Genomic DNA, 72,089 nt, shown 5'->3' on the forward strand with positions numbered 1-72,089 from the left:
CAACTGATTCTGCCCAGCAGGATTTGCTGTTCGGATGCGTGAGAAGTTTGGGTTAATCTGTATTACTGACCTCCTTACGTATATATCTGATTTATCGTGATAAAGGCGTTGTTTGAGATCAGAATAACAGCGCCACTCTTGTCCATGGGCTGTGTCTGGTATTGCAGCTCATCCCCAGTTAACTAAATGTGTAGAGGGGCGTGTTTTGTAATGTCATGACTTGTCATCCCACAGACTTTACCACGTCTGTTCCCCGTACTTTCCTAGACATAGTAGAAATCAGTCCATTTGCAGTTTTTTGGGGTATTTTTTTATTATTATTTATTTTTGTAAATCACAGAAAATGGCAGGAAAACACAAGATAAAAAAAAAATTTGACAACCTGACAAAAACTAATGCAAGAGGGGGGTGGAGACACATAACAGACACGAACCGCAAACAAACCTCCACCTGTCCGAGGTACCAGGATCCCTCTTGTCACCCGATTTCAGACCTCCCACCCACCTCCCCATTTCCCTATCACCTGACTGACTCCTCTTATTGCCTACTGGATCTCCGATGCTACCCCCTCCCAGCTTCGCCATTTCCCCATAACTATTTCTCATCCCTCCAGAATACAACCAATCACGATATCGCTGCCCTTCTACCACCCGTACCTTGCCCATGACCCATTCTCCGACCAACCACTCTAATTTTCTGCTTCCCTGTTGTATTGCCGCTCTATTGACCAGTGTTCATGCTGAAACTTTGTATCGTACTTTATACTCGACTTGTATCAGAGTTGATCTCCCCCTCCCCCGGTCCTCTTGTCTGCTGACATTTTCATATTCTATATAGGACATATACTGTATCTCTCACACCTTTCAAATACAAGGACATCAGGACATGCACTCGTCACTCCCTCCTAATACACAGACATCAGGACGTGTACCTATCACCCCCTTCTAATACACAGACACCTTAACACGTTCCTCGCACCCCCTCCTAATACACAGACAGATACATGTACCTCTCACGCTCGTATAGACTTAGTACATCAGATATGGAGGAATAGTAAGTGGGTGGTTGAGTGAAAGGGGTATTATTACACAAATAAGACTTCAATATGAGAGATGCTCTGCTGGTCTCTCTGGAAGTCTAGGGGGTTAAGAGGGACCTATTAATGCCCCTTGAAACCCTACGGCTGTTGACCAGACACATTGTTCATTAAAAATCATGTGACCACAGGTGCCCTCGAAAATCCCCGGATTAACCCCAGAACTGATGAAACCGCACATTACTAGTATACGCAGAGCTGTGTTCATACGCCTTTGGCAGCATAGAGGTTAATAGGAATAGAGTTCTATTGCAGCCCCCCTGTAAATTTCTCCCTCTCCACCTTCCCTTCCAAAATCACTCTTTGCACTCCTTCAGTACTAGAATTGCCAGCAGTGAAGGGGTTAGCATTGATGGTCATTTCCGTTACCCTCGCTTATTCGATACCGACCCCTCGTTCACTTTCTCTGTTACAATCCCCTCTCTCTCTCCCCCCCTCCTTTTTAATATAACATTAAAAGTAAATGATAAAAAGGAAAAAAAAAAAAAAAACTGGTTCTATTTATATTTATATATAATATATATATATTTATAATTTTACAGAAAAAAGGGGGAGAGAAATGAGTTGAAAAAGAACCAAAGTGGAATCCGGAACAGAAGGCTGGGAGGTGGGTTTCACAGCGGACGTTGCATTTCTTGAAATCCTGTGGTGGTGGTTGTTGTTGCTGTTTTTTGTTATTTTTCTTGGGGGGGTCATTTTGTTTTGTTTTTATGTTGTTGTTTTTTTCGTTATTGGGGGAAGGGGATTCAGAGGTTGGAGAGGGTCCAGGTCTGGGAGATGCGTTTCTGGAAATTTAATAATAAGACTCTTTTTCTACCCAACCTGTAAAGAAATGAATATAATGATAGGTTAGTATATTTACTGAGGTTGGAGTCCTCAAAGGGGGTCTTCCATTTTTACTTCTCTTTTGAGATGCGATGGAGATCTGTCCAAAGATGACATCGGTGAGGGGTCTATGGGCTGGGACCACCATCAATTCCCGGTATGAAAGGGCCCTGTCACTTAGTTATACACCGTGTGGCTCCCAGTTATGGAAATCTCCATTAATCTGGGAATCGGTGGTCCATAATTCAGGACTCTCACCAATGTTATCTAACCGCTTGTCTCCATGACATAACAAAAAGTTAAAACCTATGCAAAGAAAAAGGTCTGTAATTTATAGGTCACCTTTTTTTTTAGTTCAGTCAGCACCCTCTCTTTTTTTTTTTTGTAGTATCTTAAAGCGTACCTCCAATTCTAAAACTACTTTTCATCAATGAATAGTGCAGCTAAATATAAGAAACTTTGTAATATATGTTATTAAAGAAATATGCTTCTTACTCCATTGATCAGGCTGTTTTGCTTTTTTCTGTTTTTAACATAGAAGTCTATGGTGAGGGGAGGGGGGAAGGTGGATGCTGCTGGAAGAGACACAAACTGCCGTTTTAGCTCTGCTACACCTAGCACTTTTGATACTGCTATATCTACTGAGATATTGCTCTACCAATGTACAGAGTGAGTTAATAAATCACTTAGCAGCCACCTCCTACCCCTCCCCTCTCCATAGACTTCTGTGTATAAGACTGGAAAGATCAGGGTGAATAGAAGGGGGAGGAAAGCAGCCTGCGAAGGAAGCATAATTCTTTAATAAAATATATTAAAGTGTATTTCATAATCATTTTTTATTGTTAACCAGAGACAGTGCCACACTTGTCCATAGGTGATGTCTGGTATTGCAGTTCAGTCCTCATTCATTTGAACCTGCAATACCAGACTATGGACATGGGAGGACGCTCTCTCTGCATGCAGCTCACTCCACGGACATAGGCAACCTGCGTACATAGAGATTAATGCGTATAGCTCATCCATAGAGGTAACGCCCTAGGCAAGCATCTCTATAGCAAAACATATGCCCAGTGTAGTCCGCCACAACCACTGAGACTTCACGGAGGTAAACCACTCTAACACCATATCTCCTTCACATCTATCCATATAGACCAGACCCCAAACAGTTCACTTACCTCCTGGGTGTCTCCTAAGGATAAGTTTTCGGATCTCATCATATATAAAGATGAGGAAGCTGTATGGGAAGGCACAGAACCACCAGCTGGGCCTATGTGAAAAGATAAAGCAAAAAAAAAAAAAAAACCGTCATTTGATTAGATGCCCAAATAAATGTGGTGTTCATGGATATTTTGTGTTTCAGCTATTGTGGTCTAGAAGCTGGTTATACACGTGAAATAACGGTCAGCCGGATGCTCGTTTGGCCGTCAGACATTCCACCCGACACAGCAGATTGCGTATGGTTTTTTTCTATGAGGGGAGCGGAATAAGCTGGTGCCGGACACCTCTGCCAGTGGCTATCTCCTGCTGGAATGATGGATGGGGCATGTTGAAATCCTTCTTTCCTCCAAGATTTGGTGTTGGGGGGGCCCCCGTACACATTAGAGCGTTGACTAATCCCAATGAAACCAGCGTTAAAGACCGTTGTAACAAATGGCCGCGGGGCTCCGTAGCAAAACTTGGAATGGGCCTCTCCACTCCAGTATGCGTTATCAATAGCAAATTAATTTGGGAAAGGTTATGATTATTATAGACTCCACCCAACCTTGTCCTATCAGTGCCCTACCTGCATTTACCTTTATCCATAACCATAGCGATCACTAACTTCCCTTCACATCCATGGCTCCTTTAACAGTGGAAACCCCCTCCGCTACGACACCTTCTACCAAGGTAATGACATTTATGGATGAGCTCAAAAAGATCCTCCAATTAACGCCGATACTTTGGGATCTGTTCGGTTTTATAGGGAATGGGTCATTTCCCAGTGATCACTTTTTTGACACATCTAATATGTCATAAAAGCGTTTGGTAGACAAACCCCTCCGTTGTCCCCAGTCCCTGTCTCAATATGGCTGAATCAAATCTTTTAACCATAGACAACACAAAGAACTTATATGAATTTTAATTAAAACAAAATCTCATTTATCTGTTTCTGCTCTAACTTATTATTAATGGATCAGCTTCGGCCCCGTTCACATTTGCGTCGGTCCATTTAGTTGTTCTGCTTCCTCAGAGAAGCAGAGCAAGGGAATCCCGGAAGCAACGATTCGGTTGCACCACAGACACCACCGGCGGCCGACGGAACCCATTGAATTTAACCCCTTCCCGACGCGCCCATTTTTCGGATTTTCACTTATGTTTTTTCCTCCCCACCTTACAAAAGCCGTAAGTTTTTTATTTTTCCATCAATATTGCTGTAGGAGGGCTATTCTGAGAGCCATAAGTTTCTTATTTTTCTCTCGATTTAGCGAGAAAGATGAAGCGACCACAAAACAGCAATTTTGACGGTTTTAATTTTTTTATGGCATTCACCCTGCGGACTAAATAATGATATATTGTAATAGTTTTGACTTTTTTGGCTGCGTCGATACCAGTTATGTTATTTTTAAACAATTTTCACATTGTGCTTGAGTGAAAATGGGAAAAGGGAGGTTTTTTGAACTTTTAATATTTTTTATTTATTAAAATAACTTTTTTACTGTTTTTTTACTTGTCTTCCTAGGGGACTTGAACCAGCGATCGTTGGATCGCTTGCACGATATACTGCAATACTAATGTATCGCAGTATATCGTGATTTTGACAGTCTCCTATGAAGCCCTTTCTTTAAAATTTAAACCGTACAACAAACTTCATAGTGACGTGTCAGAAGTTTTGATTGGTGGGGGTCTAAGCACCGAGACCCCCACCGATCGCTAAAACAAAGCGGCTCGGGTGAGCGCTGAGCTGCTTAGCTTCTGATCTGCTTTTTCCGGAAATCGATGTATCGGTGTATGGACTCAATAGAAAGTCTATAAGCCCGTACTCCGCTACATCAGCTTTCTGGAAAAAGCCGAACAGAAATGAAGCGGCTCAGCACTGACGGGAGCGCTTCTGCCGCTTCATTTTAGTGATCTGTAGGGGTCTCAGTGCTCGGACCCCCTCCGTTCAAAACTTCTGACGTGTCTCTATGACACGTCAGAACTTTGTTGAACATTTAGTTACCCTATAAAGGAAACGAAAGACGTTCTTATTTTCCTTCTTAGGTGTTTGAGGAAATCACTCCACGCTCTCACACTCACTTTAATGGGTACATTCTCAGTGCGATGTCCATCCCAGGGCAATACGACAAGAATGCTGCAAGAGCGGTCTCTTCAAACAGGCCAAAGATGAGAATCTTGTTCCTGTATTGTAAGGAGGACACAAAGAATAAAGAAAGTTGGTTAAAAAAGAAATAAAATTGACATCTATTTGTATAAGATTATAAATGGTGATAGTAATTCAATGAGTCTTTGAACTTGTGTATACCGATCCTTAAAGGAGACCACCATCCACATCAAAGTTCACACATTCGCCTCTATTCAAGCCAGTTTGAATGCAGATATTGATGTAGATGGTGATTTGAATCCACATGTCTCTATGACCACAGGACATTAGAGTCCTCCTGTAGTGCAGCCTCAGACTTTGGGCCTGTAACTTCTCGTCGTAAGCTCTACCCTGGCAAGGAAGTGTCTGTTAGCTGCTGCCACCTCATGGCTATCTTGCGGTGGCACCTGAAATGTTTTTGGCTATTAGTTTGTGCATTTGGTCTCTTACTTCATGCCCTGCTGGAACACAGAGTTTCTTCTGGTTTTGCAGATGATGACATCAGCCCACTGTACAACCACAATACTGACAAAAAAGGCCGTGTGACATGTGAACTCCACAATTTTGCGCTGTTCGTATGTCTACAGAAAAAGGAGAGAACAGACAAGGGGTCAACGAAGATAGTCTTTTTTTTTTTTTACTGTTATGCCGAATTCAGACAACCATGGCATACGTCCGTGTGACGCCGTTAACAAGACGGCCGTACCCCGGACGCATGTGTTTCAACGGACCATGTGAAGGGTCTGTTGAAAAATAGAACATGTCAAATTTTGTTCCGTTTTTGCGGATCCCTCGATAGACTCAAGTCTATGGACCCGCACGGGGGCAACTCGGACGTGAAAAACTGCAGTTTTTCACGTCTGAGTTTTCCCACGTCCATCTGAATTCGGCCTTAGTAAGGATTAATCTTCACCAGCCTTTTCGTAATTTAGAGACAAAAATATTTAAGGATGAAGCAGGTCTATACTCTATGGATAGCAGAAGTAATAGGTGAAAATGGAGACGGTGAGCGGGTGTCATGCGTCACTTTAGCAAAGGTCTTGATTGAGTTTTGGATTTGGGGCTCAGACATGAAGCAAATGTTTACCACTCACCCATTGTTGGCCATAACTGTCTTCCAAGTCATTAACAGTTCTGTCATCCCAATTTAACCGAATGCCAACCAAGTGTGATGGCAAGAAACCATTCTCTGCCAGAATGACAAAGTATGAGAAGAAGCCACCGAGAGCTTGGATCATACCTGAAATGGGAAATAAGTAGAGAAATATAAAATTGCTCACTGAAAGAAATGAAGAACATGGAAAACTGGAACCTCAGGGCGCATTTCGTTATTTTGCCTCCTTTGTTAGGAGACAATTAAGTCCTTACATAAATAACATTAAAGGGATATTCCCTAAGATATTCCATTACTATATGATTAGTGGGTTTGTCTGATTTAGAAAACGAATTTTCAAATTCCTTATTAGAGAATTCTGATTTAATAGAATGGGGTCCCCCATTAAGGATCCTCATCTATTATCCGGAGTGGAGAGCAACTACAAAGAGTGTCTCTCACTCTGGAGGACCCAGCTTGTCCATGCAATACACAGACAGCCTATTCATTTTCATGGAAACTCTGTAATGCTCAATTCCTCCTGTGGTGGCGCTGCAGGTGAATTGAACACCTGCTGCCAGGTTCCCTCTGCAGATTATAGCGGATTCCTTGCAGTGCAAGCAAGGGGAAACTTTGTAATAGGCTTTTTCATTGGGAAATCCTTCCAAATAAAGGGTAGTTCAAAGGGGACATACCATTTAGTACATTAATGATGGTCAGGACCTAAGTTTTACGGTAATTTGAAATATAAAGTACCGGGTCCAACTACTAAAATTGGGACCAATGTTTGCTATGTGTATTCATATATGTGGTAACTACAAATACAATCCCATATACTCACCAATTTGCCCATATGCCATGCTGATTAATCGTTCATTCACCAGTTTGTCTGTACGGGGATTTCTTGGCTGCCTCTTCATGATGTCACTCTCGGCTGCTTCATAGGCCAGGGAGATGGCGGGGACCTATGAAATATATATTTTTTTAATGAAATTATAGTCATGGTAAACGTTCTTTGTCTAATGTATGTTCATGAAGACTCTACTAAGGGTCACACATGAAGAACATTAGATAATATATAAAGATCCTCTCTTGGACCGCCTTGTTCTGGAGATCCATGGGTGACTTTTTATAACTTGCCTGATGGTCTTTTGTCGGAAAAGCCTCCGAACTACTCATTCATATTCTTTACTCACCATGTCAGTGCCCAGATCAATGCACAGAATGGTGATGGTGCCCAAAGGCAGAGGGATGTTGGCCATAATAAAGAGCAGGAAGGGAGTGATCTCAGGAATGTTACTGGTCAGGGTGTAGGCAATGGACTTCTTCAGGTTATCAAAGATAAGGCGACCTGTGGATAGAAAATATAATTCCTATTTAAATATCTATGAATACGATATAAATGCTCCTCGATAAAGCTTTGTATTCTGCAACCTAATCCCTTCTCACCTTCCTCCACACCGGTGACGATAGAAGCAAAATTATCGTCCAGCAAGATCATATCCGCTGCTTGTTTTGAGACATCAGAACCTGCGATTCCCATAGCCACCCCAATATCAGCTTTCTTCAGAGCAGGGGAGTCATTCACACCATCACCTGTCACAGCCACAATAGCACCCTGGAAAAAGGACAAGATGAGCTTAGACTAAGCCCTTTTTGTTGACCCGATGCATTTTTGACTGTCACCGTTTCCAGTAAATTATCCAAATGACAGGCTAGAATGGGCATACGGCAGATAGTGGGTCCTATAAATGGGCACTAGTTCACATGTTATGTTCCTGTAATAAAGAACCATATTCAAGGGTGTACCAAGACTGGGGTAAAATCTAGATGGGCACCCTCTCCTGGTGTCGGTTTAAGCATACCCATCCCCTTCTCAGTATGGAAGACCTGCAGTGGTCCACCCTCTGCTTTCTAATCCCTTATTCCTTCCCCCTTCACTTGGTAATGTGGTGAGAGTCCTGAGCAGGTTCACAAGGGAGTAACTAAAATTTAGGAGATTTTTTTAATTTCCCATTTCCGTCGTCTGCCTACCCCCCCCCCCCCCAGTTGAACTTGATGGACATACTCATTGAACCATGTTAATTATGTAACCATGTCATTCAATGCTGTCCTTAGGGAAGGAGGATGAGATTAACCTGAATAATTATGAGGAAAAATAATATTTGCTTTTTCTTTTCTTTATGCCCTCTAGGTGGCACTCACACCACATTATCCATAGCCTGCAAGTCTATGATTGCGCCTGTAGTTCAATCTGATTTGTGCTTTTTTTTAAAATCAAATATGTTCAACACTGTGCACTGTGCATGATCATTTTTGCTTTTATAAACAGTTATGCCCTCACCTGGCGCTGGCATCCTTCCACGATAATGAGTTTCTGCTGAGGGGATGTGCGGGCAAAAACAATTTCTGTGTGGTTCTGCAGGATCTCATCTATTTGTTCACTGCTAAAGTCTTTCAGGTCTGTACCATGGATTACACAGGCCTTAGCATCCCTGACGAGACAAAAATGTGCACGTTACACATTGAGAACCAGGACATGAAGACAACTAATAGATTTACGTCTATCCAAAGTAATAAAGATTCACAAATTGGTTTCAATTTCCTCGGACGCCTTAAACCAAACCAGAAAATTTAGACTTGACTATAGTTTAACTCTGTCTTCCAATCCCCATTCATCCCCATGATACGCATGGGGGGTACTGGAAGCTGAGATCTAGATTGCCATTTGTAGGGTCATCACAATGCTGATGTCTATGTGCCTGCAGAACTAATATATGAGGGATGAATTTCTTTCCCTAGCAAAATAGTGACTCAACATAGCTCATACATATTCACTTGTTTGTTGGTTAGAACGAGAAATCCAACGAGGACCATAGAGTTCTCCCAGTGTTATCAGGACTTTAGTGTAAGGACCCACCAGCAGTCTAGATCTCAGCTTCCGGGATCTATAATCCTCCTAGCAGGATGTTATCCTTAGGTTACAATATCCCTTCACATTTTTCTTCTTTATTATCTTTTTATCTTTTGGTGGCATCGTTTTGATACCATTTCCATTCAATGACTAGGCTCCTCTTGGTGGGACCTCCCTTTCTTGGTGCGTAACTTTCATCGGCTTACCTTGGATTAACCTGGGAGACAGGGATATTGAGTCTGGCTGCGATATCTTCCACAGTCTCATTACCCTCTGAGATGATGCCCACACCCTTGGCAATAGCTTTGGCTGTAATTGGATGATCACCAGTCACCATGATAACCTAGAGGAAATAATAAAAATCATGTTATGATCTAATGTTGATGCCGATAACAAAACCAATATAGTAAAGAACTTAAAGGCTATGTAAACCTTTGAAGGGATTTATATATATATATATATATATATATATGATACATAGATGTGTATCTTGCACAGCTGAATCCGTCAGATCAGCGGGACTGACGGCTTCGGTGAACGCTGGTTCTGCGTGTGTCTAAGATCCAGCTATTATTGATCACATCTAAGTGCATGTACTTTTCGTTTTGATATAAACCACACAATAGTACTCTTCTTACGTATCATGGAGACGTGTGGAAAAGATCACGTTGGTGGGGTCCATGCGTTTCCAAAAATTATACAGCACCCAAACACCTTTGGCAACGCTTAGAAAGTTCTATCACTAGAAATTCAAATCAACAGCACTTTGCTTTGATTTTTATTTTTTTAGACATTCGCAGTAATGGTTCTCACCCAGTAATGGAAATTTCGGAGCAGTGGTCTCCAAACTGTGGCTCTCAAGCTGAGAGTTGTAGGATCGCAACAGCTGGAGAGCCACAGGTTGGAGACCATTGGCCTAACCCCGCAGAGGACTGTAACATTTGTCACTCCAGCTGTTGCGAAACTACAATCCCAACATTGTCCTGACAGCCTTTGGCTGGAGTGCTGAATGTTGCTGACCCCTGGAAGGGGTTGGGGCACTCTACTGCATATAGTATCACAGCCTTTTTGTTCTGGAAACTGGTGGGGATCCAAGTTCAATACAATCTTTTGTAGTCAATCTATGACGTATTAGAAGATACGTTGTGGCCGAATTTTCCTTTGAATAACCCACTCTCACCTTGATACCTGCACTTCTGCATTTGCCCACTGCATCTGGAACAGCAGCTCTGGGTGGGTCAATCATGGACATGAGTCCTATAAAGCAAAGGTTCTCCGTACTGAAATTAAGGTCCTCGGTATCAAAAGCAAAGCCCTTAGGATGCAGTTCCTCTGGGAAATAGTAATGGCAGAATCCTGCAGAGAATTACACAAGGAGAAATACATTTCAACTACATTATTACATAGATATGCTTCCAACCCTACTCTACACAACACTCGACAAGTTCTCCATGACCATACTGGACTAGACGGAACTCAGAACGGGAAATGTGGTCATCAGAAATGAGACTCCTCTATGTGCCAGAAAGGCACCCGCTTTGGTGGACCTGATGCGGCCAACCATTACATGGCCGGCTTGTAAGGGTATGTTTACACGATGAGAGGCATTTACGTGTGAAAAGACAGACTGTTTACAGCTGCCTCGTTTCACACGTAAATGCTCCTCCTGGAAATTTACGAGGCGTCAGAGACGCTCGTAAATCTTGAGCTGTGCTTCATTGAGTTCAATGAAGAACAGCTCAAATTACGTGGCAAAGAAGTGCCCTGCACTTCTTTGCCGAGGCAGTCCATTTACACGTCGTCGTTTGACAGCTGTCAAACGACGACGCGTAAATGACAGGTTGTCTGCACAGTACGTCGGCAAACCCATTCAAATGAATGGGCAGATGTTTGCCGACGTATTGCAGCCCTATTTTCAGACGTAAAACGAGGCATAATACGCCTCGTTTACGTCTGAAAATAGGTCGTGTGAACCCAGCCTAATGCTACAAGGGAAATGTGTGGCTGGCCATGGCTTCTCTCAGTAATAACCACTGATCGCCGTGCCGGCTTCTTTTTTCAAAGTGGTTGTCTTCATGAGACAACTCCTTTAATGAATTCTAAAGGGTCTTTCTTATATTTTCGCTGGTAGGTCTCCTATAAGATTGTCATCTGTAATGTGCCATCCATTCTTCTCTGCAATGTGAAGCATACACAGGATCTGTATCTGAGGAAATCGACTAAAACATTTGCTACGTTACTTTTACAGGCACCTCTCTATTCTACCTATTTCCGATTTATTTTTGCATACCCAATACTCTTTCTCCGAGTCCTCCCAGCTCCAAGTATGCATTCTGGAAAGCCTCTTTCAGTTCCTCATCCAATGGTTGCTCTTTGCCCTGGATTATGATGGTGGTGCAGACATCCAGAATCCTCTCTGGGGCTCCCTTCATTACAAGCATGTAGCGGTTATCATTGGGATCTTCAGTCTCATGGATGGACAGCTGGGTAAGAAGACAGGGCATAAAGACGCTCAGTTGAGTGTACCACCTCATTATTCTTAGAGATGAGAATCCAATATGGACAAGTGGTTGCCACATATTTGTTGCCGTAAACTAATATACTTTGGGAGTCTTCTCAATATTTGGCAAGCACATATGCACAGTATAATGACACTAGCATGGATACAAGCAGCTTCAAAAGGGGTACAGTAAGGGTTAATGATAATGAGGGGCACGCAGAGACATCATAAGTCTCAAGTGAAAATTCAGAAAGGGCTGCACTTTGCCAAATGTACTGCTCCTTTATTAAAGACCAAACACTTGTGTTGATTATTTCATAATATATCTGTACAGGGGAGCTCTATTTTTTTCTACTTGATAAATTATATAATTTAGGCTGCCTGCGGGCACCACTAGGGGGAGCTAACTGCATATGGCTTTACACTGTTACTATTGAACTCTATTGTAGCGGTATACGTCTGTGTGTCGTGAGCTCCCCTAGTGGTGGCTGCAGGGGGCCACTATGATTGAGTCAGGGGAAGCAGTTCAGTGCCAGCCTCCTCCCACCAGGTGCCCCATACCAGTTGTGTGCCCTAACTCTTCACAAATACTTGGGTAACTGCCACGGTTTGGTAAATTTTAACCCATGGGCATCTCCTCCACTTTTCCTATACACTCGTTTTGATAAATCTGTCTCAATGAGGCAATCAACAATCTTTCTCAATGGTTGGAATTAAATGTCTGCACACTATATTTATAGCACGTGCCGTCTTCTCTGTGTCCTGCCGATGAGTAGAGATTAGATTAATGTTGGCACGCGTTGGTACAGTCAGATGTAGTAGGCCAGAGAGGTAGAGTTTAAATGCTTTTATGTTATTATGAAATGAATGTTAAGAAGGATCAGGTTGGGATCCTGCAGCAGCTGGGACTAATCTCTAGAGAGAGGATGACAAAGGTGGTATAGAAGGGTGAGGGGCATGAAGGAGGCATGCAGAATATAAAGGGGCGCAGGTACGAGATCTGTGTTAAAGAGGAAGTCAAGTCCAAATGATCTTCTGATTCAGTAGATACATGTGAGAGGATCTCATTGGTGGAGTTTGTGATCTGGGACCAACACTGATTTCCAGAATGAAAGGGATCTATAGAGAGATCAAAACTCTCTGCCAAAAGGGGGTTAAATGTGTAACTAAACTTTTAAAAAAACTTTTGAGATAGCATAGTGACATATCAGAAGTTTTAATCAGTAGAGGTCCGAGCACTGAGACCCCACCAATCGCTAAAACCAAACGGCAGAAGCGCCCGGGTGAGCGCTGTGCCACTTTGTTTCTGATCGGCTTTCCTCTGAAAGCCGAGCGAGCAGTGTACGGACTCATAGACCTGCTATTGAGCTCGTCCACGGCGCCGAAGAAAGCCGGTCAGAAACTCAGCGGCACATCGCTCACCCGAGCACTTCTGCCACTTTGTTTTAGCAATCGTTGTGGGTCTCAGTGCTCTGACCTCCACCGATCAAAACTTCTGACGTCACTATGACATGTCAAAAGTTTTTGAAAAGTTTAGATACCCTTTGCACTTAATAATTTTTTTTCATTGTGGAAATCATTGGTGGTCCAAGATGACAGACTTTACCAATGGGAACTTCTCACATGTACCCATGACCTACCTAGGACTTCTCCTTTAAAGAGCTACTTCATGTGTCCTCTATGAATGCAGCCAAGGAGAAATCCCATAGAAATAATAAAAACGGGGTTTCGCTCCTGGTGCAGATTCACATCATCACACCACTACATTGTGAACAGTGCTTATCCAGTTGCTTCCTTTCCCTTGGATGAAAGAATGGCAATGTTAAGCCTAGGGATAACATAAGTCCACACTACCCCTCTTATAGAAGTCCACCTAACCAGCCCCAACCTCCTGGGCCTCATGGCAGCTGCTTGGGCTGTCTAAATGGCCCACCCTTGGATGCTGCATTGCCTTCTGATCATTTTTCACAACTTCAAAAGCGTAGGACAGCACAAAGCATAGAAGATCCAAAAGATACAAATTCGCCAAAAAGGAATGGCCTCCAAATCCAAAATCAACACAATAAATAGATAAGTGACAGCATTTACTATGACTAGTCCTTCAGCTTGAGGAAGAACCATATTTTGTCAAGGTCGAAACGTTGCTTCACTGCATGCTAATTTGGCCCCAATAAAGAACTACTTATAGTCAATGCTGTTGCTCTTCTATTTATCGAATGCTTATGTTTTTCACCACATGACCAGGTAACGTCCATTTTACCCTCTTAGTTTGCCCAATTGGGAACGTACTATTAGTTCCTATTCTTTTCCATTTGGTACTCAAAGATCATCAGCCACTGACCTGATATTTGTTTGTGGAGTTGAAAGGAATCTCGGCTTCTTTCTTGTACTTCTCTCTCATAGCCTTGACTGAGCCACAAGACAATTCGATGCACTTCAGGAGAGCGGATTCAGAGGCATCCCCAGCCACGTCCCTCTGTGAAGAAGGCATTTATGAGGGTAGGTACCAAAACCGACACTGGCCTCTACATTACAGACCGCGAGGCTAGTATACAGTGACATATACAGTACACAGTTATTGGGACATATGTAAAGACAAGCATCCATACTTAGAGACAGAATAATATACGGCGCCAGTGGAGGTCACACACCTTCAGTACGGGAATGTTGTCATTTCCCGCTTTGAAGACAGCGCGGTTACATAGGGCAGCAACGCGAGCCAAGGCCACCCAGGTTGCAGAACTCTTGTCAAATGAAGCACCTAAGAGAAGACACATGGGAGGAGGAAGGAGAAGGTGCTGGTGAGATGGTGGTGAGAAGACATGTTGGGGAAAACTTCTCTATTCGCTTTGTGTTTGACTCCCACACCTGACTGGTCCTCTGTGGTGTCGGCCTCATGAATCTGGTTGTCAAACCACATATGTGCCACAGTCATACGGTTCTGGGTAAGGGTTCCAGTCTTGTCTGAGCAAATAGTAGATGTAGATCCCAGAGTCTCCACAGCTTCCAGGTTCTTCACCAGGCAGTTCTTTCGAGCCATGCGTTTGGCGGTCAGAGTTAGACATACCTGCCAGGGCGACATCATGGGTTAAAGTTGAGTTTAACATGTATCTAATAGACATACTAGAAGTCGATGCATAAAATAAACCAATGTGTTATTGAAGTTTCAGGTTTTTACATAAGGCATCAAAGAGTTTTAACATTAACGGCATACTGAACCGCATCAATGTCTGATTGGTGGGGTCCAACTGTTGGGACCCCAACCAATATCCAGTAGAATGGCTCTGCGGCCCCTTCGGCTGTTTTGTTTATGAAACAGCGCAACTCCAGACCAGATACTGCGTCAGAAATTGCAACATAGCCCCAATTAAATGAACGGGGCTTTGTTGTAATTCCAGCGGAATACTCAATCAGGAGGACCACTGTTTCGTAAAAAGAGGGTTGCGCCATTTTACTGAGCTGTGGTCCCTTGTTTCAAGCATAAGTGGGCAAAACTTTACCCATCAGACATTGAAGCCACTTCTAATCTATATGCTACCCAGCCTAATACATCCCTTGCTCCTGTATCATTATATAACTGCGCAGCATTTCGCAACCAGCGTTCCGTGAAGACCTTGTGGCTCCTGGAAGACAGCAATAACCAGAGTAGTTTCTTTTACAGTAAAGATTGTTAGTTGTAAAGGTTACCCAGGAGGGAAAAATTCCGGGGCTCTCCCATGGTGAGAAAGTTGGAAATTAATGTTCTAGGAAAACATCCGATGGCAAGGGAATTCGATTATATGGAAAGGATTTATATTTAGCAGAGGATGTATAAATTTGATTAGCAAATATACTTTTGCATAACTCTGCCGGTGGGAGGTCTCCAATACTTACAGTGACAGTGGCCAGAAGCCCCTCTGGTACATTAGCCACAATAATTCCGATGAGGAAGATGACAGCCTCCAGCCAGGAGTATCCCAAAATGAGAGAGAGGATGAAGAAGGTGATTCCCAGGAACACAGCCACACCAGTGATCAGATGGATAAAGTGCTCAATTTCCTTGGCAATTGGGGTCTTTCCGACTTCCAGACCAGAAGCCAATGTGGCAATGCGACCCATCACTGTTCTATCTCCTGTGGCAACGACTACTCCACGGGCTGTACCTATAAGTTCATCAGTGAAGTTAACAATGAGTATTCCCTTCTATTTTCAGTGTCCAAAGGCATCAAAAGGCATCTCACCTAACCAACCAGAACCCTCCTCTATACTAACAAGGAGCGAAAACGCTGACACAGCGGTCTACAGATGGGTGTCTCTGGTTCGGCGGATATTCCTTGTCACGTTTCAAGGCTCTTTAATGGGTTGGACGCTGACTTAGTGGGTTGCTTCCTATAGGTGACACTAGAGAGACATTTTTTTCTTCTGGAGGAGAGCTAATTTGCATAGTTTTCCCAGTGAGCATTGCCTGTAAGACTCCTGACACAAGCTGGATCTCCGCAAGGAGAATCAGTACCCCCTGAGAATATTTTCAGTGTCATATGCTAACATTATATATTATATTAGGGGTATGGCCTCTTGGACTCTATCTGATCCTGAGAATGAGGAGATCACTTTCCACATTCTCAAATCACAGTTGGCAGTGATTTTGCTACCCGAACTCAATGAATAGGCATTACAAAAGTCTCTAGGCCAGAGTGGAATGCCTTCTAAACCTGCATCGGTCATATTTTCCGATTGGCATATCAGTAAAAAAAAGAGTCCTCTTTACTTATACCCTATTGGTGACTCATGATGAAGCTTGCCCATAGCACATTGCATGAGAGCTCTTGTAGGGTTCTTTAATTCCCATTCATGTTATTGGTGGAAAATAATGACCGGACAGGGATATGTTGGAATATATAGTGTGAGATCAAGCATTTCTGAGCATTTAATAGCTGACTGTACGTGGTCCACTTTTTTCTCTTGGTCCTTATTGTCATATGGGGCCGAAATACACCACTGTGTTTCTACAATGTACAGTTACCCGGGAAACGATCATATCTGGTAGGTGGACAATTATTCATAAATTACTTGTTAGCAGTTTTCATGACAATTTATACTGAAGTCCATTGGTTCCTTACAGGTGCTATACCCACCCCGAGCTCACGATAACCAGCTTTCCCCAATGATATAAATTATTTTCTTCAGCGCAAAGTAATATTACCTTCTACACAGTTGGTGGAGAAGAAAGTGATGTTACGTGTCTCGAGAGGGTTATCATGTGTGCAGTCGGGTGACCTGGTCTGGGGCTCAGATTCACCTGTCAGAGAAGAGTTATCTACCTGAAAGAGTAGGGGAAAAGAAGAGAAGAGACAAGGAGAAAGAAGGAATTAATGAGGAGAAGATACTTGCCCACTGAGACACAGAAGTTATGGTCAAGGGGATTGAAGGCAACCGAGTCACATTCTCTGTACAAATTTCTTCTATTGGGGGGCAAGACAGAATACATAAAAAGATTCTTTTTGGATCTTCTTCTAAAGGAGTAGTCCTGTAAATAATATGTTGTATACATGAAAGATGATGGGATTTCCCACAATATGTTAAGGAACCACCATGAAGATGAGCCACAGAATGGCCACCAAAAGCCACCATTATATTTAACACCTGATATGTTATTGATGTTGTAAATCTCTTTTCTACTTCAGTCACTAATACAACGAATTCATACATTTTCCTCCATTTGCTCTGAAGAGGAGTGAATATTACCAATTTAGAAGGATTAACTATGTTGGCAAGACATAATATTACTGTGTATTGTAACTCACTTTGCAACCATGGGCAGAAATGATCCTAAGATCAGCTGGTACTCGGTCTCCACCTTTGATCTCCACCAGGTCACCAACCACAACTTCCTCAGCATTCACCTGCATCTTCTCACCTTCTCTGATAATTAAAGCTTGCTAGGAGAAGAATGGAAACAGACAGTAATCAGGTTGATAGATGAGAATAAGACAGAAAGCAATGGAGTTGGAAATAGATAGGTAAGGTGAAGTGGAACAAGGCGGAGTAGAAGTAGGCAAGGCAGAATAGAAGTAGGCAAAGCGGAGTAGAAGTAGGCAAGGTGGAGTAGAAGTAGGCAAGGTGGAGTAGAAGTAGGCAAGGTGGAGTAGAAATAGGCAAGGCGAAGTAGAAGTAGGCAAGGCGAAGTAGAATTAGGCAAGACGAAGTAGAAATAGGCAAGGTGGAGTAGAAGTAGGCAAGGCGAAGTAGAAGTAGACAAGGCAGAGTAGAAGTAGGCAAGGCAAAGTAGAAGTAGGCAAGGCGAAGTAGAAATAGGCAAGGCGAAGTAGAAGTAGGCAAGGCGAAGTAGAAGTAGGCAAGGCGAAGTAGAAGTAGGCAAGGCGAAGTAGAAGTAGGCAAGGCGAAGTAGAAATAGGCAAGACGAAGTAGAAATAGGCAAGACTAAGTAGAAATAGGCAAGGTGGAGTAGAAGTAGGCAAGGCGAAGTAGAAATAGGCAAGACGAAGTAGAAGTAGGCAAGGTGAAGTAGAAATAGGCAAGGCGAAGTAGAAATGGGCAAGGCGAAGTAGAAATGGGCAAGGCGAAGTAGAAGTAGGCAAGGCGAAGTAGAAATAGGTAAGGCGAAGTAAAAATAGGCAAGGCGAAGTAGAAGTAGGCAAGGCGAAGTAGAAGTAGGCAAGGCGAAGTAGAAATAGGCAAGGTGGCGTAGAAATAGGCAAGGCGAAGTAGAAATAGGCAAGGCGAAGTAGACGTAGACAAGGTGGAGTAGATGTAGCCAAGAGACACAGAGTGGAACACATGGAGATATAATTACTACCGGAGAGTAAGAATTATGGAACATTAATGAGGATTAAAGGATCACTTTAGTAGGGCAAAAAGATAATTGGAGAACTGGGAACAGGATGAAGCCATACATAGATCATCAAACATACCTGCGGCACCATGTTCTTGAAGGACTCCATGATCTTTGAGCTCTTGGCCTCCTGGTAGTAAGAGAAGCAGCCAGTAATGATCACCACTGCGGCCAAAACGATACCTAGGTACAGCTAAAAGAAAAACAAAAATATCTACAATCAAGAAGAGAGTTATCAAGACTTTTATAAGGCACCTTCTTTGAATTATGTCTTTGTATCACTATCAGTATACTAAGGAGGCCATACACATCTAAGAACCCGAACGCTCGTTTGACATAGTTATTTCTCCCGACTCCCCCATAAACATGCATGCTTGGGCGATCTGGCATGTTTATGGGGAACAAAGGATCATTAAAATCCAGCATGCCTGATCCTTCTCACTCCAACATCTGCCGTAGGGGGGAAATCGGGGTCCCATCATACACATTAGATAATCGGCTAATCCCACTAAAATGTTTGCCAGTCCAATTCCAGTCTGCATAAATAATAGATTAAATAAGGTTTAATGTTATTAAACTCCAAATGTTGGATAAATGGAAAAATGTATGACTGTTTATAATCGATACTCTCAGGAGTGGACCTGGCTGGAAGCTGGGGAAGGATAGACAAATAACACATTTACGATCGTTGGTTCAGTAGAGGTTGTGGATTGCCGAACAGTATTTGCCATGTTCTAAATGTATTTAATAGATGCACACTAGATCATACAATTTTTGGAATTTATGATGGTCGTCATACATAGAGGTAACAGGCCCTGTTGCAAAAATTAAAAGCAGGCCCCTTTCTGGTGTTGGTTGGTGCCACCACACCCTTAAAGGGGTATTCAAAACGTAAACATTTACGGGATATGCCATACAAATCCGATACATGCGGGTCCTAGCCTAGGGACCCGCATCTATGACCAGAACATCCCGCTTCCAAGCTGAGAATAAATGGAGTGATAGTCTATCCATTCATTCCTACAAGAGTTAGCTGAGCAAGCCCGGTCCATTCGTTCTATTACTGGATGCGCCAGCCGAAACTCCCGTATACCCCGTTCTGGAGATAGATGCTGGTCTCCGTGCTGGGACTTACATCTTTCAGACATTTATGCACAGATTCTCACTAGCCATTAAAATAAGGGCTGAGGCTGCTTTAGGGTCCATATACCCCTGATCAGTGGCGTAACTACCACTATAGCAGCCGTAGCGGCTGCTACGGGGCCCGCGGCATGGGGGGGCCCGTGTCGCCCGCCGGCACGGGCCCCCACCATGGCCGGAGGCTCCGCTAGCTGCCGCTATGGCTGCTACAGCGGGATGCCACTGAACACTACGGCAGAGCAGGGAGGTATCTCCCCGCTCTGCCATTAAACAAAAGACATGTATCCCCTATCCACAGGACAGGGGATACATGTGTGATCGCTGGCAGCGATAGGGAGAACGGGGGACTGAAAGTCCCCTGAAGTTCCCCATCACAAACCTCGGACTTCCGGGGTCTGTGTCGGCAGCTACGTAGAAATGAATGGAGCGCCGGTCGCGCTTGTGCGCATGCGTGACCAGCGCTCCTTTCATTTTTAGTGAGCTGCGCAGACGCTGGAAGTCCGAGGTTTGTCATGGAGAACTTCAGGGGACTTTCAGTCCCCCGTTCTCACTATCAATGCCAGCGATCACACATGTATCCCCTATCCTGTGGATAGGGGATACATGTCTTTTGTAGGACACGCTGTAGGTCGCATTTTTTTGGGAGGGGGGACGCTGTATGGCGTTCCCTACAGGGGGGGGCGCTGTATGGAGTTCCCTACAGGGGGGGGGCGCTGTCTGGCGTTCCCTACAGGGGGGGGGCTCTGTTTGGCGTTCTCTACAGTGGGGGGCCGTATGGCGTTACCTACAGGGGGGGGGGCTGTATGGCGTTCCCTACAGGGGGGGGCTGTATGGCGTTCTCTACAGGGGGGGCTGTATGGGGCTGTATGGCCATACAGCCCCCTCTGTAGATAGCGCCATACAGACCCCCCTGTAGATAGCGCCATACAGACCCCCCTGTAGATAACGCCATACAGCCCCCTCTGTAGATATCTACAAAGGGGGCTGTATGGCGTTATCTACAGGGGGATGTATGGCGTTCTCTACAGAGGGTTCTGTATGGCGTTATCTACAGGGGGGCTGTATGGCGTTATCTACAGGGGGCTGTATGGCGCTATCTACAAAGGGGGCTTTATGGCGTTATCTACAAAGGGGGCTGTATGGCGTTCTCTACAGGGGGATGTATGGCGTTCTCTACAGAGGGTTCTGTATGGCGTTATCTACAGGGGGGCTGTATGGCGCTATCTACAAAGGGGGCTGTATGGCGTTCTCTACAGAGGGTTCTGTATGGCGTTATCTACAGGGGGGTTGTATGGCGTTATCTACAGGGGGGTTGTATGGCGTTATCTACAGGGGGGGGCTGTAAAAAAGGCACTATCTACAAGGGGGGGTTGTGTGACACCCAGGGGAGGGGGGGCCCCCAGTCAAAAGTTTGCTATGGGGCCCAGTCTTTCCTAGTTACGCCCCTGCCCCTGATGGTCGTTGTCGTCAGACAAACATAACAATATTTAGCTATAAATTTTTTGGCCTATTCTGGGAATGATTTTTCGAAGGTTCATCCTAAGTGAACCCACATAAGTGACAGAGAACATTGGTAGAGATAATTGGTTTGCTCACATTGTCATTTGAGGGATCATCCTCCATACCCGCTAGGATCCCGTACGCTAGAAAGCAGAGAATAGCTCCAATCCACAGCAGGATGGAGAATCCACCGAACAGTTGGCGACAAAATTTGATCCATTCGGGTGTGGTAGGTGGGGGAGTGAGTGCGTTGGGACCATCCCTGGCAAGAATCTCTGCTGCTTTACTGAGTGTCAACCCCTATGGAAAAAGAAAGAAAACAGGTAATATGATAAAAGACATTGCTTGGCTCTATGCTTCTCGGTCATGTCTCTCTAGTATCATGTTTTATTGGCACGGGGCAATCTACACAAATTTGTCATAATGTTGAACTACTGACCTGTACGCAGTCTGTGTTGTATTTCCGACACACCTCTTCCACTGACATTTTGTGCTCTGTCTGCAAACAAAGAGAAAGTTAGTAAAGGGCATTAGTGGGTACAGAAATAACTCCGATACCAGGATACAGAGGGCAGCCGGACAGTGCCATTGGTCTATTGGCTGGACATCATAAACATCACCAAATACTCTGCTGCTTGAGTAATCTGCTCCACTGGCGGGGCCACTCCAGAACCTAGTTGTCTACTGTGAGGTCCCTCAAGTTCTGGGCCTCTAGACACTGGGCAATGGCCCAATTACTCAGTCCACCTTTCCATGACATGATGATGGTGTCGTACACCATCCGACTCAGGAGATCTCCATGTTGTTGGACCTCAGGTAAGTAATGTTATAGAGCAGCGGACCTCAACTGGATTTGAATCCGGACTAGGGTAACAGCTGTCCGGATCTCATAGACCTACCGTCATAAATACATTGGAGAGGGGCAGTGTCTACTTTAATGCATCAATAATGGCAGGTCAACCGTCAAGAGCAGAATTACCGCTGGGGCCCTGGACATACGGTCTTGACACTGTCCAGCGTCAGGACGTTGTGTGCAGCAACGCCTGAAAGTGAAGATGACCCCGGAGCGGTGTTTTTATATATGTTCTCTTTTTTTGGTCTGGTCTGGAGTCTGAAATAGTTTAGGGGCCTGATCTGGGCTCTGAATGAATGTTAAAGGCTGGTTAATTGTAGGGGTCTCGTCTGGGGTCTGATTAATTTTAGGGGTCGGAATTAATTTCAGGAGTCTGTTCTCGGGTCCGATTAATTTGAGAGTTCTGATCTGGGGTCTAAAAACATTTTAGGGGTCTGGTATACAGTCTGATTAATTTGTGGGGACTGGTAGAGGGTCAAATTCATTTTTGGGGTCTGGTATATGGTCTGATTAATTTGTGGGGTCTGGTATAGGGTCTGAAATAATTTTAGGGGTCTGAATGACATTTAGGGTTCTTTCTGGGGTCTGAATAAGTTAAGGGTCTGAGCTGGTGTCTTAATTCATTTTGGGGTCTGATTTGAATTAATTTGGGGGTCTGGTCTGGTGTTCCCAATATCAAATAATAATACATCTTGATGTAAATAGTTCTACAAAGTTTACAAAATGGTAACAAGAAGACATCTTTAGGGTTGGTGTTCAGCTCGGACCTTCATCTGACCGCAGGATCTTTATGAAAATGAGTTGATAACTCCTGATATAGAGGATGAGCAAATTCCTTATAGATAAGCAAAAAGCGATGCTTTGGGCCTAATTAAGATGCCCTATTACCCTGAACTCTAATAATACGACTATTTTGTGAAGAGTCATTGTCTTTAAAAATCCCTTAAAATTTAGATGAACACAGATGTACAATGAAAGACTCACCATGGACACTTCTTTCTTGAGATCATCCAATTCTTTCTTCGTTACCTTGCCCTTTTGAGGGGTTTCTCCATCTTTATTGTCTTGCGTGGTGGCCACACGATAACTATCTGACCGGCCGTACTACAAAAGAAGAAGAATAAAAACATTAAGAAATCAAATGAGGCAAGAAGGTAAACACTATTAACAGAAATCTCAGGATTTCACAGCTTTGGGTTATATTTGCTAAAGACAGATAGATAGATAGATAGATAGATAGATAGATAGATAGATAGATAGATAGATAGATAGATAGATAGATAGATAGATAGATAGATAGATAGATAGATAGATAGATAGATAGATAGATAGATAGATATGAGATAGATAGATAGATAGATAGATAGATAGATAGATAGATAGATAGATAGATAGATAGATAGATAGATAGATAGATAGATAGATAGATAGATATGAGATAGACAGATAGATAGATAGATAGATAGATAGATAGATAGATAGATAGATAGATAGATAGATAGATAGATAGATAGATAGATAGATAGATAGATAGATATGAGATAGACAGATAGATAGATAGATAGATAGATAGATAGATAGATAGATAGATAGATAGATAGATAGATAGATAGATAGATAGATGATAGATAGATAGATAGATAGATAGATAGATAGATAGATAGATAGATAGATAGATAGATAGATGATAGATAGATAGATATGAGATAGATAGATAGATAGATAGATAGATAGATAGATAGATAGATAGATAGATAGATAGATAGATAGATAGATAGATAGACAGATAGATATGAGATAGATAGATATGAGATAGATAGATAGATAGATAGATAGATAGATAGATAGATAGATAGATAGATAGATAGATAGATAGATAGATAGATAGATAGATAGATAGATAGATAGATAGATAGATATGAGATAGATAGATAGATAGATAGATAGATAGATAGATAGATAGATAGATAGATAGATAGATATGAGATAGATATGAGATAGATAGATAGATAGATAGATGTATGTATGTCCAGCGTAGGTTCCCACCTCATAGAGGTTGCCTTGTCGTGGCAGGTGGGCTCACACAATTGGATCAAAATGTGCACTAAGAACCTCCCTATTGTAAGTAGATTTAGCAGTAATGCATATTTATTTATATTTAGTGGCTTAGGTGGCATTAGTGTTCGCAGTGTGCTGTCAACATTTTCTTGTGTGCTAGATAGATAGATAGATAGATAGATAGATAGATAGATAGATAGATAGATAGATAGATAGATGATAGATAGATAGATAGATAGATAGATAGATAGATAGATAGATAGATAGATAGATAGATAGATAGATAGATAGATAGATAGATAGATAGATAGATAGATTCACATATAGATATGACAGATGTATTCCCTCATTTTTGGGGGCTTATATATTACGAGATTTCCTTTACATTCATTTAGTTCCTTTTTTTTAGTACAATGGCTGCTCTGGTGTCTGAAAATAGTGAAGGGAAGACATTGATCTTGAAACCCAGCAACAAATTCTACACCGCCTGGTATTATATCTATGCGGCTGCGTTCTCTGTGCTCCGTGATAGCTTTCAGTGGAAATAATGCAGTAAGTTTACTTGCAGTCCTATGTAAAACGTTTGATAATTGACTATAATATCACCCTGATTTGTTCCAAACTCTGCTCCACGACATATTTACAACGCTTGCATATCCAGTATCAATATTAGAAGATATTTTTATGAGCTCAACAAATGCTATCAATATCGATCCCTCAGGGAAGAGTGGAGTAAATGAGTGCAGTGATGGAGTAAAATTCCAGTTGCTTTGCCAGGCTGGTTATTTTAGCTGTCGCAGTGCCAGCGCTTTCCGATCAATAGTTTATATTGATAACGTAACCTATTTTAAGCACGACTCTCAGGAAGAGAAATCCCTTTAGGGCAGACAGCGGACCATGACATCACTGGACTAAACAAACACATAGTCCATCACATGACTAGGTGGTTCCATAAAACATCAGAATGTACGTCTCTTTAAAGAGCACCCAAACCTCCCCACCCAAAAAAAAAATTAAAAAATAAAATAAAAGCTTCAAGGGGGAGTCTAGTTTAGCAATTTTCATAAACCGTATTAAGGAATTCGGAAGTAATAGTGGGGGGGGGGGGCCTCTGTTCGGGATCGTCATGTCTTGGCCAGAGTCGAGTGCGGTTACAAAGAGCGTCTCTCGCTCCGGAGGACCTGTCCTGTCCGGCATTACACTGACAACCTATTGGTATGAATGGACACTATGTAAAGCTTAATTTCTCCTGTGGCGGCGCTGTAGGGAAATTGAACACTTAATGCCAGGTTTCTCCACAGAGGACAGCTGATCGCTGGCGATCCCAGAGGAGCGACTTTTTGCGATCTGCTTATTGTCAAGGCACCCTTCCAACAAGTAGGGATTGTCCAAATTGTAGAACCCCTTTAAGTTGTTCTATTCACTATCCTAGGGGAAAGTTGGGCGACAACCAATATATCCGCGATTACATCTAACTGTCCCAGACTCCCAAACAGCAAGGTTGCTGGCGCGGTATCACTGCATTACTAGACAGATTTGCTATTCCGATCTCTAGAAAAGCTGGGTGTATGTATTTTCTTTGAGATCTTGAACGGTCCGTACACATACCTCTGGAGATACGCTCTGTATAAGGAACATCTTGCCTTGCTGAATACCCATGGAGGGAGCTGAATGCAGCAGGATGACACTATATGTATATATATATATATATACCTGTAGAAGTGGTGAGCGGGTGTCCTGACACTGGTCTTACTCCTACAGACCTATATAATACATGGCCGCATGTATGACAGGAAACCATTAACCGATGCTATAAACCAAATGTCTCTCGGCTGGGACATTTTGCATGTAAGCAGGATGTAAGGCTACAACAACTAAATAGTTCATAGAGATCAAAACACACGAGAGGAGATATAAAAAGTAAACTATGTCTAGGGCTGTAGCTATAGGGAGTGCAAAGGTAGCAGTCCCACCTGGACCCAACGGTCCCCCTGTCCCATATGAGAAGACACCGGTATTATAAATGGCAGATGGTAGACAGGGGCCTTGATACAGATTATGCATTGGGGTCCATAAACTTGAAGTTACGTCTCTGCATATGTCTTGTAAAGTCCACACAATGTGGGTCATAAATTCCCACGTACATCATTGCCCTTTAAACCATTGATCATCGTAACTGCTCCAGTATTTAGATTCATATGTGATGACGTCACCGCTGCCAGAAGTGACAAGCCGGTGAAGTCAAACGGTGTCGTTATGGATGACGTCACCACTTCCGAATCTAAACAGAGTCAGACATCAAAGCAGTGTTTCAAGGGAAGTTTGTCATTTTTCAATATTTTTGAGGGTTTTTGAAAAAATTGTTCACTGTCGGACAACGTACGTCTTTAAGGGGTTTGTCGGCCTCTGGGAGGCCTTGTAATGCTGGTAGATGGAAGAAAAGAATAAAAAAGCCCGGCTTATTAGATGTGCAGATGGTTTGACAAATACTGGCCTTGTTGCCCATGACAACCAATCAGAGCTCAGCTTTTAGCTCCTAAAAATTCCTGTACAAATGAAAGCTGCACAGTAATTGGTTGCTAGGGGCTTTTTTTGTTGAACAGTTTAAATAATGAGGCCCACATCTATTTTGGGGAAAGTTGGGTGACTACAGCTTTAACAGGGGAACATACCTTCCCAACTTCCCGTTTTTACTGGACGGTCCTGTGAAACAGACCTTAAAGGGGCATATGTACAATTTTTACCTCAAGATGGGTGTTTACGTTCTGTATTGCTTAAAACATTGGGGGGATATAGGGGTTTTATAAATGAAATGCTAAAAAGTGAAGAAAGTATGTTAGGGTAATTGGTTGTGTCCTAAGAATATTGGGGGACATACGCCAGTCTTAAGAATGAACGCTGCTGTAGTAAGATGGGATTTATTAAGGGGCGCACGCCTCTTAATTTTTCTCGCATCTTCGGGTGCCTGTGCACCAGAGAGGAACATTTCCGCCAGCTACGAGGTCATTTACGCTATAATATACGCCAGTTTCTGGTGTAATGTATAGTAAATGTGTCTGATCATGGCTGCCCATGCCCTTCCACTAAGCACCAAAAAGTGGCGGTAGCGGCAGATGGACCAAAGGGTCGAACAATTTCTGCACATAAACCCAGTTCACACCCGCATTTACAAATATACTGTGCAGCTAGGGGCACAGCTACAGCGGGTGCAGAGGCAGCAGTCGCACCCGGGCTCTGGCCCCTTGGATGCCCTAAAGGCCCCTCTACCTTATGCGGTAGGGGGCACACACGCCTCTGTGGGCATTAATGCCTTATGCTGGTCACTGGGAGATTTATTCTCGCTTCTGGTGTATTCATGTGGAAAGGAGTATGGATAATGGCGTAGCTATAGGGGGTGCAGAGGTTGTAGTCATCTGGGCCCTGGTGCTTGATGGGGCCCAACAGCCACATAAGAGGACACCAGTGCCATAAATAGGCCCATGATAGTTGGCAGGGCCTTGGTACAGACTTTGCATCAGGGCCCAGGAGCTTCATATTATTATTACTCCTCTAAGATGAGGAATGATACCCAAAATTATCCGCAGTGGTGCCAGCTTCGCCACCTGGCACAAGACTTTCATGTTATTACTCTACAGATTGTCACTGTCACTCTTGTACATAAAAAGGAACGCGATAATGAGGGAGATTGATCAAAACCGGTACAAAGTGCACAGTGCGTCACGCTGCTCAAATGCTCGGGGTACTTTTTCGTACAACACGGCTTTACTTACCGGCAATAAGAAAATTAAAGATCTGACGTTTTTGCCTAGTGATAAAAAATCTAACTATAATTTTCCGAATATCATGACAATTTTATCTGCAATACTACCGAAAACCTTCAAATCTACAATACCGCTTATGACCAATTTAAACATTTGTATATCTCCGTTGTACTTGGCGATGCACAATTGTCCGGACATTGGGATTCTCTCTTTGGCTTTCATTGATTCCCTATAAGGCCCTGTTCACACAGAGGTTTTTTTACACGTTTTTTGATGCAGAAACTGCGTCGGAAAACGAGCCAAAAAACGGCCAAACTGCCTCCCATTGATTTCAATGGGAGGCGGAGAAGTTTTTTTCCCACGAGCGGAAAAACCGTCTCGCGGGAAAAAGAAGCGACATTCCCTATCTTCGAGCGTTTACGTCTCTGACCTCCCATTGACATCAATAGGAGTCAGAGAAAGTGCATTTCGCGGCATGTTTGCCTGCGGCGCTCAATGGTCGCGGGCGAAAAACGCGGCAAACGGCGTGCAGTCAGAGCAAAATCTGCCTCAAAATTCCAGATGTGTGAACAGGGCCTAACATGCACTGGCCTGTCAGGTCCTGTATATATTTTACCCTCATTGTTCCTTTAAGCTCCAATATTCTCGCATTTTCTGCTTAAATGGGGCTCGGTTGCAGTACCTGACACAACACCTGGTCAAGAGTGGCGCTGTATTGGAAAGAAATTCTAAGGGACTACTTTGCGGAATCATTAGGGGTTCAATTGATCAAAACCCCACAATCAAATATTAATATGTGATTAATGTATAATGGGAAAATAACATTTTAAGGCCGGATTTACACGAGCGTGTGCGTTTTGCGCGCGCAAAAAATGCGGCATTTTGCACGCGCAAAAGGCACTTAACAGCTCCGTGTGTCAGCAGTGTATGATGAGTGGCTGCGTGATCTGTTATTCTTCCTAGAAATTTATGAATAACTGGACAACCGGGTGTTACTATTCCCCTTTTCAAAGGGGCGTGTCCCTACACAGTCTCACTCTGCACCACTGATTGGACATTGTCAGTCTGTGTAGGGACACGCCCCCAACTGGTAACACTCAGTTGTCAATTTATTCATAAATTTCTAGGAGGAATAACAGAGGAACAGCACAATGCAGAGTTCTAAGAAAAGCAGCTCCAGAATTGTTATTTCACGGGGAATACAATTATTTACTAAAACAGACAAAGTCAGAAAAACTGATAGATCCTCATGTCCAAAAAAACCCCTAAATTATGGCCTCAATTACAGCTCCCATAGGGATCGTCACCCAGCTCTCCCAGACTCCTTAACAGCTAATCTGCCGAGAATGCAATGTGTCAATTTTACATTTGAAAATGAGCACCCGCTCTTCCACCCGTGTTTCTTACACAATAGGGTGCCCAGGCAATCTAAGCAGAAAAAAAAGATGAGGCATTGTTCGGTTGATGTAGGTGGGTGCTGGTTTGACTTAAGGGTATGTGCACACACACTAATTACGTCCGTAATTGACGGACGTATTTCGGCCGCAAGTACCGGACCGAACACAGTGCAGGGAGCCGGGCTCCTAGCATCATACTTATGTATGATGCTAGGAGCCCGTCTCCCTGCACTGTGTTCGGTCCGGGACTTGCGGCCGAAATACGTCCGTCAATTACGGACGTAATTAGTGTGTGTGCACATACCCTAAGAAGCATCAGGAGGAGGTACTCACTTTTATTTTGCCCTAGCACCCTCCCCCAGATTATATACCACTGCAGAACCCCCCCCCAAATATGTCAAAACATTAAAAAGGCAAAATACATTATAGGAAATCCTCCCACTATAAACGATTTGTCCTAAATCATGTATACACTACAACCTGTATATACACCAGATAAGGAGTGCACACCTCTACCTTACATGATGCCCTTTTTATGCCACCTCAGTGGTATATGAGATTGCACAGTGGTGCCCACATTCTGCATGCATGTACTAAACTGTACACAGCAGGGCTGAACTGGTTAATAACTATGAGTCAGCCAAAGAGGAGGCAATGAAATCAACATCCTAAAATGGCGCTGGAAGAAAATCCCAGCCACGGATGGATGGGCAGCAGAGACGCAGTCAGCCCTCCTCCCTCCTACCCCACCTCGCGTCTCCCGTCATGCCTCTGCCCAGATAATAGTCATCTTTCTATGCTCTGCCTCAAAGCCAATGCACCAATTATCATCCCTCATCCTTTATCTGTCTATTCTGTCTGACAGCAATCTCTAGCCGCCGCCGACTAACCCTATAAACCCTCTCCTTAACCCTTTAGGATGCCCTGTATGTTCCATATAAAGCTGCGTGTGTGGTCGGCCTGTCCCCGCTGCTGCATGCGTGTAACCTTGGTCCGTAAAATCCATTCATGACCTTGCTTCTGCAGCACTGCGGGAACGGCAGCGCCGGCGATGAAATCCAGAGGATGGGAAAGTCCTTTGGCTCGGAGCCAACGCTGCTGCAATGGCAGGATCCGCTGTACATTCAGCGATCATTGGAGTGGGGACCCCAACAAAATCAGGAATTGCGGACTGAAAAAACGCAGCAGAATACGAAAGCCACAAAGTGGATGAGACTGAACAAATCTCATCCGCACGCTGCGTAAATGATAAGCGGAAAAAACGCTCAGAAATTGACCTGCGGTGCGGAATTTTATTCCGCAACATGTCAATTGTATTTGCGTAATCGCTGCTTATTTCTTGCGAGTTTTCCCCGTTGAATTCAATGAGGAGGTAAAACCCGCAACACATAGCAGTTGTTGCATTTTTTGCGGTGGGTTCGAAGTGATTCAGCCACAAAAAATGCAACTCTGGATAAAAAAAAACCACCATACTTACCCAGGAGTCTGTGTTTCTTCTTCCAGCGCAGCCTTCGTTTGATGACGCTTCATCCCGTGTGACCGCCACTACAACCAATCACAGGCTGCAGCGGTCTCCTGGGATGAAGCAGGCCGGTTAATGCAGCAGTTTTTCGCAGCGAACGCTACAGGCGAAAAACTCCACCACAGTTTTATGCGTTTTTTTGCCCAGAATTCCCTGCAATGCAGCTTATATTCGCCGTGTGAACACAGCCTTAAGGCTACATTCACACTTTGCGTATTTTGCGCAGGAATTGAATGCGTTTTTCGCTGCATTTTTTGCATTTTGATGCTTCTTTCGGCTTGTTTTCATGCTGCCGATTTTGGTGCGATTTTCCTCGGCACTAGGCAGATAGAATTCGCAAGCAGAAACGCAAGATAAATTGACATGCTGCGGATTCTAAAAAACGCACCACAGGTCGATTTCAGTCCCGAAAAAAACCGCAGCGTGTACACGAGATTTCCTGGAATCTCATTGACTATGCTGGTACTGTATTACACTCCGAATTTGCCGCACGCAAATCCACGCGGAAAAAACGCACGTAATACGCATCGTGTACATTGACCCTTAAATGATCTTGCCAGGATGGGATTGTTATATTATGACTTTTATATTATTTCGGTATGTATCACTATAAAGGAAAAGCGAATTGCAGCAATATGATGGGAGGCTATTCATAGGATCAAAAGGACTCGCTAATCATACTAGGGGGTCGGTCAAAGGGATTGTCGAGGATTAGAGGAATATGGCGTCTTTCTTCCAGAAACAGTGCCACACCTATCCACTGGTTGTTAGTGGTATTACAGCTCGGACCCATTCACTTCATTGGAACGGAGTCACAATACTAGACACAACCCATGGACATTGGCGCTGTTTTTGGAAGAAGCCATGTTTTTCTAATCCTGGAAAACCATTTTAATGTAATGACCAGTAACGCTCAGTATATATTTAAAGGCCATGCCCCCCATGTTAGCCGGCTATGCGACCACTTACAGAAGTGGTTTGCAACTAGCGTCTCTTCAGCTGTCATAAAATGGCTGGTAACAGAGAGCAATAGATTGCATTTAACTGGCACAGCCAATTCCTTTCTCAATATGTCTATATAGCAGTTGAAGCTTCAATTTTCTGATACGGAGCTCCAAATCCCCTGCATAGACAGAATAAAATTATACAATTCTGTGTGCCTTCAGCCACCACTAGGAGGAGCTCTAGAGCTTAATGCATACTGTACTATCATTGAGTTCATTGTATAAACAGTATGCACTAAGCGCCCCCTAGTGGTCACTTCAGGTAGACATAATTATATAATTTAACTCTAGGTCTATGCCTAAGAATTTGGAACTATGTATCAGAAAAAAAAAACAAAGAAAGGACTGCGATAAAGATGTATAAGAAATGAATCAGCACAGAATTGTGGATCTATGTAAATAAAAAAAATAAAAATTGTATTTTAAAATTCAACATTAAATCTAGTAACACATCAATCTAGTAACGCACAATATCAAGGCATTCAGTATGTGTCAAGTCGGCAACCTATTCAGCTGCTACTGGGCCCCAGCTTTAGCCAGCCACATCCTTCATTTCCAACCTGTGGCTCTTCAGTTGTTAGAAGTCTACAGCCTACAGAAGTGTGGCAGACTACTGACAGCCGTCTATTATACAAAAGAGTGGAAATGAGTTGCAGGGTGGGGGCAACAAGTGCTGGGCCGTTCTACTGGGGTGTAACGACCGGCAGCGTGGCATCCACTTATCTATGGCCAGTTATAAAGTTTGGACAATCACTTTCTATTGGAACGGTCCCCCAAAAATAAGCTTATGACACGGGTCCTGCTGGGACTTTCAACGATCACCTGAGATCTATGGAGGAATCCGGCAGCAAGTGTTCAATCCCCTGCAGTGCCACCACAGGCCAAATGAAGCATTACACAGTTTTTTTGTTGAAATCAATGGTCTGTCTATGTAACGCATGGACATGATTGGTCCTCCAGAGCGAGAGACGCTCCTGGTACCTGCTTTCTACTCTGGCTAATTGATGGAGGTTACAAATACCCCAAAATAGTTTTAAAGCTGAATTTATTGCTAAATTATGGGTTTTATGGCAGAGTTTCATAACTTGAAGGCTCAATCTAGAATGTCCTGTGCCCTAATGAAAAATCTGTACCAGGCCCCCTACCTCATGTGCTATTTATAATACGGGCGTCCTCTTATGTGGCCTTTGGGCCCCCCCAGTCACCAGGGCCCTGGTACAACTGCTACCTCTGCACCCCCTATAAATTTGCCCCCTGACCTGACCCAATCCTAAACTCATTGGTCTGATATCTTTACTGACACAGATATTTTTACTTGCAGGTAGAAATCTATTCTATAATGGTAGGTAAAGCAAAATTGTTAAAGTTGCAGGAGGGTATGTTATGGCCAAGGTTTATTTCACCAATAAAAATGTTTGGAGCAGCTAACAGACTACATCCTTAATGGACACCCACTCTAAAGTCTATCATGTATACATTTGCTGTGCAGTTGAATATAATCTATTGTTCTTTGTTATCAGCCGTTTCAAAAACGTTTACACAGATATATGAAGGATATTACTGATTCATCTCATAATGCTGCTGCATAAGCTGCCAACATAAGGCGGTTTTCTGGTTTTATGCCAACAAAGTTCTGCAACTTTCAAATAGACTTTGTGCTTTGCATCCTCTTCCTTTCCAAGATCTCTGCTTGCAGTCAGTGAATAGCATCATTCTGTAAATCCAGAGGCTGAAACCCCGGCTTGGTCATGTCCAACTGACACAAGTGTTCGATGCCCCAACAAATCACAAAGAAAATAAAGAAGCTAGTATAGACTGTGACGCCATAATAACAGTAAGGCTATGTTCACACGCTAAACAAAAAACAGCCTCTGATTTTCAGCCGATTTTTAAGCATCAAGCGTTTTTTGCGGTCGTTTTTGGAGCTGTTTTTCTATTGACACAATGAAAAACGGCTCCAAAAACGGCTCGAGAAGTGACATGCACTTCTTTTTATGGAGGCTTTTTTTTACGCGCCGCTTTTTCAAACGGCCGTGTAAAAAAAACGCCCCGTCGGAACGAAACAAAGTTCTTCCCATTGAAATAGGCAGATGTTTGGAGGTGTTCAGCTTCCGTATTTTCCAGCCATTTTTCAGGGCATTTACGGCCCTCAATATGCCTGAAAATAAGTCGTGTGAACATACCCTTACAGTGTGCAGAAGACTCAACAAGAAAGAAACTATCTGATCTTACAAAAGAAAATGGAATATAAAAGTGAACAATAAATAATTGATAAATCACATCTCCTAAACTGGTGCATGGGTAAAGGTGCCAATAGACGGTGATTCTTATATGGCCCCATATATAAACGTCATGTGCATTCAGCCAATATGTATATCATTGGGGTTGTAGTTACTGTATATACCCAATCTATTTGCACTGGAGGAAGGGTTTACATAACGGACACAAGGCCTCATATCTAAATGGCGCCCTCTTCTTGTATTAGCTCATGCCAGCACAAGACCGCCAATACCCCAGGTCATTAGGGCTTCTCCATGATGGAGAGAAGGGCAGCACTGGCACTGAAGCTGGTTCCCTTCTCTTGCTTATGGAGAGGTTCACCCCGCCCCTGAGGAATGGAACCAACTTAAAGGGGTCGCCCGGACTTTTTTTTTTTTTTTTAAGCTAGCCCTTCTATTCATGTAGGATAACAGAGATGTGCAACCTCCCTCCAGCGCCTGCTGACCCGGGCGCTGCATTTAAACATTGCACTGGCACTCTGGTCCGTACATGCCCCCCCTACTCCCAACCCCTTTAAGCTGCCCCCCCCCACCCAAGGACCCTTAAGCAGCTATATAGCCTACATGGTATACATGCCCTGACATCACAAGATTATATAAATGTAGGAGACTCATCGGCTCGTTGTTGGAACCCCCACGTGTGCCACCAGCAATGCCAGTGCAGTCATTTATATGACAATATCCGTAATGACTATGGACAAGCAAAGAATTCAGGGGCATCCGGTAGACGTTTCAGGACGGTTTCTCACAGCAGTAACACAGCTACATTTTCGGATCCAAATTACGGCTGCGACATCTGGACCCCTCCCCCCTGCAGTTCTACTGAACCAATTACCATAGGGCGATTGCTCTGGACTGGGTGTTGTTGGCCGTAACAGAAATATTAAAATGCAGCCATATTACGGGCATGTGAAACCGCCCTTACACAATGTCTGGTCTCTGGTCATAATATTCTCCTAAAACGTAACTCCACGCAAAATACAGAATTTCCCATACGATTCCGGCATCCAAGAAATTATGTGACTCCTCTGATTAAAAAATCCGTAGAGATATCAACCCCTTTGAATGCAATACCCTAATAAAGATAATCAGGGGGGTGCATTTGTACTAATCAGGCCCTCGAAGTGGGGTAAAATGTGGAGTCCGTCCTGTTAGTTAACCCTCTGGACCAGTAAGAAACAGGACAAGAAGATCAGTACTATGGGAGCCATTTAACGCATCGACTAGTTTAGCCTAAGGCCTTATTCACACGAACGTGTATTACGTCCGTGCTACGCGAGTGAAAGTCACGCGCGTCGCACGGACCTATGTTAGTGAATGGGGCCGTTCAGACAGTCCGTGATTTTCACGCAGCGTATGTGCGTTGCGTAAAACTCACGACATGTCCTATACTTGGCCGTTTTTCGCGCATCACGCACCTATTGAAGTCAATGGGTGCGTTAAAATCCCGCACGGCACACGGAAGCACTTCCGCATGCCGCGCGTGATTCGTGCTACAGTAGTAAAATAAATGAATGAAACAAGAAAAGCACCTCCTGCTTTTATGTTTGTAAACATAAAAACAGAGTGTCATCACGCTGCCATAAGCGCGGAAATCACGCAGGCACGCACCTCATACTGAGGCCACAAGGAACTTTTGCGCGCGCAAAACGGACACGTTCGTGTGAATAAGGCCTTACTGAGGGATTTTACCGTTCCTCTTTGTAAAAAGTGTTTTCCACCAGTCTTCAATTCCTATTAAATAATCTTGGCCGCGGGCACTGAGATCTTGAGGACTTCCTTCTATTTTTTGCACTGACCGTTTTTATATAAGAATCATATATATTTTAGGTCGGATCCAGTTTACACTGAACTCCGCACTCTTCTCTGATCCCATTCTGTAAATCTACAGTGACTCCACCATTATTAGAGGATTATTCTATAGGATTACGCTGTCCTATGGACAGTTAGGGTATGTTCACACGGCCAAATTACGGACGTAATTCGGGCGTTTTACGCCTGGAATTACGTCCGAAATTACGGCTTGAAAGCGTTGACAAACATCTGTCCATTGAAGGCAATGGGCTGACGTTAGTCTGTTCACACGAGGCGTATATTTACGCGTCGCTGTCAAAAGACGGCGCGTAAATAGACGCCTGCGCCAAAGAAGCATCATGTCACTTCTTCAGACGTAAATGGAGCCGTTTTCCATGGACTCCATGGAAAACCAGCTCCAGTTACGTCCGTAATGGACGTGGCGTTCAAGCGCCTGCACATGCCGTTACGGCTGAAATGACGGGGCTGTTTTCTCCTGGAAACAGCCCCGTAATTTCGGCCGTTATGGACGCTGCCGTGGGAACATACCCTTAGGGTATGTTCACACGCTTAACAAAAAACGACTATAAAATATGGAGCGGCATTCAAGTGAAAACAGCCCCTGATTTTTATCTGTTTTTTATGTATCAGGCGGTTTTTTATGCGTTATTTTACAGCCGTTTTTGGAGCAGATTTTCTATTGAGACAATGAAAAACGGCTCCAAAACTGCTCAAGAAGTGACATGCACTTCTTTTTTACGGGGTATTTTTTACGCGCCATTTTTACAAACGACGCGGAAAAAAACGCCCCGTGGGAATGGAACGCCGTTTTTCCCATTGGAATCAATGGGCAGATGTTTGGAGGCATTCAGCCCCCGGATTTTCAGCCGTTTACGGCCCGAAAAACTGCTGAAAATAGGCCGTGTGAACATACCCTTAGTCTCCCTTCCACAACAGGCTCCACCAAGAACAAGATAGGCCGTGACCAATCAAACGGCATCTGATCGTATGAAATATAATGTATAGGACTGATCACGACTGTATACCCCACCACTGAGCATTAAAGGAACACTATACCGGACGTCCATCTTATTTCCTCTTGGTGTGCAGTTGAACACAATCTATTGCTCCCTGTTATCAGCCGTTCCAGGCTGGGGAGAGGCTGACTGTCCAAAAAAGCACATCAATACTATGGGGGCTGCTTAATCAGTACATATTCATTGACTACTTTATCCTTACTAAGGGATCTTACCGATACTCATTTTAAAGGGGGTTCCTCTAGTGCCCCCATGGTCACTACTTTATGTCATGTATCTCCAGTTGAGAACCCCCAGAAATATTAACCTACATATTTGTGAATAATATAAGCAGCTCATCTCATAAGCTGTACTTTTATAAGCTGACGAACTTTAGGGTAACTGGTCCTTTAAAAGCAAGCAATACCAGACACAGCCTGTGCACAAGAGTGGCGCTGTTGATGTTAAAAAAAAAAAAGCAGAACTTTTTCTCTAAACTCAGACAACCCCTTTAATTTATAATAGGCATTGATCCGACTACTACGACTCCCAAGGATCACAAGTATTTTGGCTTCTCTCCTACATAGTTCAACCCTCATCAGCGCAAATTATGTGTGTCGCTTCACTTTATTGATCCTAGGGATAGGCCATCAACCCTTTTATAGCTGGCCATAGACAGAACAATTTGTGCCAAATATGAGCTACATTTTATAATTTTTTACTACTATCGGGATTGTTGTCATTAAAGAGCCATAAACTTTTATGACCATGTCCGGGTGGTATGAATTGAGGGCTAGATCCAGATAGTGGTGTAGTTAGAGTAGTGGGGGGCACTATGGAAAGAAAATGAAAAAAAAAAATGGTCTCCTGGGGTACACAGTGCCAGATCTCCTCCATCTTAGGGAACTTGTTCTGCTCATCCAACCTATATGTTGTATGAAAAATGGGGAATTGTGACCCTCAGGCTGGTTTCCCACCGTTAGGGTATGTTCACACGGCCGAAATATCGGAAGCAGAACGCCTCCAAACATCTGCCCATTGATTTCAATGGGAAAAACGGCGTTCTGTTCCGACGGGCCGTTTTTTTTACATGGCCGTTTTGAAAAAACGGCCACATAAAAAAAACGGCCGCGAAAAAGAAGTGAAGGTCACTTCTTGGGACGTTTTTGGAGCCGTTTTTCATTGACGCTATGGAAAACAGCTCCAAAAACGGCCGTAAAAAACGCTGCGAAAATTGCGAGTGGCTTAAAAAACGTCTGAAAATCAAGAGCTGTTTTCCCTTGAAAACAGCTTCGTATTTTCAGACGTTTTTAAGTTTGCGTGTGAACATACCCTCAGGCCTCATGCACACGGCCGTGCCCATAATCACGGCCCACAATAGTGGGCATGGCCGGCCGCCAATGGCCCGCGGGCAGCATTTTTGGGATGTGCTTCCATACAAAGTAAAAAAACAAAAAAGTAGGACATGCTCCATAATTCCCAGCACGGTTCTACGACACGGACACCTATCCATAGCGGTACGGAAAGCGGCCAATAGAACCGGGCGGGTCTGTAATTCCGGACCATATTTCAGTCCGCAATTACGTTGATTTTTTTACGCTCGTGTGCATGGGGCCTTAGGATATGTTCCCACAGGCAGGATATGCTGCAGATTTTGCATGTATTTTTTAAGCCAAAACCAGGAACGGAACCTAAACAGAAGAAATATATATATATATAAAAGGTACTTGGAGAGCGAGGGAGTCCTGCAAAGGTTCTCAGCACATACTTGGAATGGGGCCAACTCTAGCTCGGCCCTCTTATCCATAGGCATCGTATTAGTTGCAAGGGCTGCTGCTGTGGGGCAGAGCAGGACACAGGGATTCACGGTTTGGTGTTCTTTAAATCCCAGTGTCCTCGGGCCCATCACTAGGCAGAGCACAGTGTATAAGTTGGTTTCTAGGCTTCTGCCTTAGAGCTGCTATTATTATTAATAATAATAATAATAATAATAATAATAATAATAATCTTTATTTATATAGCGCCAACATATTACGCAGCACTTTACAATTTAGAGGGAACATGAAACAAACAATATCAGACATTACATAGTGACAAAGTTAAGCTGCCCCCTCCTCATACATGGCACTAAACAGCCACTTTTGTTGGCAATATTTTAATAGGGTGTATTATATATATATATATATGTCTTGATTTATCAAAGCTTTTCAACACAAAAGCTAGGCCTCGTCTCCCATAGCAACCAATCAGAGCTCTGCATTCATTTGTTAAACTGCTCTGAAGAAATGAAAGCTGCACTGTGATTGGTTGCTATGGGCAGAAAGTCCTAGATTTTGTGTTGGACAGTTTTAATAAATGAGGCCCATATTGTTTTAGGTTAGTGTAGAAGTTTGTTTTCCCCATCAGGACAATCCTGTCCATGTGCCCTATTAAAGGGGTATTCCACTTTCAGCAAGTTATGCTTTTTTTTTTTGTATTATTAGAAGTTATACAATTCTCCAATATACTTTCTTTATTAATATCTTATGGTTTGCTAGATCTCTGGTTGTTGTCATTGAGTAGGAACAATCATTATTTTCTTTCAGTGGATACAATTTTGACTATCTGATTGACGACACACCGTTGCTGGGATCGTTACAGAGTCATGGGATAGACACAGGTGCTGGGATCGTTACAGAGTCATGGGATAGACACAAGTGCTGGGATCGTTACAAGATACAGCTCTGATACACATACTGTAACGAGGCGTGCGCCTGTGTGTCGATCACATGACCATGGACAGAATTGTATCCACTGGAAGGAATTAATGCAGAAAGTATATTGGAAAATTGTATATCTTTTAATTATACAAAAAAAATACCATTAACTTCCTGAAACCGGACAACTCCTTTAAGGCTGTGTTCACACGAGCATGTTACGTCCGTAAAGGACGGAATGTATTTCGGCCACAAGTTCCGGACCGAACACACTGCAGGGAGCCGGGCTCCTAGCATCATAGTTATGTATGACGCTAGGAGTCCCTGCCTCGCTGCGGGACAACTGTCCCGTACTGTAATCATGTTTTCAGTACAGGACAGTAGTTCCACGGAGAGGCAGGGACTACTAGCGTCGTACATAAGTATGATGCTAGGAGCCTGGCTCCCTGCAGTGTGTTCGGTCCGGAACTTGCGGCCGAAATACGTTCCGTCCTTTACGGACGTAACATGCTCGTGTGAACCCAGTCTTATGCATACAGATGCCACATGGGAGGGGTGTCCCGTCCCCCCCCCCCGCTATTATCAAGCTCAAAGAGCTGCTGCAAACGGCGACTCAGGCTATGGCTACACGACACAGGTTGCGCGGCCACAGATCGTTGTATTGCTCTGTCTGCATCGCAGGTAATCAAAGTGAATGACTGCATGCGACCCATGATTTGCCGCGACATGACCGTCACAAAAAATCCAGCAGGTTCAAATTTTTTGCGACTGTAGTATCACTGTAACTACATGGGTCGCAACACGGCCACATTGACTTTCACTACCGGATTTGCAGGCAGGGCGACACAGTAATCTTTAGCCGCAGCCAAAGTCGCCGTGTTGCCGTAACCTTACTCCTCTGAAGGGCTCTGTGTCTTCAGTGGGCTCCATGTACAGTAATAACCCGTTCCCCTTACAAACGTGTACATGGTTGTAACTTCTACTGGCGATATATCAACTCATTGTCGGAGGATCTGCCGCAGTAAAGGGGGTTGTCCTGGATAGCACAACTGTTTCGGGTTCACCTACGAATATACTGACAGATACTTGTAAAAATAAAGGTGCTAATATCATCATAACACATTTTGAGCTTGAACCCCTTCCGAACTGCAAGTTAAAGTGGCTGCAGTGCTCTGTAAACCACCCAAACCCCTGTCATGCTCCTAGAGATGCATAAAATTAAGAGGGATTTACCCTTTAAAAAAAAGTTGTCCAGAATTAGAAAAACATGGCGGCTTTGTCAAAAACAGTGCCACACCTGTTCACAGGTTGTGTGTGGTATTGCAGCTCAACCCAATTACCTTCAATGGAGTGGAGCTGCAAGACCTGACACAACCCATGGACAGGTGTGGCACTGTTTCCTAGAAAAAAGCTGCCATGTTTCTTTTTTTAACCCTGGGCAACCCCTTTAATGATCTATATCATAAGACCACGGCGACTCTGATATTGCTTACGGATATTGGTAATCTGTGTCCAATACCAAGAACGGTAGGAGTCTTCTATTTAGGCCTGATTCACACGAACGTTGTGTAGGTCCGTGTGCTGTCAGTGAAAACAACGGACAGCACGCGGACCTACACAACTGAATGGAGCTATTCAGACATGCGTGAGTTTTCACGCAGCGTGTCCGTCGCGTGAAACTCACTGCATGTCCTATTTTGGTGCCTTTTTGTGGATCACGCACCCATTGAAGCCAATGGGTGCGTGAAAATCACGGACAGTACACAGACGTCATCCGCGTGCTGTCTGTGATTCACGCAACAGTTGCTAAAGAACTGCAGAGGAAAAAAAATAAAATACAAAAATGTGCACCAACACGGACATCAAAAACGGATGCCACACGGAACACACACTGATGCCACGCGGAACACACACTGATGCCACACGGAACACACACTGATGCCACACGGAACTGCAACGCAGGAAAAACGCTGCTTTTTTTGCAGATGCAAAACGGACACGTTCGTGTGAATCTAGCCTTACAAAGAGACTATATCTCCGTCCATCCTGAGCTTGCGGATTCAGGATCGGAATACGAGATCTATAGAATTGCCACAGGTCTACGGTGACACTTACACAGGCAGAGCCGGCGCAGAGAGAAATCAATGCGTACCGGCCAAAAGTCCGAAACTAGACCACGAGATGGGCGGGGTTTAAACAAATTTGCATAAAAAGAGATTCTGGGGATGTTCTCAAGAAGAATAGGTGGAGCTTAATATGTCCTGTGATTTGGGGTTCATATGTTGGGAGGTATGGGTAAGGCTATGTTCACACAGCCAACAAAAAACATTAAAAATACGTTTTTTCAGCCGTTTTTTAAGCAACTAGCGTTTTTTACGCCCGTTTTTGGAGCTGTTTTTCTATTGAGTCAATGAAAGACGGCTCCAAAAACGACTCAAGAAGGGACATGCACTTCTTTTTACAAGGCGTTTTTTACGCGGCCGTTTTTAAAAACGGCCATGTAAAAAACACCCCGTGGGAACGGAACGCCGTTTTTCCCATTGAAATCAATGGGCAGATGTTTGGAGGCGTCCGGCCCCGTATTTTTAGCCGTTTTTCTGGGTGTTTATGGCCTGAAAAACTGCTCAAAAACGCCTGTGTGAACATACCCTTACAGTATAGGGACTGTTTTAGATGCTTTCATTGGGACCAAGAGGTCAATGCAAGGACTTTTTTTGTCTGCTCATTCTTTTAGGGGGAAATGCATTATAAATAGATAAAACACATCTTGCGGCATCTTATACTTTTAAACATATATGAAACAAACCGCTTAAACATTGGCATATGTGTGTATAATTCCACATCAAATACACTAATGTAGCAGAGCTGAGTTTGTCATGTGATGCCACGCATGCTTAACAGTAATTTTCCATAGCACTGCAGACAGTACAGTATTATCTGAGTTCAGTGAGGAGGTAACAATTGACAATTTAAGCGACACTTCAGCTCTGCTACATCTGGCTTAAAAACCTGTTGAGCGCGCAATCTGGATGGTACAGCGTTCACACATGCAAATATGACTTCAAGCATCATTTATGTCATCTATAACTGACTTGCAGTAAGACGGACCTCTAGTGTCCATCTTGGCACAGCGCAGATGACACTTTTAGTCACCAAGGGGTTAAGTCTAAATCCCAGTTAATGCAAACGCTACAGAGCCTCGTTCAGGTAACAAGAAGCCATCTTGGGATTTTGTCATTATAATTAATATTTAATAATCCAGTCTCTTTAGGAAACAGCCTTCCCTTATATCGAAGGAACATCTACTGTCTAGGATGCGCCATACACCCATTATTATACCATATAACACACCATACACCTCCCGTATCCTACTAAATAATGCACTGTACACCACATTATTAGATTATTTAATGCACCCCACCATTATACTATATAAAACACAATACCCCCCCCTTTTATCATACTATATAATACACCATGCAACCCTCTATTATACTAAATAATGCACCTCCTCTATATACACACACACACACACACACACACACACACAACATAACATAATGCACTTCCTTTATTATACGATAAAATGCACGTCTATATATACTATATAATGCACCTCCTCTCATATATATATACACACACACACTATGCTGATGATGCAGAAAAAAAAGAGTCTCCAGGGGCGCTGCTGCACTTAAGAACGCAAATAGGCATAGAAGGTGGATAATGTACAGGATAATTTATTAAGTACAAGAGGCTACGCGTTTCAATGCCGCACCGGCATCTTCATCAGGCCATAACAGAAGCATGTCAACTGCACTGTTTAAATACAAACTGAACACTGAAAAAACCCGCCAATGTGACTGGGGTCAGAGTGCTCAGATGACGTCACAAATAAAGGATTGGAATGAATTGCAGCTATACACACAAGGCAGTAAGTAGTTAATGCAATCAGCGGTCAGGACCTTGGACAGCAGTATAATGTTTCATCTCCTCTGTTATACTATATAATGCACCTCCTCTATTATACTATATAATGCACCTCCTCTATTATACTATATAATGCACCTCCTCTATTATACTATATAATGCACCTCCTCTATTATACTATATAATGCACCTCCTCTATTATACTATATAATGCACCTCCTCTATTATACTATATAATGCACCTCCTCTATTATACTATATAATGTACCTCCTCTATTATACTATATAATGCACCTCCTCTGTTATACTATATAATGCACCTCCTCTATTATACTATATAATGCACCTCCTCTATTATACTATATAATGCACCTCCTCTATTATACTATATAATGTACCTCCTCTATTATACTATATAATGCACCTCCTCTATATATGCACACACCATACAATGCACCTCCTCTGTTATACTATATAATGCACCTCCTCTATTATACTATATAATGCACCTCCCCTATTATACTATATAATGCACCTCCTCTATTATACTATATAATGCACCTCCTCTATTATACTATATAATGCACCTCCTCTATATATGCACACACCATACAATGCACCTCCTCTATTATACTATATAATGCACCTCCCCTATTATACTATATAATGCACCTCCTCTATTATACTATATAATGTACCTCCTCTATTATACTATATAATGCACCTCCTCTATTATACTATATAATGCACCTCCTCTATTATACTATATAATGCACCTCCTCTATTATACTATATAATGCAGCTCCTCTATTATACTATATAATGCACCTCCTCTATTATACTATATAATGTACCTCCTCTATTATACTATATAATGCACCTCCTCTATTATACTATATAATGCACCTCCTCTATTATACTATATAATGCACCTCCTCTATTATACTATATAATGCACCTCCTCTATTATACTATATAATGTACCTCCTCTATTATACTATATAATGCACCTCCTCTATTATACTATATAATGCACCTCCTCTATTATACTATATAATGCACCTCCTCTATTATACTATATAATGTACCTCCTCTATTATACTATATAATGCACCTCCTCTATTATACTATATGATGCACCTCCTCTATTATACTATATAATGCACCTCCTCTATTATACTATATAATGTACCTCCTCTATTATACTATATAATGCACCTCCTCTGTTATACTATATAATGCACCTCCTCTATTATACTATATAATGTACCTCCTCTATTATACTATATAATGCACCTCCTCTATTATACTATATAATGTACCTCCTCTATTATACTATATAATGCACCTCCTCTATTATACTATATAATGCACCTCCTCTGTTATACTATATAATGCACCTCCTCTATTATACTATATAATGTACCTCCTCTATTATACTATATAATGCACCTCCTCTGTTATACTATATAATGCACCTCCTCTGTTATACTATATAATGCACCTCCTCTATTATACTATATAATGTACCTCCTCTATTATACTATATAATGCACCTCCTCTGTTATACTATATAATACACCTCCTCTATTATACTATACAATGCACCTCCTCTATTATACTATATAATGCACCTCCTCTGTTATACTATATAATGCACCTCCTCTATTATACTATATAATGTACCTCCTCTATATATACTATATAATGCACCTCCTCTATTATACTATATAATGTACCTCCTCTATTATACTATATAATGCACCTCCTCTATTATACTATATAATGCACCTCCTCTATTATACTATATAATGCACCTCCCCTATTACACTATATAATGCACCTCCTCTATTATACTATATAATGCACCTCCTCTATTATACTATATAATGCACCTCCTCTATTATACTATATAATGCACCTCCCCTATTACACTATATAATGCACCTCCTCTATTATACTATATAATGTACCTCCTCTATTATACTATATAATGCACCTCCTCTATTATACTATATGATGCACCTCCTCTATTATACTATATAATGCACCTCCTCTGTTATACTATATAATGCACCTCCTCTATTATACTATATAATGCACCTCCTCTGTTATACTATATAATGCACCTCCTCTATTATACTATATAATGCACCTCCTCTATTATACTATATAATGCACCTCCTCTATTATACTATATAATGCACCTCCTCTATTATACTATATAATGCACCTCCTCTATTATACTATATAATGCACCTCCTCTATTATACTATATAATGCACCTCCTCTATTATACTATATAATGCACCTCCTCTATTATACTATATAATGCACCTCCTCTATTATACTATATAATGCACCTCCCCTATTACACTATATAATGCACCTCCTCTATTATACTATATAATGTACCTCCTCTATTATACTATATAATGCACCTCCTCTATTATACTATATAATGTACCTCCTCTATTATACTATATAATGCACCTCCTCTATTATACTATATAATGCACCTCCTCTATTATACTATATAATGTACCTCCTCTATTATACTATATAATGCACCTCCTCTGTTATACTATATAATGCACCTCCTCTATTATACTATATAATTACCTCCTCTATATATACTATATGATGCACCTCCTCTATTATACTATATAATGCACCTCCTCTATTATACTATATAATGCACCTCCTCTATTATACTATATAATGCACCTCCTCTATTATACTATATAATGCACCTCCCCTATTACACTATATAATGCACCTCCTCTATTATACTATATAATGCACCTCCTCTGTTATACTATATAATGCACCTCCTCTATTATACTATATAATGCACCTCCTCTGTTATACTATATAATGCACCTCCTCTATTATACTATATAATGCACCTCCTCTATTATACTATATAATGCACCTCCTCTATTATACTATATAATGCACCTCCTCTATTATACTATATAATGCACCTCCTCTATATATGCACACACCATACAATGCACCTCCTCTATTATACTATATAATGCACCTCCCCTATTATACTATATAATGCACCTCCTCTATTATACTATATAATGTACCTCCTCTATTATACCATATAATGCACCTCCTCTATTATACTATATAATGCACCTCCTCTATTATACTATATAATGCACCTCCTCTATTATACTATATAATGCACCTCCTCTATTATACTATATAATGCACCTCCTCTATTATACTATATAATGCACCTCCTCTATTATACTATATAATGCACCTCCTCTATTATACTATATAAAGCACCTCCTCTATTATACTATATAATGCACCTCCTCTATTATACTATATAATGCACCTCCTCTATTATACTATATAATGCACCTCCTCTATTATACTATATAATGCACCTCCTCTATTATACTATATAATGTACCTCCTCTATTATACTATATAATGCACCTCCTCTGTTATACTATATAATGTACCTCCTCTATTATACTATATAATGCACCTCCTCTGTTATACTATATAATGCACCTCCTCTGTTATACTATATAATGCACCTCCTCTGTTATACTATATAATGCACCTCCTCTGTTATACTATATAATGTACCTCCTCTATTATACTATATAATGCACCTCCTCTGTTATACTATATAATGTACCTCCTCTGTTATACTATATAATACACCTCCTCTATTATACTATATAATGCACCTCCTCTGTTATACTATATAATGCACCTCCCCTATTACACTATATAATGCACCTCCTCTATTATACTATATAATGTACCTCCTCTATTATACTATATAATGCACCTCCTCTATTATACTATATAATGCACCTCCTCTGTTATACTATATAATGCACCTCCTCTGTTATACTATATAATGCACCTCCTCTATTATACTATATAATGCACCTCCTCTATTATACTATATAATGCACCTCCCCTATTATACTATATAATGCACCTCCTCTGTTATACTATATAATGCACCTCCTCTGTTATACTATATAATGCACCTCCTCTGTTATACTATATAATGCACCTCCTCTATTATACTATATAATGCACCTCCTCTGTTATACTATATAATGCACCTCCTCTATTATACTTTAGTATGCATTATAAGTAACACACCATGCACCCCCTATATCTCACTGCTGTCCATCTGACCTACAGATTTCCCATCTCCTATGTTCCTCTAACTCTCGGATATCCAGGCTGTGTCTGATCTACAGTATCTCTCTTTGATCTCTTGCTAGACTGGAATTGTATCTCCCCCTATTCATTTCTAGTGGGGGATTATCCTCACTCACATCTATGCCATATGTCACTCCACCCAGCCCCCATTCTCTGTATCTCGGAAGGGATGAGTGCGAATGTCAGACCATGCGCAATACAAGGCGAAGCCTTACATAAAGCAGCCACATCCTCACTGCCACAGATGGGTCACCTTCTCTACCCTGAAACCAGATCCCCCAGCATGTTCTCCATCACACATGCAGTATTTGTATCTATTTGTATTTATAATTAAATTTGTTGCGATTGTTTTTTACATCTCCTTTGTATCTGCCCATGTCTGCTATGTGTGTGGCAGCGGGTGAGATGTGGAAGTGAAGCCTTGTAGGAATATGACCTTGATCAATGACATCAGGAACCAATGAGCCATGAGCCACAAATTTCCTAATATTCAATCTTAGCAGGAAGACAATGCTAATACTGTTCATGACAATGCAGAGGAACAGATTGAAGTTCCATAGAAAAAGTAAAAACAAGCAATGTCGTTCTCCACAGAGATTTCGAAGGGTTAAATGTGTCAAGCGCCCCCATCAGAATCGCCCCTTTAGATTTTAGCCATTCTGGTATCAAGCTCACTCCAATGTGGCCTGCGTGTTGCTATGCAGTAAACCGCAGGCCGCTGGTATCCCGAAGGTCATTATTTGTATTCCCAATGGGCATTTACTACCACCAACTTCTGACTGATGACTGAAGCCCGGCCAATCATCGACATGGGGGGGGGGGGGGGGGGGTCACAATCTTACGATCGTAAATGAGGCCTTTGCATAACCTTGAAAAAAATATACAATTCTTGCTCCTATAGGATGTACAGAGGGGCTGATGAGGGGCGATGATGTCATAGAGATTACAATCTGTCCTCATAGCCCATATACCACCCTCTGACCTTCAAGTGCCCTTCTTCCATTTTAAGGGATGTCAATCTGGGTCTTTTCCATACCAAATAACCCTTAATAAATCTACATTACAGCCAAACTTTAACCCATTTACCGTCAGAAAGCAAATTATTTAATCCCCTCTCCTCCCAATTCATGAGTCAGAAGATGTGATTGTCAAGCTCCTTATTCACCAACCACTCCTATCATCAACTACCATTGTGCCTTCCCATCTCACTCTCCCACCTGCCTCATCTCTTCCCTCCTCTCTTTCTCACTTTGCTTCTCTGCCCGCATTCTCCACCATATTCTCCCCCTCGTCATCTTTCTCCTCTCGATGGCAAATGACCTCATCTAATTTCCCAAGGCTTTTCTTTCTCTCCTTTTTCCCTCCTTCTCTTGAGCGTTGACAGACGTACAGACGCCGCATTGCGCTGTGCACACAATTATCCGTAACCCAGTGCACAGTTGTTAACCCTTCAGCTGCCAAACATGACATCATTTGCTAACATACACACCTGTACCCCCAGAGATACAGTATCTATTGTATGCCTTGTTCATACAAAGGGATTTCTTGATAGACACAAGTCAAATACGGAAGGAAGCACCTAGAAGAGATCCAGGATGACTATGAGGATCCATTCAGGACTATGGACAGATCAAGGGAACTTTTCAGGTCTAAGTACATCTCCTGGTGATCTGCTAAGGACCATGGACAGCACCAGGTCCATGTTCAGGACCACAGACAGCTCCTGATACATTGTTAAAGACCATGGGCAACTCCTTGGCAATTCTCAGGACTATGAAGAGCTCCTGATGAACAGTGCGGAACAATAAAACAATGCAATAGAGGATTATTCCCCAAGAACGGCTAAGCCCAGACATAAATGAGTGACCCCCCCCCCCCCCAGGATCTATACTCACCCCCATGTCTCTATCTCAGGCAGGGAACAGATGTGGCCGGAATCCTCCGTAGGGGAAGGGGGGGACAGAGACCTGAGCTCCAGAGAGGAGGGAAGGAGACAGAGAGAGAGAGAAAAGAAAGAGGGGAAGAGAGAGAACAGAGGAGGAGAGGTAGAGGCAGCTGAGGATGAAGCGGACTCAGCTTTGTGCTCAGGGAGGCTGCTTCTCTCTCACATCCCTCCCGCTCCCTCTCTTCTCCCCCCTCTCACACAGTTGGTCCCTCATATGCTGCAGTCATATAGGCCACACCACCAGGAGGCTCTCAGCCAATCACAGCCCGGAACGCACACTCCCCACCTGTCACCCTGATGCACCCTCCCCTTTTATTGCAGCTGTTACATTCTTGAAGGTGAGTGCAAGTGTGAACCAGAGTGTACGGGCGAGTGTGAGAGCGAGTGACGGTGTGCACTATAGATGGACCAGAACTCATGAGTGTGGGTGAGAAGTGATGTATGTGAGAAGCTGAGGGGGTGTGGAGATTGTGCAGAGCAGCAGGTGTGAATGTCTGACGTGTGTACAGGTGTGATGTGGTGTATGGTTGTGCGACACTAGATAATAGGTGTGATGCTGTATAAGTGGTTGTGCGGCACATATGCAGCATCATGTATATGTATGATACTGCATATGTGCTTGTGTGACACTAGGTGTGTACATCTGTGATTTTGTGTATGGTTGTGTGACACTAGTTGTGTATATGTATGATGCTGCATATGTGGCTGTGTGACACTAGGTGTGTACATCCGTGATTTTGTGTATGGTTGTGTGACGCTAGGTGTGTACATCCGTGATTTTGTGTATGGTTGTGTGACACTAGGTGTGTACATCTGTGATTTTGTGTATGGTTGTGTGATGCTAGGTGTATACATCTGTGATTTTGTGTATGGTTGTTCGACACTAGTTGTGTATATGTATGATGCTGCATATGTGGTTGTGTGACTTTAGGTGTGTACATTTTTGATGCTTTGTATGGTACTGTGATACTAGGTGTGTTCATGTATGATGATATATTTGTGGTTATGTGACACTAGATAATAGGTGTGTACATGTGTGATGCTGTGTGTGGTTGTGTGACACGGTGTGTACATGTATGATGCTGTATATGTTGTGTGACATTAGGTGTGTACATTTTTGATGCTGTGTACGGTTGTGTGACACTAGGTGTGTACCTTTATAACACTGTGTGTGGTTGTGCGACACTAGGTGTGTATGATGCTGTATATGTAGTTGTGCAACATTAGGTGTGATGCTGTGTATGTAGTTGTGTGACACTAGGTGTGTATATGTATGATTCTGTGTTTGGTTGTGTGAAACTAGATAATAGTTGTGCACATGTGTATGACACTATAAAATATGTACAAATAAAATATTAGGTGTATGTATATGTTATACTAGGTGTGGAGTTTTAAAAACAGATATGTACACGTGTGGCACTAGGTCTGTGCATGTGTAAGAATAGGTGTATACAGATGTGCAGTATTAGTAGGTGTATGTGTGTTTGTGATACTAGGTTTGTACAAGATGTGCAATAATAGTAGGTGTGTATACGTGTAATACTAGGTGTATACAGCTGTACAGTCATACTAGATGTGTGCAGGTGTGATACTCAGTGTATACAGATGTACAGTCATACTAGATGTGTGCAGGTGTGATACTAGGTGTATACAAATGTACAGTCATACTAGATGTGTGCACGTGTGATACTAGGTGTATACAGATGTACAGCCATACTAGATGTGTGCAGGTGTGATACTAGGTGTATACAAATGTGCAGCCATACTATATGTGTGCTGGTGTGATACTGGGTGTATACAGATGTACAGCCATACTAGATGTGTGCAGGTGTGATACTAGGTGTATACAGATGTACAGCCATACTAGATGTGTGCTGGTGTGATACTAGGTGTATACAGATGTACAGTCATACTAGATGTGTGCAGGTGTGATACTAGGTGTATACAGATGTACAGCCATACTAGATGTGTGCAGGTGTGATACTCAGGGTATACAGATGTACAGCCATACTAGATGTGTGCAGGTGTGATACTCAGTGTATACAAATGTACAGTCATACTAGATGTGTGCAGGTGTGATACTAGGTGTATACAAATGTGCAGCCATACTATATGTGTGCTGGTGTGATACTGGGTGTATACAGATGTACAGCCATACTAGATGTGTGCAGGTGTGATACTAGGTGTATACAGATGTACAGCCATACTAGATGTGTGCTGGTGTGATACTAGGTGTATACAGATGTACAGTCATACTAGATGTGTGCAGGTGTGATACTAGGTGTATACAGATGTACAGCCATACTAGATGTGTGCAGGTGTGATACTCAGTGTATACAGATGTACAGTCATACTAGATGTGTGCAGGTGTGATACTAGGTGTATACAGAAGTACAGTCATACTAGATGTGTGCTGGTGTGATACTAGGTGTATACAGATGTACAGTCATACTAGATGTGTGCTGGTGTGATACTAGGTGTATACAGATGTACAGCCATACTAGATGTGTGCAGGTGTGATACTAGAAGTATACAGCTGTACAGTCATACTAGATGTGTGCAGGTGTGATACTCAGTGTATACAGATGTACAGTCATACTAGATGTGTGCAGGTGTGATACTAGGTGTATACAGAAGTACAGTCATACTAGATGTGTGCTGGTGTGATACTAGGTGTATACAGATGTACAGTCATACTAGATGTGTGCAGGTGTGATACTAGGTGTATACAGATGTACAGCCATACTAGATGTGTGCTGGTGTGATACTAGGTGTATACAGAAGTACAGTCATACTAGATGTGTGCTGGTGTGATACTAGGTGTATACAGATGTACAGCCATACTAGATGTGTGCAGGTGTGATACTAGGTGTATACAGATGTGTATAGTCATACTGGATGTGTGCACGTGTGATACTAGGTGTATACAGATGTACAGCCATACTAGATGTGTGCAGGTGTGATACTAGGTGTATACAGATGTACAGCCATACTATATGTGTGCTGGTGTGATACTGGGTGTATACAGATGTACAGCCATAGTAGATGTGTGCACGTGTGATACTAGGTGTATACAGATGTACAGCCATACTAGATGTGTGCAGGTGTGATACTAGGTGTATACAGATGTACAGCCATACTAGATGTGTGCTGGTGTGATACTAGGTGTATACAGATGTACAGCCATACTAGATGTGTGCAGGTGTGATACTCAGTGTATACAAATGTACAGTCATACTAGATGTGTGCAGGTGTGATACTAGGTGTATACAAATGTGCAGCCATACTATATGTGTGCTGGTGTGATACTAGGTGTATACAAATGTACAGTCATACTAGATGTGTGCACGTGTGATACTAGGTGTATACAGATGTACAGTCATACTAGATGTGTGCACGTGTGATACTAGGTGTATACAGATGTACAGCCATACTAGATGTGTGCACGTGTGATACTAGGTGTATACAGATGTACAGTCATACTAGATGTGTGCACGTGTGATACTAGGTGTATACAGATGTACAGCCATACTAGATGTGTGCAGGTGTGATACTAGGTGTATACAAATGTGCAGCCATACTATATGTGTGCTGGTGTGATACTAGGTGTATACAGATGTACAGCCATACTATATGTGTGCTGGTGTGATACTGGGTGTATACAGATGTACAGCCATACTAGATGTGTGCAGGTGTGATACTAGGTGTATACAGATGTACAGCCATACTAGATGTGTGCTGGTGTGATACTAGGTGTATACAGATGTACAGTCATACTAGATGTGTGCAGGTGTGATACTAGGTGTATACAGATGTACAGCCATACTAGATGTGTGCAGGTGTGATACTCAGTGTATACAGATGTACAGCCATACTAGATGTGTGCAGGTGTGATACTCAGTGTATACAAATGTACAGTCATACTAGATGTGTGCAGGTGTGATACTAGGTGTATACAAATGTGCAGCCATACTATATGTGTGCTGGTGTGATACTGGGTGTATACAGATGTACAGCCATACTAGATGTGTGCAGGTGTGATACTAGGTGTATACAGATGTACAGCCATACTAGATGTGTGCTGGTGTGATACTAGGTGTATACAGATGTACAGTCATACTAGATGTGTGCAGGTGTGATACTAGGTGTATACAGATGTACAGCCATACTAGATGTGTGCAGGTGTGATACTCAGTGTATACAGATGTACAGTCATACTAGATGTGTGCAGGTGTGATACTAGGTGTATACAGAAGTACAGTCATACTAGATGTGTGCTGGTGTGATACTAGGTGTATACAGATGTACAGTCATACTAGATGTGTGCTGGTGTGATACTAGGTGTATACAGATGTACAGCCATACTAGATGTGTGCAGGTGTGATACTAGAAGTATACAGCTGTACAGTCATACTAGATGTGTGCAGGTGTGATACTCAGTGTATACAGATGTACAGTCATACTAGATGTGTGCAGGTGTGATACTAGGTGTATACAGAAGTACAGTCATACTAGATGTGTGCTGGTGTGATACTAGGTGTATACAGATGTACAGTCATACTAGATGTGTGCAGGTGTGATACTAGGTGTATACAGATGTACAGCCATACTAGATGTGTGCTGGTGTGATACTAGGTGTATACAGAAGTACAGTCATACTAGATGTGTGCTGGTGTGATACTAGGTGTATACAGATGTACAGCCATACTAGATGTGTGCAGGTGTGATACTAGGTGTATACAGATGTGTATAGTCATACTGGATGTGTGCACGTGTGATACTAGGTGTATACAGATGTACAGTCATACTAGATGTGTGCAGGTGTGATACTAGGTGTATACAGATGTACAGCCATACTAGATGTGTGCAGGTGTGATACTAGGTGTATACAGATGTACAGCCATACTAGATGTGTGCAGGTGTGATACTAGGTGTATACAGATGTGTATAGTCATACTGGATGTGTGCACGTGTGATACTAGGTGTATACAGATGTACAGTCATACTAGATGTGTGCACGTGTGATACTAGGTGTATACAGATGTACAGCCATACTAGATGTGTGCAGGTGTGATACTAGGTGTATACAGATGTACAGCCATACTAGATGTGTGCTGGTGTGATACTAGGTGTATACAAATGTACAGTCATACTAGATGTGTGCACGTGTGATACTAGGTGTATACAGATGTACAGTCATACTAGATGTGTGCACGTGTGATACTAGGTGTATACAGATGTACAGCCATACTAGATGTGTGCACGTGTGATACTAGGTGTATACAGATGTACAGTCATACTAGATGTGTGCACGTGTGATACTAGGTGTATACAGATGTACAGCCATACTAGATGTGTGCAGGTGTGATACTAGGTGTATACAAATGTGCAGCCATACTATATGTGTGCTGGTGTGATACTAGGTGTATACAGATGTACAGCCATACTATATGTGTGCTGGTGTGATACTGGGTGTATACAGATGTACAGCCATACTAGATGTGTGCAGGTGTGATACTAGGTGTATACAGATGTACAGCCATACTAGATGTGTGCACGTGTGATACTAGGTGTATACAGATGTACAGCCATACTAGATGTGTGCAGGTGTGATACTAGGTGTATACAGATGTGTATAGTCATACTGGATGTGTGCAGGTGTGATACTAGGTGTATACAGATGTACAGTCATACTAGATGTGTGCAGGTGTGATACTAGGTGTATACAAATGTACAGTCATACTAGATGTGTGCACGTGTGATACTAGGTGTATACAGATGTACAGTCATACTAGATGTGTGCACGTGTGATACTAGGTGTATACAGATGTACAGCCATACTAGATGTGTGCACGTGTGATACTAGGTGTATACAGATGTACAGTCATACTAGATGTGTGCACGTGTGATACTAGGTGTATACAGATGTACAGCCATACTAGATGTGTGCAGGTGTGATACTAGGTGTATACAAATGTGCAGCCATACTATATGTGTGCTGGTGTGATACTAGGTGTATACAGATGTACAGCCATACTATATGTGTGCTGGTGTGATACTGGGTGTATACAGATGTACAGCCATACTAGATGTGTGCAGGTGTGATACTAGGTGTATACAGATGTACAGCCATACTAGATGTGTGCTGGTGTGATACTAGGTGTATACAGATGTACAGTCATACTAGATGTGTGCAGGTGTGATACTAGGTGTATACAGATGTACAGCCATACTAGATGTGTGCAGGTGTGATACTCAGTGTATACAGATGTACAGCCATACTAGATGTGTGCAGGTGTGATACTCAGTGTATACAAATGTACAGTCATACTAGATGTGTGCAGGTGTGATACTAGGTGTATACAAATGTGCAGCCATACTATATGTGTGCTGGTGTGATACTGGGTGTATACAGATGTACAGCCATACTAGATGTGTGCAGGTGTGATACTAGGTGTATACAGATGTACAGCCATACTAGATGTGTGCTGGTGTGATACTAGGTGTATACAGATGTACAGTCATACTAGATGTGTGCAGGTGTGATACTAGGTGTATACAGATGTACAGCCATACTAGATGTGTGCAGGTGTGATACTCAGTGTATACAGATGTACAGTCATACTAGATGTGTGCAGGTGTGATACTAGGTGTATACAGAAGTACAGTCATACTAGATGTGTGCTGGTGTGATACTAGGTGTATACAGATGTACAGTCATACTAGATGTGTGCTGGTGTGATACTAGGTGTATACAGATGTACAGCCATACTAGATGTGTGCAGGTGTGATACTAGAAGTATACAGCTGTACAGTCATACTAGATGTGTGCAGGTGTGATACTCAGTGTATACAGATGTACAGTCATACTAGATGTGTGCAGGTGTGATACTAGGTGTATACAGAAGTACAGTCATACTAGATGTGTGCTGGTGTGATACTAGGTGTATACAGATGTACAGTCATACTAGATGTGTGCAGGTGTGATACTAGGTGTATACAGATGTACAGCCATACTAGATGTGTGCTGGTGTGATACTAGGTGTATACAGAAGTACAGTCATACTAGATGTGTGCTGGTGTGATACTAGGTGTATACAGATGTACAGCCATACTAGATGTGTGCAGGTGTGATACTAGGTGTATACAGATGTGTATAGTCATACTGGATGTGTGCACGTGTGATACTAGGTGTATACAGATGTACAGCCATACTAGATGTGTGCAGGTGTGATACTAGGTGTATACAGATGTACAGCCATACTATATGTGTGCTGGTGTGATACTGGGTGTATACAGATGTACAGCCATAGTAGATGTGTGCACGTGTGATACTAGGTGTATACAGATGTACAGCCATACTAGATGTGTGCAGGTGTGATACTAGGTGTATACAGATGTACAGCCATACTAGATGTGTGCACGTGTGATACTAGGTGTATACAGATGTACAGCCATACTAGATGTGTGCTGGTGTGATACTAGGTGTATACAGATGTACAGTCATACTAGATGTGTGCAGGTGTGATACTAGGTGTATACAGATGTACAGTCATACTAGATGTGTGCAGGTGTGATACTAGGTGTATACAAATGTACAGTCATACTAGATGTGTGCACGTGTGATACTAGGTGTATACAGATGTACAGTCATACTAGATGTGTGCACGTGTGATACTAGGTGTATACAGATGTACAGCCATACTAGATGTGTGCACGTGTGATACTAGGTGTATACAGATGTACAGTCATACTAGATGTGTGCACGTGTGATACTAGGTGTATACATATGTACAGTCATACTAGATGTGTGCAGGTGTGATACTAGGTGTATACAAATGTGCAGCCATACTATATGTGTGCTGTTGTGATACTAGGTGTATACAGATGTACAGCCATACTAGATGTGTGCAGGTGTGATACTAGGTGTATACAGATGTACAGTCATACTAGATGTGTGCAGGTGTGATACTAGAATTATACAGATGTACAGTCATACTAGATGTGTGCAGGTGTGATACTAGGTGTATACAGATGTACAGCCATACTAGATGTGTGCTGGTGTGATACTAGGTGTATACAGATGTACAGTCATACTAGATGTGTGCTGGTGTGATACTAGGTGTATACAGAAGTACAGTCATACTAGATGTGTGCTGGTGTGATACTAGGTGTATACAGATGTACAGCCATACTAGATGTGTGCAGGTGTGATACTAGGTGTATACAGATGTGTATAGTCATACTGGATGTGTGCACGTGTGATACTAGGTGTATACAGATGTACAGCCATAATAGATGTGTGCAGGTGTGATACTAGGTGTATACAGATGTACAGCCATACTATATGTGTGCTGGTGTGATACTGGGTATATACAGATGTACAGCCATACTAGATGTGTGCACGTGTGATACTAGGTGTATACAGATGTACAGCCATACTAGATGTGTGCAGGTGTGATACTAGGTGTATACAGATGTACAGCCATACTAGATGTGTGCACGTGTGATACTAGGTGTATACAGATGTACAGCCATACTAGATGTGTGCAGGTGTGATACTAGGTGTATACAGATGTACAGTCATACTAGATGTGTGCAGGTGTGATACTAGGTGTATACAAATGTACAGTCATACTAGATGTGTGCACGTGTGATACTAGGTGTATACAGATGTACAGCCATACTAGATGTGTGCAGGTGTGATACTAGGTGTATACAAATGTGCAGCCATACTATATGTGTGCTGGTGTGATACTGAGTGTATACAGATGTACAGCCATACTAGATGTGTGCAGGTGTGATACTAGGTGTATACAGATGTACAGTCATACTAGATGTGTGCAGGTGTGATACTAGGTGTATACAGATGTACAGTCATACTAGATGTGTGCAGGTGTGATACTAGGTGTATACAGATGTACAGCCATACTAGATGTGTGCTGGTGTGATACTAGGTGTATACAGAAGTACAGTCATACTAGATGTGTGCTGGTGTGATACTAGGTGTATACAGATGTACAGCCATACTAGATGTGTGCAGGTGTGATACTAGGTGTATACAGATGTGTATAGTCATACTGGATGTGTGCACGTGTGATACTAGGTGTATACAGATGTACAGCCATACTAGATGTGTGCAGGTGTGATACTAGGTGTATACAGATGTACAGCCATACTATATGTGTGCTGGTGTGATACTGGGTGTATACAGATGTACAGCCATACTAGATGTGTGCACGTGTGATACTAGGTGTATACAGATGTACAGCCATACTAGATGTGTGCAGGTGTGATACTAGGTGTATACAGATGTACAGCCATACTAGATGTGTGCACTTGTGATACTAGGTGTATACAGATGTACAGCCATACTAGATGTGTGCTGGTGTGATACTAGGTGTATACAGATGTACAGTCATACTAGATGTGTGCAGGTGTGATACTAGGTGTATACAGATGTACAGTCATACTAGATGTGTGCAGGTGTGATACTAGGTGTATACAAATGTACAGTCATACTAGATGTGTGCACGTGTGATACTAGGTGTATACAGATGTACAGCCATACTAGATGTGTGCAGGTGTGATACTAGGTGTATACAAATGTACAGTCATACTAGATGTGTGCACGTGTGATACTAGGTGTATACAGATGTACAGTCATACTAGATGTGTGCAGGTGTGATACTAGGTGTATACAGATGTACAGTCATACTAGATGTGTGCAGGTGTGATACTAGGTGTATACAGATGTACAGTCATACTAGATGTGTGCAGGTGTGATACTAGGTGTATACAGATGTACAGCTATACTAGATGTGTGCTGGTGTGATACTAGGTGTATACAGATGTACAGTCATACTAGATGTGTGCAGGTGTGATACTAGGTGTATACAGATGTACAGTCATACTAGATGTGTGCAGGTGTGATACTAGGTGTATACAGATGTACAGTCATACTAGATGTGTGCACGTGTGATACTAGGTGTATACAGATGCACAGCCATACTCGATACTAGGTGTATACAGATGTACAGTCATACTAGATGTGTGCAGGTGTGATACTAGGTGTATACAGATGTACAGTCATACTAGATGTGTGCACGTGTGATACTAGGTGTATACAGATGTACAGTCATACTAGATGTGTGCTGGTGTGATACTAGGTGTATACAGATGTACAGCCATACTAGATGTGTGCAGGTGTGATACTAGGTGTATACAGATGTGTATAGTCATACTGGATGTGTGCACGTGTGATACTAGGTGTATACAGATGTACAGCCATACTAGATGTGTGCAGGTGTGATACTAGGTGTATACAGATGTACAGCCATACTAGATGTGTGCTGGTGTGATACTAGGTGTATACAGAAGTACAGTCATACTAGATGTGTGCTGGTGTGATACTAGGTGTATACAGATGTACAGCCATACTAGATGTGTGCAGGTGTGATACTAGGTGTATACAGATGTGTATAGTCATACTGGATGTGTGCACGTGTGATACTAGGTGTATACAGATGTACAGCCATACTAGATGTGTGCAGGTGTGATACTAGGTGTATACAGATGTACAGCCATACTATATGTGTGCTGGTGTGATACTAGGTGTATACAAATGTACAGCCATACTCGATACTAGGTGTATACAGATGTACAGCCATACTAGATGTGTGCTGGTGTGATACTAGGTGTATACAGATGTACAGCCATACTAGATGTGTGCAGGTGTGATACTAGGTGTATACAGATGTGTATAGTCATACTGGATGTGTGCACGTGTGATACTAGGTGTATACAGATGTACAGCCATACTAGATGTGTGCAGGTGTGATACTAGGTGTATACAGATGTACAGCCATACTATATGTGTGCTGGTGTGATACTAGGTGTATACAAATGCACAGCCATACTCGATACTAGGTGTATACAGATGTACAGCCATACTAGATGTGTGCTGGTGTGATACTAGGTGTATACAGATGTACAGTCATACTAGATGTGTGCAGGTGTGATACTAGGTGTATACAGATGTACAGTCATACTAGATGTGTGCATGTGTGATACTAGGTGTATACAGATGTAAAGTCATAATAGATGTGTGCACGTGTGATACTAGGTGTATACAGATGTACAGTCATACTAGATGTGTGCTGCTGTGATACTCGGTGTATACAGATGTACAGTCATACTAGATGTGTGCAGGTGTGATACTAGGTGTATACAGATGTACAGTCATACTAGATGTGTGCTGCTGTGATACTCGGTGTATACAGATGTACAGTCATACTAGATGTGTGCTGCTGTGATACTCGGTGTATACAGATGTACAGTCATATTAGATGTGTGCTGCTGTGATACTCGGTGTATACAGATGTGTAAAAATACTAAGTGTGTGCATGAGTATATAATACTAGCTGTTCAGCACATGTGTACACATCCGGTGCAATGAACGTTCAAAATTCATGTTCTTATGTAGTGGTTATTGGTTATTTATCTTTTGCCTTATTGTGTCTCTAATAATCAGTTACAGGAAGAGTTTTTTTTTAAATATTGATGGTGCATTAAAGTAAAAGATCTGTAACTTGGCATATTATTCGAATTGTATATCAATACAAATACCCTTCAATTAAAGGGGTAATCAATGAAAAATCAAAATACCCCCAGTTGCCCTATCCATCGTTTTCTTGTGGAGGCTATGCCACCTACTTCTCCCATTGACTTCAATGGGGCCTTTCAAAAACTACAGTTTTCCTAGGACTTAGTCCTAATACAATTATTGCCACCAATCACAGTGAAAACCTCAACCACGTTTTTTTATTAGATACTTTACCAACACCAATTGTGAGTGAGTGAGGTCATAATACCTAAGATTTGCTGCCAATCAGGACATTGAGTCCCGCTACTAGTGTATGAAGCAGTGAATTACCAACCCATATCTGCAAAGCCACACCCCTTATTTAGAGGGCTGCATCCATAAACACAATGCATGCAGCACAGAGCTATAGTACCTCTAGCTACTGCTTGTTCTGCTATTATTTTTCCCATTGTTGCTGTAGACAGAGATAAAATAATATATTCAGTATCAATATTCGCTCACAGATTGTTCTGTGCTGTATGTGTATATTGACCTCCCTGTATCGATTCCTTGTCTACAGAGGAGCACAGCCGAGCGCTCTTCAATAAGCTTTATACCACACCAAAGAGCCGCTTTACAGCCTCTCAGCCATGAGGCAAATAATTAAAAAGATTGGTACATACAGCAAACACTTCAACTTAAATCTCTGAAAATTTCCAGGTAAAACTAATTCATTTTTATTCATGCTCTGTGCAAGGTCTGAGGGGGCGGAGCATGACACAGGGATTTAAAAGACACCAAAGAGACAATCCTTGTGTCATGCTCCGCCCCCTTTGGCCCCGCACTAGACATAACTCAGTGTTTCAGGTTTGCCTAGAGTGTTCTTTTAACTTCAGTGCTTTTAAATAACTTTTTTTCTTACTCCTGTAAGAACATTGACGTCGCATATTCAGCATTGGATATTTATGTGAATGATTTGCACAGTTAAGGCTCTGTTTACAATGCCTCTCAGCCCTACGTTTGGTGTATACACCGGGAAAAGCCTGTGGCCCATACAAGGTCGGCTCCAGGTTTATATGGGACCTTGGGCGACTCTGACTTAGTAGGCACCTTTGCAAAGGAATTCATGGTGAGAGTAAAATTTCAGAAATCGTCCCTTTGTGCCCCCATATAGAATTTAGGCCCTGTTTATGCCCCCATATAGAAGTTAGGCCCCCAGTTTGTACCCCCATAAATTTTGTGCCCTCTGTAGAGCGTGCCACACAGCCCCCCCCCCTCTCAGGTAGTGCCACACAGCCCCCTTTGTAGATAGTGCCATACAGCCTCCCCCTGTTGATATCGTTATACAGTCCCCCCTGTTGAAAGCGCCATACAGCCCCCCTGTAAATGGCTCCATATAACGATCCCCAAACAAATAAATCAAAAAAACTTCATACTCACCTAGGCCCCTGGATGAACGGAGCGAATCAACGCCAACATGATCCTTGCGTAGGCCGGCATAATCCAGTGATGTCATCACGCCGGCCTGCCCAGGGATGCGCATGATAGGCTGCAGGCCGAACGTGGCCTGTAGCCTACTAAATAGCAGTGCAGGGAAATATCTCCCTGCTCTGCTATAGTGTTCAATAGTATCTGCGTCCTGAGGATATAGATACTATTGAATGTGGCGTCTCTACCGTTGTAGCAGCCATAGCGGATGCTAGCGGTGCCACCGGGCATGGGGGGCCGTGACGGCGGGCAGAACGGGCCCTCTCATGCCGCGGGCCCCGTAGCAGCTGCTATGAATGCTACAACGGTAGTTACGCCGCCTCCTAGACAGGGGCTTCCTCTAGAAGCAAAATCCCCAGCCAGAGCGTCGGCAACGCTCTGGCAAGGGATTCCACTCCTGGAGGAGCCATAACGGCAAGGGTAGTGAGCCCCGGCACTTGTCCGGGTTCGCCGGGTGCTGTTGCCGGCCCTGGGCCTATACTCAAAATGTATCCATAGGACTCCATTCACCCGACAGAGGCCAAAAGCGTGTCCTTTTAACCTATGTCGGGAGGGTATATGTTGGTATATATTTTTTTTGGCTGTATGGAAATTGTAGTCGACTTCTCTTTTCTATGCAGAGGAATATATATTACACGTATAGTTTTGGTTTTTTACATGGGAGCCTATTGGAGGCGTATGCCACCGTATGCCAATGAAGAAGCATTCATCGGAGCCTTCCGTCAGAGGTTATACACACACACACACACACACACACACACACCTTTCAGACCCACACCAATCACATTTATCAACTATGCATGAGATAAGTCATACATTGAAGAACAGTTAGAATACCCCTTTAAGTATTAGACGCCCTCTACACAATTTCAACCTTTTCTGTAATACACGGACAATACAATAATGTTTCTCCAAAGTGCAATATATTTTCTGCCCTGTGGCTCGCTGTTGCTCTTTCCTAATGCAGATTTTTTACTGCAGGAAGTATACGTTTTTGGTTCACAAATGGGCTCAATTCTTAATGGTTACAACTAACAGTTCAATAAGCTTGATGGTTTTAGTGTAACAAAATGGCGGACACCGTGATGGTAACTTGTCTCAGCTTGCGGCGCAAGGAATGGGTCGTCTGCCCACGGTTGGTCAAATACTTCAGTAACTGCGACTCCTATTTGCCTTTTCATTTTTCTGGCGTACCTTCTCATCTCTAGGCCTTCCAGACCTCTCACTATCCGGAGGACGCCTCCTTGCGTTCCCCCTGCGACAGTCAGCAACATCTTTGGTTGGCAGCTAGCCCCGCCGTGCCCGGCTATCCTGACAGTTTTCACCCTGTCCAGCAATTTTTGCTCTTGGTGCTGCCAATTAGACCGACTTTTGGATCCGTAGCTCTTGAAATCACTCATCCTCCCCAGCGTCTTATTCTCTGACCCACCTGTCCAGTACAACTAGGTCACACTTCTCCCAGTGGTGCCAAACACAATTCAATATATAAAGTAAACACTTCCCCACAGGAACGTCGTGGTGCAAAGGCAAAGCATCCGCATGTACACACAGGACTTGTTGGCTGCCATCACAGTGTCCAATTTAAAGCAACATACGACAATATTTACAATGGCATCACCGTCTAATATTAAAAGAGCGCAATAAAGTCATGCAATATAATATCACAATGGTTCATCAATTCGCCTCCCAAGGAGCCCTTGTACGAAAAAATAATAACTCACACACATGGCTGCTGATCTTTTGCTCTGGGGTAGAGGTTTATGTGGGCCCTTGGGTGACAGAGACTTAGTAGGCCCCTTTGCTGGGGAGCTCACTGCAGTAAAATGGCAAAAAATGACACTTTTTGTCCCCATACAGAAGTTAGGCCCCCAGTTTGTATCCCCATAGATTTAGTGCCAACTGTAGGTAGTGCCACACAGCTCCCCTAACAGGTATTGCCACACAGCTCCCCTCGCAGGTAGTGCTACACAGCCCCCCTCCCTGGTAGTGCTACACAGCCACCCTCCTGGTAGTGCCCCACAGCCCCCTCACAGGTAGTGCCACATAGCCCCTCCTCCCAGTTAGTGCCACATAGCCCCTCCTCCCATATAGTGCCACACAGCCCCCCTCACAGGTAGTGCCACACAGCCCCCCTCACAGGTAGTGCCAGACAGCTCCCCTCCCAGGTAGTGCCAGACAGCCAACCTCCTGGTAGTGCCACACAACCACCTTCCCTTGTAGTGCCACACAGCCACCCTCCCTGGTAGTGCCACAAAGCCCCCTCCCTGTAGGTAGCACCATTGGGGTTCCCTCTAGGAGTGGAATCCCCAACCAGAGCATTGCCGAAACCTGCCCCCCCCTCCTTGTGCTGCTGGACATTGGCCCCAGTACCAATAGTTGACCCCTGTGAGAATCCCCCCCTCACTTATTTGCTAACATTACAGTTTCTATGGAGAAGAGAGTCCGTAACAGGTTCTCACCAAAAGGAGATGGGACCAGTCATAACTGGGCCCCCTTTCTTTAGGGACCCCATAGGAGACGCATGAAACATACACCCTACTTTCCTACGTAATATTTTCTTCAGCATGTAAAATCTTATCTGACATGTTCTCCTTCTTCTGTAGGACACAATTTTTGTAATACAACAGAAAGATCAGTGTATATCACCATTTCTCGCCGTATTCATCCTCCCCTGTAATATCCACCACTCTCTATAATACAGACGGACCGCAGCAGCACGAGGACTCTTTGTAATACAAATCACTCTCTTTTATGTCCAATGTTTTCTGTAATAGAGATTGCTTTGTAAAATATATTGTTTCCATTGTAATTCAAATCCGACAATTTTACGAAGTTTTCTCTGTAATGCATCAAACTTTACGCAATATGGAATATGCAAATCCCCCGTCCATATACAGTATATTGTATTCTTCCACATCAATCATGTTAATGTAACCTATAAAGCAATACAGATTCATATCCGTGGTGATGTCATCAGTGTTCATGTATTGTCTGATTCTTTGTGGTAGGAATATTAACCATTCATAGGATGCAAACTGATTTGTGGAACGAGCCATAATTTGGGACAACTTCCATATTTAGTGAACCCTATTGAATTGTGGGAAGTCACTTGGTCACCTAGTCACACCTTTCCAATGTCAGATGGACATTACTGGCAGTTTAATGCAGATTCCAGCAAATGAACATATGAAACTACCACCCCCAGCATGTACAGCCCATATTAGACAAGATCGACAGTAGCTAGAATACTACACCAGCCAGCTTTTAAATGACAACTGAAGCCGAATTTGGTAATTCAAATACAATTCTTCCCCCCGCACCAAAGTCTACTCACACTGGTCCAGGTGACTTATATCTGGGGACCCTCTTGACGGTTGCCAATGTTGGACACCTGCTTAAAAAGTTATTTCCATCTTATAAAGTGATGGCATATGCCTAGGATACACCACCACTTTATTATTAGTGTGGATCCAACTTCTGGGACCCCCACCGATCCTGAGATTGAAGGTGCCGTAGCGCTGATTTAGGAGTTTTCCCTGCACAGCGGCGCTCTCAGCCACTCGACTGTGCAGGGGACAGCAGTCGACCCTATGGACTTGTGTAGGGAAAACCAGAGAAAGGAATGCAGCACTAGAGTTGTGACCCCCTCATACTTAGGATCAGTAGGGGTCCCAGTGGTCGAACCTCCACCAATCATAAAGTGATGGCATAGCTTAGCGATATGCCAATACTTTATAAGATGAGAATACATCTTTAAAAGGGTTTTGACAGTCCCTATCATAAGCAGTTCACAGGAGGTCCCACTGCCGGAATCCTCAGTGATCAGCTGTAATCTATGGAGGAACTCTTCAGCAAGTGTTCAATTTCCCTGCAGCTCCACCACAGGAGAAATGAAGCATTACACAATGCCTATTGAAATCGATGGGCTGTTTGTGTAAAGTGCAAATATGTGTGATCCTCCTGAGCGAGAGATGCTCTTTGTAACCACTTGGTTTTCTGAAACCGGACAACCCCTTTTAACTTTCCCTGCGACTGAAAAACATTTAGTAAACAAGGTAATATCCTAGATAATAGATAGATAGATAGATGATAGATAGATAGATAGATAGATAGATAGATAGATAGATAGATAGATAGATAGATAGATAGATAGATAGATAGATAGATAGATAGATAGATAGATAGAGATGATAGATAGATAGATAGATAGATGATAGATAGATAGATAGATAGATAGATAGATAGATAGATAGATAGATAGATAGATAGATAGATAGATAGATAGATAGATAGATAGATAGATAGATAGATAGATAGATATGAGATAGATAGATAGATAGATAGATAGATAGATAGATAGATAGATAGATAGATAGATAGATAGATAGATAGATAGATATTCTACAATGTTGTAAATAAATTACATTATTTATTATTTATCTTGTACTGATCCTGAGTTACAGCCTGTATTATACTCCAGATCTGCATTCTCAGTTCTGCTGGTTGTTATTGGAAACAGTCAACAATCTTGTTGTCAGACACACCCCTAACAGCTCGGCTAAGCTCCCATATCAGATCACTGTACAATGTTTGGTGTGCAGATTACACTTTCCATTATACAAGTCACCAGAGCAAGTTCTGTGCAGACATTAATCCTACAATGAATGCTCGAAGGTTCCAGCTCTGAATACTGCAGAATTGTGATTGCAGCTCTGGGAGTGTAATACATGTTGTAACCGAGGATCAGTACATAAGTAATTTAATGTATGTTCAAAAGTGTGATATACCTATGATTTAACTTCAAATAGTTTGGTTGCCAAATCATCTTAAAAATTATTCCAGCTCTTCGTGCACATTCTGCACTTTCCTCTTGTTGTCCAAGCCAGAAACATGAATTTAACAAGAGAGTCACAGGTTCTATTCCTCCCTTGTCGAACAATCTCAGCATTTTCATTTATTCATAGGAGGAGCAGAGTTCACACCATCTTACTTGTGCCATTCATCAGAAGTGATAATGTTATTAATGCATTCTCCTTTTCGAGTCTTCACGTCATGCCAACCTCCTCTCATCACTGTACACTAATTGTTCTTAGAAGTACCCAGAATAGGCACTTGCTCTGTGCCACTGGTGCCCAATGTTCTTGAATTGTCAGTCACACACAAAGAGAACTCTCTAATCATTGATCTATCCCCCTTGCCCCCATGCCATCTTATATCTTCATAGAGAGAGGACCAGTGATTCTAACATGGGGCGTAACTATTGCCGTAACGGCTGCTATGTGACCCACAGGCTAGGAAACCCACTCAGGTTAAGAAATATTATTTTTTTGGACTATCCCTTTTTGTAAGAACGGTCCCCTGAAAATAAGAAGATCAAAGAATGTCCCCAGGGATCACCTGTAATCTGCAGAAGAACCTGTTAGCGAGTGTTCATCTCCTCTGCAGTGCCTCTACAGGGAAAATTAAGCATTACATGTTGCCCATTGAAGAAACAATAGGCTGCATGGATATGCCGGGAGAGAGAGAGAGAGAGAGAGAGAGAGAGAGACTCTATGTATCTGATCTTTGTCTAGCTAACCGATTGAGATTACAAATGGAGACCCTAATAGGTGCCCTAATAGGGTGTTTAGCTATGGGTTTTCAAAATCTGTTTTTTTTTTTTATATTACCGGCCGTGATGGAGAGATGTCTCGGAGTGTGTGCACAGTTGAGTCTCTGTTTCTTTAAATGTTTAACGTTATATCGCAGCGGTGGCAGTGTACGGCTGAGTCACCGCTGTTCCCAAATGATTGCTGCTTGTTTCACACTTATAGGGTGATTAAACAACTCAACGAGAATTGAATGGGCCGGGAAAGTGTCTGAATCTGTGCATCTGGTTTGTTAGTCTCAGGGCACAGAGACATCTTCTTATTTACGTTCCGTTCGGTTGTTGACAGGTGAGAGGAGGGAAGATCGATAACCGCAGAGCGAACATTGATCTCTCTGAAGAGGAGAGAGAAGCGGAACGGGCACATGAGTGCTTTACAGGGAGGAAAAGAACACACTCTTCTTACCTCCACTACTTTCCCATCATTTGCTCCTATCCACCGAGCAGCTGTCTCTCCAATGAGATCAATGAGTATTTTGTCACTCCTACTTAAAATATGAAAAGGAAAAGATATGGATCTTAAAGGCGCAGTTCACGTCCAGGACACAATTTCAGCTAGATCTCCCCTGTCATACAGCTCTGGCCATCTTTGGTGGGTCAGTGCTTCCTGCCATGTTGCCATTTATTTGGACTGATGACATCCATACCTCGGCTGCATTGTTTGCTTTTGGTCATATACATTTTTTTCATTGCTCTAATGCATCTAAAATAAAAAAAGATGCATCTTTGCAAATAGTCTTAACTAAAAACATCCTACCGTTTTGTGTACACAGCACCTATGCAGTCTTGGTCTTATAGTAGATGGAGTTAAGCCACTCAATAGGTTGGTTTATATAGCCCATGCTCAATCAGTGGTGGTCCAAGCAGTGGTAAAAAGGATAGTGGTAAATGTTATAGCTTTAGGTACCGGTTAAAGGGTCCTTTTATTGAGGCGCTCCGCTAGGATTATCACATTATAAAAAGCATACCAGTCGTGAAGTATAACTTACGCGCCCAGAGGACAGCACTTTTCCACTATCCATCACTACAATCCCTCTCTACACCTCAGGAAGAGCTGTATCTTTCTTTTCTTGGATATATTTTATAGTATTTAAAAGGATTATATGGATTCTTTTATGCAGCACAATAGAATAAAATCAAGCAAGCAATTATGGTTACCAGCGGGCACAGATATAAGAAGCGTTCTGCAACACAAAAGACTTTACAACAAGAGTCTACTTCAAGGCGTTTTCTAAAGGTATTTAAGGATTACGCTGTAGGGAGCTGCGATCTGAGTCCTGTAGGCATTTTACATAGAGTGATTTCATGCCTTGTATAGATTTATATCTAACCCAAATCATTTTAAAGGACTTGTCCACGACCGGACAACGGATGACCTATACACCGGTACGACACCCAGATAGCATGGCCGCTATTGCGTGAACGGAGTCATCTGCTTCTGGCATGGACGTCCGGAGCAGCTGATCAGTGCGGGGTCTAGGCGTCAGACCCCCACCGACCATATACTGATGACCTATCCTGTGGATAGGTCATCAGTTGCCTGTTCATAGACAACCCCTTTAAGATCCTTATTTCATTTTCATCGGCCTTCCCCTTATTAATCTGGATATCTACTATTGGGCAGTCTGCTTTGTTTTGCAGGCTGTTTTTGTATAGCGAGATAAAACAAAGCGGCCTCTGCAGGAGAACTGTAAAATAACATGTCATCCATCGACTGCTCCTGCAGGACTGTCTGTCTCTCGGCTCTACCAGCTTCTCATTGGCTTCCTTACATCACCCTGGGCACATGCCCTGCTACCTCTCCTTCCCATATCCAAGGTCTTGCCCCAATTATCAGCTGTAACTGCATAGGAATTTAGCAGCAAGTGTTCATTTTGCCTGCAGCACGCCCGCAGGGGAAATGAAGTATTACACAGTTTACATTGAAATCAGTGTGTTGCCCGAAGAATATTTAGATGTGCCGAGTTCTCTAGTGAGAGATACAGGTGTGGAACTATTTTTAAAAGAAGGCAGCCATGTTTTTCTACATCTGTAATCCCCTTTAAGAGCAAATAAACCATATCTACAAATAATACTTATTTTACCTTCATATTTTTTAACACGAGACACAGTAAAGTAGGAGATATAAAGACAATATGAGGCTCAGTTCAGACAGCACAGGATCCATTCTGCCATCTGGCTTCCTCACCAAAATGGGAATGGATCCCAGCTTAGGGAAGATGGAAAACATTTCCGTCCTTTCAGAATGTTTCCTTCTTTCCTCATCTTGGATCTATTCCCATTTTGGTGCAAACCACAGGCGGAAAAATAAATCCTTATCACATTAATGTCAAGTGAGAAATATATGGGGTGGTCTCTGTGACCCTCTGACCATTACATGTTACGTGGTATAGTTATAGCAGAGCCGATTCTGGCATTTAAATATTTCCAATTATTTGCCAATATTTTTCCTATTCAACTAAGCTCCATTGAAATGAATGGAAATCCTAAGCTGTATTGTGATAATGCGATGAGTTCAGATAATTCAGTAGGTTCACCTACAACGAGTAGTGCCAAATGACCAACTCAACTCTTCTACATCTGTAGGACATCATTGAAATGTGCATTGAATACATTGCGCTCAATGCGTGACACTATTCATTGAAAATAATTATGATATAACCCAATGTATGATATTGGCTCAGGACAGATGGTGATGTTTAGCAGACCTGGGGACCATTGTGGGGAAGATTTATCAAAATAAGTAAAGAAGTTGCCCATAGAAACCAGATCTTTGGAAAATGACTGCAGCAATCTGATTGTTATTGCAACTGCCCCACTTCTCCCTTGCACCAGTTTTGATAAATCTCCTCCAATGTCCACAATTTCATACTATCCCTATGGCAATAATGCTCCACTTTTGTGCTGGAACTCTTGAGCTATAGGACAATTTCCATTTGGAAGAATTTTTGGCCCGCAGGTAATACCACGGTTCCTCCATAACACTCATGCTCAGCCAGACGTCCATGCACACAGCCATACGACAATTCATGTTGTATGGATCGGTAATATGGAACCAATACTGTACCGCTGTGCGCCTCCAATTTAATATGGAGGCACCCACATGCCGTATTACAGTGTTCATTCCAGAGGTGACTGCACTGCCTCATACGGTGGCACACGGTGTCTCTGATATGGACTCTGTGTGTCGTGGCATTGGCTCTGTGCACATGGTAATGTCATACACCCTAAGGTTTATAAAGGCGGGAGGGTTGAGCAGCTCTTTTATCTCTGGGAAAGACATGAATAATAATCCAACCTATCCGATTTATTTCTCCAAAGTTGCCTAAAGGTGATGGACGTCTTCTATAGACATTACAAGTCAGTTGATAACCCTCAGAAATTAGACACATCCATGGCCGACGTTAGAGACCAGTCATAGTCTTGATTCCATTACAGCTCGTAGACGTCAAGAGGCGGTTTATCATCGATTTTAGGCACAGAACATCACATTACTCCACGTTGATAAATCACAAGAATTGCTCCAGCCTTAGGGTGATATAGAAGTCATGGCCAACAGTACAGACAGGTTTGTGCCGTCAGGTACGGTAAACTAGCTTATAAGTACACACTACGACGCCGCATCAAATTTCTGCACGTTCATCTACTAGATCCCGTCTG

General features: G+C 42.6%; 1 protein-coding gene across 1 annotated transcript; it reads right to left on the reverse strand.

The window, feature by feature from the left end:
* Positions 1-287: 287 nt before the first annotated feature.
* Positions 288-49,902, reverse strand: ATP1A3 (ATPase Na+/K+ transporting subunit alpha 3). Its single transcript, XM_075840287.1, has 23 exons — positions 49,661-49,902; positions 23,078-23,197; positions 21,680-21,739; positions 21,337-21,540; positions 18,680-18,793; positions 17,552-17,686; positions 16,951-17,068; positions 15,642-15,910; positions 14,637-14,835; positions 14,420-14,529; positions 14,110-14,244; positions 11,559-11,751; positions 10,449-10,624; positions 9,475-9,611; positions 8,699-8,849; positions 7,804-7,972; positions 7,551-7,705; positions 7,196-7,319; positions 6,356-6,501; positions 5,712-5,842; positions 5,198-5,299; positions 3,097-3,188; positions 288-1,918 (listed from the first exon to the last, which is right to left on the reverse strand). Exons 1-23 carry the CDS (start codon positions 49,664-49,666, stop codon positions 1,890-1,892), a joined length of 3,075 nt encoding a protein of 1,024 aa, XP_075696402.1. The 5' UTR covers positions 49,667-49,902; the 3' UTR covers positions 288-1,889.
* Between the last annotated feature and the right edge of the window lie 22,187 nt (positions 49,903-72,089).

This window comes from Rhinoderma darwinii, chromosome 10 (assembly GCF_050947455.1).
Source record: "Rhinoderma darwinii isolate aRhiDar2 chromosome 10, aRhiDar2.hap1, whole genome shotgun sequence".
Lineage (NCBI taxonomy): Eukaryota > Metazoa > Chordata > Amphibia > Anura > Rhinodermatidae > Rhinoderma > Rhinoderma darwinii.

What these genes read in the sequence shown, in the direction of transcription:
- ATP1A3 (XM_075840287.1), bottom strand. An exon ending in CGTCACCGGTGTGGAGGAAG is followed by an intron (nt 7,706 to 7,803) that starts GTGAGAAGGGAT and finishes TTCTATCCACAG; the next exon opens with GTCGCCTTATCTTTGATAAC. An exon ending in TTGATCTGGGCACTGACATG is followed by an intron (nt 7,320 to 7,550) that starts GTGAGTAAAGAA and finishes TATATTTCATAG; the next exon opens with GTCCCCGCCATCTCCCTGGC.